We start from the raw sequence: 64,154 nt of genomic DNA on the forward strand, positions 1-64,154 counted from the left end.
TCAAACAAATAAAAAATAAATATAACTTTTTTTTTTTTTTAATCACAAAATGCAGCCAGGGTTTATGCAGCCTCAGTTCAGCCAGGTTTTTGCTGAAAGGGCCACACTCCAAAGCCTGCCCAAATGGCTGGAGGAAAAAGAAATGAAATTATGGCTATAGCCATCCAGTAGAGGGTCCCACAGGCAAAGGAAGAGAAGCCAAACTTAAAAAATAAAGGGATTGTGCCGAGTTCCTGAGCTTGGAAGGGCAGCCAGGCCTTCTGGGTCCAGTTTATCTCCCCTCACCACCTTCCACTCCCAGCCCCAGCAGAATTTGGGTTTGAGGACATTTGAGTTCATTCTATGCCTGTTTCTGTCTGAAATCCAGTGTTGGATCCAGGGATGCACAGGAGAGGGGTGGAAGTGGAGATTTGAGCCCTCCAGGGCTGCTTCCTGCACCAGGAATGAGCTCTGGGAAAATCAGAATCTGTTTCTGCCTGGGGGACAGCCCAGACTGGAACAGGAGCCCAAATTAAAGCTGTTAATTTCCACCCCAGTCTCCTCTACTTTGGGAAATCCAGCCTTCAGAAGCAGAAAATCCCAAAGAACCTTGAGAAAGAGATGGAAGAGATTCCACAGAATGAGCTCATTCAACTCGAAGTGACCCTGGGAAGGGGATTGGAGACTTCCTTGTTGTCCCATCCTGCCAGGAAAATTGTCTGCCCTGTTTCCAAGAGGAGAGGCAGCCTGAACACCACCTACACACCTGGAAACGCGGCATTTTTTGGGAAGGAATCAGCTGTCTGCCTCCTGCAACACAGGGCAATCCCAGGGAACCTCTGGAAGTTCCCACAGTCTGGACAGATGGCACATCACTTGGAAGAGGTATTTCGTTTTTGCTAGGACAGAGGGGAATGGCTTCCCACTCCCAAAGGGCAGGGGTGTATAGGATATTGGAAAAGAATTCTTCCCCGTGAAGGTGGTGAGGCCCTGGAATGGAATTCCCAGAGAAGCTGTGGCTGCCACATCCCTGGAAGTGTTCAAGGCCAGGTTGGATGGGGCTTGGAACAAGTCCCTCCACAGCAGGGGGACAGAATTCCATGATCTTGAAGGTCCTTTCCAACACAAACCAATCCAGGATTCCATGATCCCTCTTCCTTCCAGGCTCAAGGCAGCAGAAGGAATTTAGGAGCCTCGCTGCAGCTGGGAGAGCCTTTATCCCAAGGCTTTATTCCTGAGCCAAGCCAATCAAATCATAATTGCAACTTAATCCCAACTTGGATTAAGAACATTAATGAAATAAATTATTGGGATTTCTCCTGCCCCAGCCTGCAATGGCTCAGGAAAAAACGTCTGGAGAAGCCAATCTCAGAGCTTGGGACAACTCAGCTGAGCTTTTCCTGATTCTTTATTTTGTTCTGAGTAACAGAGGTGTCCCACTGGCAAAAAATAGGGATAGGACGAGCCAGGCTGGAAGTTACCCACTCATTCCTTGTGGGAGACCCAGGATGTGCAGCCATCCTCACCCCAGAGCCAGCATCAGCTCTCCTTCAACGGGTACAAACCTGAGATCCTGGAGTTTTATCCTTCCCTGGAATCCTTCCCACTGCCCCACATTAACCAGTTCTTCAGTTTTATCCCAAGGATCCAATTTCTCCCAGGTTGCTTTCCTTGGCATCAGCACTTCCTACCACGGGCTCTGGAGCTCAGGCTGATTTTCCATCCATCTGAGCCTGGCTGAGTGTGAAGGGACAGGAATCCAGGGAGCTCTTCTAGCACATGTTTTATTTATGCCAAACCACAGCCACGCTCTTGTCTCCCACTAAAAAAGGTTGGGAGAGGAAATTCACCGAGTTCAGAGACAGCAGCCACAGCCTCAAATATCCTTCCCCTTTCCTCTCAAGCTAACAAAACATTCCCTTGAAAGTTTCTGTTCTGTATTTCCCAGGTTTTTTCTCCTCATTTTTGCAACGTCAGACCTCACGGGAAGAAGGGCAGGGAGGAAAATCCCTCTGGAAATCCTTCACCTTTTTCTTCCCCAAAACGCCACAGGGGTTTCCCACGCTGCCAGGCCACAGGTGGGTGGTTTTCCCTTCATCCCATCACTCCAGGGACTGGATGCAAGGGAGAAGCAGCAGCAAACGCTCCATCACCTCCCCTTCCCTCTCAGCACCAATTAAGATAAGGAGAGATGGAATTTTGGCTGTTTTAAGTTTGAAATCATTAAGCAGATGAGAGATCAGCCAAGCAGAGCTGATGAGTTCCCTTCCCCAGAGTGGCTGAGTCACCATTCCTGGAGGGATGCAAAAGACATGGAAATGTGGCACTTGGGGACATTGTCTTGTGGTGAATGCAGCAATTAACAGTTGCACTTGATGAACTTAAAGGGCTTTTCCAACATAAAGGATTCCATGATTTAGATCATCTGATGGGCCAGGAGGGGAGGAGAGGAGCCCTGCCAACCTGAAACTACGGAATGTGGCTCTGGAAAACAGGAGGCTGATGAGGTTTTTTTTTCATCCATGAGGACCAAAAATCTGTTGGACACAGAGATATGTGAGAAGGTTCATGACGTGCACAGCTCTGGCCAATGGATTTTATGTTCCCAAATTTTCAGGATGCTGATACCAAAGCAAGGGTGGATCCCACTGGAGCTTCCAGCTGCTCCAACAGCTTCAGCAGGAAGAGGAAGAGCTTGTAGAGCCCCCAGCCATCCTCAGACAGGGGCACCAGAGGCACTGAATCCAGCTCTGGGATCATCAGCACAGGGATCTGGAGCCGCTGGAGCAAGTCCAAAGGAGGCCATGGAGATGATCCAAGGGCTCTGCTGTGGGGCCAGGATGGGAGAGCTGGGAATGTCCAGCCTGGAGAAGAAAAGGCTCCAGGGACACCTCAGAGCTCCTTCCAGCACATGAAGGGGCTCCAGGAGAGCTGGAGAGGGACTTGGGAGAAGGGATGGAGTGACAGGACAGAGGGAATGGTTTCCCACTGCCAGAGGGCAGGGATAGATGGGATACTGGGAAGGAATTCTTCCCTGGGAGGGTGGTGAAGCCCTGGCAGAGGTTACCCAGAAGAGCTGTGGCTGCCCCTGGATCCCTGGAATCGTCCAAGGCCAGGTTGGCCAGGGCTTGGAACAACCTGGGATAGTGGAATGTGCCCCTGCCCACGGCACGGGATGGAATTCCCTGATTTTTAAGATCTTTTCCAACCCAAACCATTCCATGATTCCTTGATTTTAAGTTCCAAGTCCCAGAACCTGGGGCTAAATGATGCCACAGAACAGGACAGGCTGAGGAGGGATGGAGTTGCTGCCTTTAACAGGGACAATTACGGAGCTGTGTCCAAGGATAATCCGGCTCTGCACCAAGGACAAGCAGCCGCTTCCAAGACACACCAAGGGAAACTCCAAAAACTCCAACCAGACATAGGGAAGGAAAAGCTTTGACAGTGATTCATTTCCAAAACAATGACCCTGAGAGACTGCAGAGGAATCTCCCTCCACAGAAACATTGAAATTAAAACCCTGAATGACCCAGCCAGAGCCGAGTCTCTTCTGAGAGAGTTGAACTCCAGCCCTCCAGAGACCCCTCCCAACCCTGCATTTCTGGGAAGAGTCTGGGAAAGAGCAGCAGATACCAAAGCAAGATAAGAGGAACTTCTCACCTCTTTCTCCCACCCCTAAATTTATCTTCTCCAACAGCTCCTCCATCAATGCCCAGGGCCATCAGCGTAGGACATCCCCAGGCTGCAGTATGGGAACAAACTTCCCAGCCCTCACATGGGGTTTTTTTGGATTTTTCCATTTGTTTGGGAGGTTTTTTTTTGGTTTATTAAAGATTATTATGTACCTAGAACACCCCTAAACTGATCCAGTACCAGCCTGAACAGTCATCTTTGTCCCTGGTAGATTTTTGGGGAGCTCTCCTCCCACCCACAGCGATTAAAAAAAAAGGCATTTATGAAAAGCAACTTAGGCAACCAAGAAGTCACAGGGGAAGGTGTCATTTCTGGTTTTGTCACAAACCACAAGTTCCCCTTTTTAAATAAAAAGGGGAAGTCATCACAATGGAAAAAATGCTAAACTTTTGACTTCGAATTTCACCAAATGCTGTCATGGTCTTGGGTTACCAAAGGCATCAAACGCAGGTTTTGCTCTGCCTACATCATCATAGAAAGCTGGAAAAGACCTTTAGGATGATCAAGTCCAACCATCATGTTCATCACAAAACCATATCTTCAAATGCCATTTCCAGAAGTTTTTTTGAGCACTTCCAGGGATAAAGATTTCAGAAAAAACATTGGAAAAATGGAGCTGAACCCATGCCTGGAAAGGGCCAAAGTGAGGAGGGGTCAACTGAGAACATCAGCATTGCTTGGAGCCACCAAATTGCCCCAAATTATTGGGGTGGGAGAGGGATGCTCCTCTCTGGGACAGGAGTGTGATCCTGCTCCACGGGGTTCTGAGCAGTAGGAAAAGCTCCTGGACATTGGGCCATGGGAAATGTCTATGGAATATTGCCAGAAACACTTGGAGTCCTGCAGGAAAAACAGGGTGAGGATGGACATGACCATTTGGGACAGCAACGACCCAGCCTTTCTGGAATTACTCCTTTATTTTATAGGATCCCAGAGTGGTTTGGATTGAATGGAACCTTAAAGCTCATCCATGTGCAGGGACATCTCCTGCTATCCCAGGCTGCTCCAAGCGCCCCACCCAACCTGGCCTTGGAAACTTCCAGGGATGCAACACCCAGAACCACACACGGAATGAGTTTCAAAAAGCCTCCAGTCATGGATACTCAGAAAAAAAATAAACCACTCCCAGTTTTAATGAAATGCATTCCAAGACCTCCATTTCCAACCAAAACAGCAACAATTTCAACAGGAGAATGAGTGGAAATAAACACATGGGAAGCACCAGGAGCTTTGGAATACGGAGCCCTGGACAGCAGCCCTGAGGTGCCAGAGGGTTTTCCTGCCAATGCAACAGCTTGCTCACACCTGGGATTCTCTGGGATGTGGGAATTCTGCCAGGAACGTGCTGATAACTGCCTTTTTTGGGATGTGGAAAGCAGCCAGCTAAGCAGCAAACACAACCAATTTATGCTGTTAATCCCTGCCTGCTCCATTCCCAGAGTGGGAAGGATGATGCCAAAGGTGCCATCCCAACACAGGAGCAACTCCAGGAATACTGGTCACACATCCCACAGAGCCTGGCCCAGCATTATCCCATTTCCTAGGAGATTCCCCATTTCCTAAACCTCTGGACAGTTCAGTTCCTGCGCTGGATGCAGGAGATGAGCCAGAGCCAAGTGAAGAAAATAAGGAAATACACATGGCCTCAAGTGAGAGGTCCTCTCCCAGACAAAAACTGAACCACATGGGGCTTAAAATACACTTTGCTCATGACCAAAACTCAGGTGAATTTTAACCCCCTGCAACGTGAAACTGCTTTTAAATCCAACATCTTCCCTTCTGCCTTCTCCTGACATGACACAAATTCACTCCCACGTTTTTTCCATTTAATATCCCTGCAATTGCACAACTTTCTCCTCTCCTGGAGGTGAAAGGGCACAAAGTCCCCCAAAATGTAAAACCATGAGATTTTTGACTTTCCCCCCAGTGTATCCCTAACCCAATCCTGGGTTTTATATTGCAGTTCCTCATTTTTCTGCTGTCTTGTTTATCAGCACAATTAAGGCTCTTATTTAATCTCCTTCCAAGACTCCAGAGGAAGAAAGAAAAAAATCCCATGTATTTGGCAACTCTGAAGATGAATTAAGAGCTCCCAAAGTCCAAAATCCCAATCAGAATTACCTGTTTCAACTGCAAATCCAGGTGTTTGGTTTTCCATACAAAATACAAAAGGCACCACATTCAGACAACCCTCAGCCCCCAGCAGCAGCAAATTAAAAAAGAAAAAGCTTCCCAGCAGCACCAAATGAGCAGGATTTGGAATTTAACGTGGAAGGCACCACCTCAGAATTCAAAGTCCTCGCCAGCCATGGCGATGGCCCAGGCAAACTTCTCCCTCTGGGTCTTGTTGTAGATCTTCTCGATAGGAATCCCAAATTTCTTGCACCTGTACAAACCACAAGACACCAGTGGGGACCAGTTATCCCACAGCCTCCTTCCTACTACAGGCCTGGAAGTGTCAAAGGCCAGGCTGGATGGGGATTGGAGCAACCTGGAACAGTGGGAGGTGTCCCTGCCCATTGCACTCCACAGATTTTAAGGTCCTTTCCAGCCCCATCCCATGATTTCACACCCACGATTTACCAAGCCACGCTAATCCTGGGATCCAGGTAGTTCAGCTTGGATGTGCCCAGAGCTATTTGCTTGTTCTCCTCCTTGTCCGTGGCCTGGATGTTCAGCTTGGCCAATTGCTCCTCCAGCCTCTTCAACAGCTTCTTCTTCTTCTCCACATTGCTGAGGGCAGAGAAGGAACAACACAATGTCCCAAAGCCCAGAAATTCCCTGGAATTGCAGAGTCCAAGGGGCCTTTCAGCACTAACTCATTTCTCAAGGGCTTGGATCTGGTGAGGTGCTTTTTTAATATTAAAAATTAACAATAAAATGGAATTTCCACCACCAGAGGTGGGCAAACAAAATTCAGCACCCTGGAATGGGTTGCCCAGAGGAGCTGTGGCTACCCCTGGATCCCTGGAATTGTCCAAGGCCAGGCTGGACAAAGTTTGGAGCAACCTGGGGGAGTAGGAGGGGTCCCTGAAGGGAACCATCCACAAGATCCTGATCATCTTCCAAACTTTCATGGGACAAGAAGGACCCAATCCCAAACATGGGCATTTCTGTTCTGACAGGATCCATGAGTCCTCTGGATCCCTCTTCAAGAGAGGATTCCAAGGAAAAGCCACTCACTCTTCTGCTTTGGCATCGTTTTTGTCTTTAAACTCCTCTTCAGCTTTTTTCAGCTCTTCCTGGGCTTCCTCCACTTGTTTCTTCTTGGCGTCAATCTGTGAAGGTGAAAAAGTCAGACAACACTTCCAACCGCCCTGAAAGTTTCAGTTTCCTCCCTCTTTTCCTTCACACACCATTCCTCAATTTCTTGAGGAACCCTACTTCCCCATATTTCCCTGCAGCATTTTATGGGCTCAAACTTTTTTTAGCATCTTCTAAAATATCATCCAGGCCCAGGTGCCACAAATTCTTGGAGCTCCTAAATCTGTTCATCTTCTGCACCTGCCTGAGACTGAGGGACTTGTGACAGCACCAGAGCCCTCAGAAAAGCCCCAGTCCATCAATAGGGTGTAAGCAAAATCTGAGGACAATTAAAAGTGGTAATTTATGGTATTTTCAAGCTGCTCCTCCTACAAGAAAGACAGGAAAACCTATTTCCCTGATCTTGATCCAGCTGGGACAGAGATGCCATCACAAAAGGCCTCCAGCTTGGTTTGAGGACAGAGAGCTTTGAAAAGTGCTCCAAATTCATAAAAACTCACCCAAATTCTGTGCCAAGCCGCTTCCTCCAGCATTTGAGGTCACCACATCCCTCCCCACCCCTGGGTTGCAATCCACTATTCCCAGGACATTCCCTGATGTTCTTGACCAAGGTGATTCCTTCAGACATCACCCCAGCCCAAAAACAAAACTCAGAGACCAGATTAGGTCTGGGACCTCTCAGCTGGGTCTGTCTCACCTTTTCCTGGAGGACTTGCATGGCCCTGGCAAAGGTCTTTGGTATGGACCTCTGATGGTTGCACAGGATGGCCACGGCGCGGTTGGCCCGGTTGTAGGACAGGAGTTTTCCTGCAACGTTGTCTTCAGCTGGAAAGAAACGAAAACATCACTCTGACTCCATTCCAGGAGCCGGGAAAAGCAGGGAATACAGCAGAAGGAAAGGCAAACAAGTTGCCATCACATTCTCTCTCCAGGGAGAGCAATAATGGCTGTGGGAATTGGGGAAGGACAGCTGAACATCACAATCTGATGCTGTGACTCATCCTTCCCATCCTTCCTTGTGCCTCCCAAGGAGGCAGAAATAGCGCAACCAACCAGCAACACAAGGAAAAGAGGGGAAAATATTCCCATCCTGGCCATCAGTCAGTCAGAGCATCCCTGAGTTCACCGCTTCTCACTTACCAACATCCCTGACTTGCTGCTCACACCCCCATTTGTTACTCCCACCCCGCTGTGTGAAGCATCACCTGCCCAGGTGGGACATGGGCAGTTTTAGGGATCCCAAGAATGGACATTCCTGAGCCCACCATGCTCTTTGGTCCCCCCCATGCTCTGCTGATACCACAACCACTGGAACTCACGGTTGGTGAGGGCTTTGAGCTGCTCCTGCAGGGTGATGGAAGCGTTGTAGGTCCTGAAGACTTTGGCGGTCAAACCATCCATGAGGTGCTGGAGGTGTTTGTTCAGGAAGTTTGTCTGGAGGAGGGAAAACAGGGAAAAGTGTAGGGGAAGTCACAGCAGGAGCTCTAGTGACCGGAAAAGGAGGAATGGCTTCAAACTGACAAAGGGTTTGATAAGATATTGGGAAGGAGTTCTTCCCTGCAAGGCTGGTGAGGCCCTGGAATGGAATTCCCACAGAAGCTGTGGCTGCCTCATCCCTGGAATTGCTCAAGGTCAGGTTGGGTGGAGCTTGGAGCAACCTGGGATAGTGGAAGGTGTCCCTGCCCTTGGCAAGGATTCAGAATTTGACAGTCTTTGGGATCCCTTCCTACCCAAACCACTCTATGATTCCACAAAGGAAGAGAACAAGCAGAAGCCAGGACTCTCTTTTTAAAGATCTCTTTTTAGACCATTTTCTGCCTAAGCCACCAAAATTGGGCATTAACAAAAAATTAAATCCTGCAGCTTGTAGAGATACTTGTGGGGTCAGGTCATCATCTACCCAACACTGTTCTAAAATTCCACCTAAATCCACCAAAAAAAATCTCTCTGGAAGTCAACAATTTCTGCCCATCCATGTCCAATAGGACATACATAGGCACTTGGGGACATGGTTTAGTAGTGGACCTGGCAGTGCTGGGTTAATGCTTGGATTTGGTGGTCTTAGAGGTCTTTTCCAAACAATCATTCTTGATCTCACACCCAATATCACATCCCTGTCCAGCAGAGAACGTGAGTCTGCTTGTCAAACCCACATCCCATCCCAATGAAGGCGAAGGAGGCAGTTTGTCCAGGAGAGAAGGCAGCACATCCCTCCAGCAGCCTCTCCCACTTCTGTGGAGCCCTAATGAGGCATAAAAGCATCATAAAGCTGAGGTCTGGTACCTCCAGTAATTCCCCAAAATGTGGGCAGAACTTCCCAGGGTCCAAAAAGCCCACGTGGGTGAGTTGGAGGAGGGGAGGAGCAGGATTCAGCTCCTCAGCAGGGACACAGGGAAGCAGAGACACTCCAGAGTGCAGAAAGAGGTTGGAAAACCTACAGGGTGTTCAGACAGTGACAACAGTGTCCCCCTGGAGAGCCAAGGGGTCAAATAAGGCAAAGGGATGACCACCAAAGGTGGCCAAGGGTGTCATGGTTTGGCTTCAGGGCCACCAGTACTGTTGGGAAAGCTTCAAGGTGACAACTCACAGAGAGCTGGTCAAAGAGGTCGTCGGTGGGGTCCTTGTTCTTCATGAACAGCTGCAGGTTCTTGAACACCTGAAGAGGAGGAAAGGACAGCCCCGGTCAGGGCTAAGGAATGAATTGCTCCCAGACATCTCCCTCATCTCTCTCTCCTCCTCCAGATGGACTCTGATTCACCCTTGTGTTGGCACATCCCACCAACCTTCTCAATTTCAAGGTGCCACTGGGTGTTCCCACCCCACATTTCCCATCTCCAACATTCCAGTCTCTCCACAAAGACCATTAAGATCTTCTTTCCCATGGGCAAAGGAAAATCATTCAATATAAATGGAGACATCTCAAGTCCTGATGCTCATGAGATAATTGAGGATGCTCCAGCAAGAGGTGGGACTTCTCCCTTGTGGTTCATAGGGTAGAACAACCTTGGAAGTTCTATCCCAAAATTTCTTCTGTTCTCCAGGGTTAAAGCACACCTTGGTAGCAGGTTTTGTACAGAAATTTGTGACTGATAAACACCGAGGGAATCCAGATAACCAAGCACTTCCTTTATTCCTCACTCACCTGCTTTTCCACGGACACTTTGTTGTAGTAACGGATGGAGTCTTTCCCAAGGAAGTCGAACTCCACCACGTGCTCCTGCCCATCCAGTTGGGGGTGCAGCTGGATGTGCTCCACACGCAGGGAGCAGCAGCCAACTGTGTCCGCCGTCTCCCCTTCCTCCTTCTCGTTCCCAGCTCGCAGGGCCAGCTGGAAGGAAATAAGGAGTCATCCATCCCATGCCATTCCACCCCAATCCCCCTTTCCCAGGTTGTTAAAGTGGATCAGGACTAGAGGAGATCGGACCATCTCCACCTATGGATTCATAGAAGGATTTGGAAGGGACCTTGAAAATCACTTGGTTCCAACCCCCTGCAGTGGGCAGGGACACCTCAATAGAGACTATTTTCATCTTCCACACCTCTGGAAATATTTGAATCCAGGCTGGATGGGGCTTGGAGCCACCTGGTCAAGTGGAAGGTGTCCCCACCCATGGGAGAGGGTTGGAATGAGATGATCTTGAAGGTCCCATCCAACCAAACCATTCCAGGATTCCATAATGATCCCTAGATTCTGCATATGGAGCCACCCTGGGTCACAGAACCAGCAAACGCCAGAAGCTGCACAGTGGGGTGGATGAGGGAAGTGAATTCCCAACTTCCACGTGGATGGGGAACTGGGATGAGGCTGTGGATACCTTATCAATGAAGTAGAGGGCCACTGCTCTTTGCCTCTTCTTCATCTCCTTGGATTTCCAGTCTCTCCTGTACTGAGCCCGGATTGTGTGGACAACATCCTTCAGGCGCCGAGCCACCTCGTATTTCTGCCAGTCCTTCTCCCCCTGGAATGGGAAACCAGGATAATTCCTGTTCCATGCCCCATCTTTATTCCACCCTTACCTGCTCTGGTCAATCAAATCCTGCTCTAGAAACACCTCCAGCATCTAAATCCTGCTCAAACCCCATTGTTTTCTTGGGGAAAATCTGTGAAGAGAATAAACTGGAAAAAAACCAGCCCGTCCAGGGTTTCTGTGCCCTCTGCTGGCCACGTTGGATCTGGATCCCAGCCAAGTCAAGGTGTTCTCCACCAGCCAGAGCATGGAAAAAGACCAAGTGGTCAAACCATGGCCAAAGGTGGCTCCTTGGACACCAGTGTGGACTGACAGAGCACTTGCTCAGTTGTGTCCACCTGGGCAGCATTCCCACTTTCCTTGAGCCCTTGGAAATAGCCTCAAATCCCTTTTCTCTTCCCACAGAGTTCAATCCCTTCTCTTCCTACCCTCCACTTCCTGGTATAAATTAAGCCAGCTCTGGTCCCTGTGGATCTTCTCAGCCCCTGTGGCTCCTTTCAGCCCCTGACTGGCTTCCAGCAGCCTTTCCTGGACACACACGAGCAACGTGGCCCCAGGATGACTCTGCCAGGAGCAACCCTTTCCTTGGGATAAGTTTGATGCCTTACAATCATCTGTCCCTTCCCTCTCAAATTTATCCACTTTTAAAAGTAAAAAAAAACAAAAAAAACAAAAATATTTGTTGCTATTCCACATCCTGTCTTTCCCAGATTTTTTCACCTCACCAAGGGCACCATTCCAACCTTCAGCTTGGAGCTGGGATTCAGCATGATGTACTTCAAAGTGTTCTGGATGTTCTCTGTCCACGAAGCCAGCCAGGTGACCGTGTTGTCAAAGCGCACCTCCTTCCACTTGTGACCTTCTGGGGGCTCGGGAATCTTGGAATCCCTGCGGAGAGAGCAGGATTAGAGCTCTTGGACCATGAAGAACAAAGTTTTCAGTGAGCCAAGGATGATCACCACATTGAGAAAACATGGAATCCACCTAGAATTACTCCACAAAATGGAATTATTAAAGTTGGAAAAGTCCTCCAAGATCGAGTCCAGTCATGAATTGGCACTGCCATCAGCACCAAACCATGTCCCCAAGTGCCACATCAACACAGCTTTCACATCCCTGCAGGGCTGGTGACTCCACCACGGCCCTGAGCAGCCTCTTCTAGTGCTTGACAATAATTTCTGTGGAAAAGTTTTCCCTAATATCCAACCTAAAGCTCCTCTGGCACAACTTGAGACCATTTCCTCTTCTCCTACAATTTTTTTTTCTGGAAGAAGAGACCAAGCCCTATGTGGCTCCACCTTCCCGTCAAGGAGTTGTAGAAGGTCCCCCACTCTGAGCCTCCTTTTCTCCAGGCTGAGCCCCTCCAGCTCCCTCAGCTGCTCCTGGTGCTCCAGACCCTTCCCACAATCAGGAATTTATCACTTGGATGCTGGGAACAGGAGGAAAACTTGCTGGACTGATGGGGGATGTTTTAAATCAAGGTCTTCAAATGGGTGGCTTAAGACCAGACCAGCTCACAGAACTCAGAGGGGAAAAGACTCTCAGGATATGGAAAACAGGGATTTTAGAAGATGGAAAAACCCCAACTCTGGGCAGAGGAAGCCCCAAGAGCTCAGTGCTTTCAAGGACAGCCCACCTGCTGCAGTTGATGATGACATCTTCGGGCATGATCCTCTTCTTCAGCATCCCCATTTTGGGGTGCTCCCCACGGCCACGGAAGAGCCCTGGAGGTTCTGTTTTGAAGTTGCCAATCTTCTCCCGGTGCCCATCCATGATGCAGTATCCATATTCCTCCTGGATCTTATCCGCCTCCTCCTTCAGCTTCTGAAACCAGGACACCACAAAAAAACACAGAATGGTTTGGACTGGAAAGGATCTTTAACACTCCAGCCAAGAAGTTTAAGAGGCCATCATTCCCTTGGCAAAGTCCACAATCCTCTGGACAGGGAAGGACTCCATGATCCAAGGATGACTGGCACCCTGCAAAGCCATGGAATGTGCAGGATCTGCTGACAAAATTCAGGAAGAGGCAGGCAATGGCCATGGAGACAGATCTGGATTAAAGAAGTCCAAGCTCAGAGCACGACACCAGGAAAGACAACAATGAAGAGCCAAAATTCCCAAAACATGTCACAGGAACCAGTTCCTCACCTGCTTCTCCTCCTTGGGGAGCGCCTTCCGGGCCTCATTTTTGTCCACAAAATATTTGTGGATCTCCCTGAAGTCACATTTGTCCAGGTCCTTGATTATCTCTTGCTCCTCTGAGGTCATTTCCTGGGAAAGAGAGGAGAGGGGCTGGGAAAAGCCAGGAGGCAAAACTAATTCCACATGGAGCTGCTGCTTGTGCCTGTCCTTGGAGAAGGGAATAGAGACCCACATTCCAGTTCTTTGAAAAAAGACAATTCAGGGGTGGAAGAACCCAATATGGAAAAAAAAATCCCCAAACAGAACTGCAGGGACAGCACCAAATGTTTCTGGGAGGTGGAAACATTCCCTAGAAAGAGTTTTGTGTTCTTCTGGGATCAGAGGTCATTCCTTTGTTGTCCCAAACTGGTTTTGGAGCTGTTTGCAAGATCCACCACCTGTACCCATCACTAAAACTAAGAGGGAGCACAGAAAGCAAATCCCAGCCCAAACCCACAAAAAACAAGGAAATAAATCAGGATTTAGAGCCTCATAATTATAAATAAGGAACAAATCCCCCCATTCCCTCCATCCCACACCACAGCCAGGGGCTGATGGGTTTGATGGACATCAAGGAGCGCTCCCAGGGAACGTACCTTCCTCCAGTCATGGAAGAAGTTGTTCTGGAAGACCTCCTTGGTGGTGTACTCATGATCCAACATTTTGGCATAAAATGTGGCAATTTCCTCCGTGGCCAGGCTCAGCTTCAAGGGTTTTCCTGGGAAAAGAGAGGCAGGGACACCTTCCACTATCCCAGCTTGCTCCAAGCCCTGTCCAACCTGGAACATTTCCAGGGGTGGGGCAGCCACAGCTTCTCTGGGCAGAATCTTGGATTATTGCTTAGATTTTTCTAAGGATCTTGGATCACTTCTTGGAGGCAAAGCCACCATCCCCTCCTGAGCTCTGGCTGGAGAAATATAACAAAACCAAGGAATATCTTGACTCATCCTAGGAATTACTTGGAAATAACTTTTTTTTTCAGGAAAAAGTCCTCTGCAGATGTCCAGGGAATGGTTGATTCCTACTTGAACCACCATTTTTTGGTATTTCTGGACTGAAGGGAATGAAGCCTTGGAGCAGCCCCATGACAACCCCCACACACCAACTCATCCGTGAGCCCTTCCTGCTTGGGGTTGTTACCAAACACTTTTCCATCCAAGAACGGTGACATTTTTCGGGGAAAAAGTCAACATCAAAGATCCCAAAGTCACCAGCCCAGATCCACAACACCTCAAAGATCACAGAGAAGGTCTAAAGCCTGTCAAGGCTTCTCCTCACGGAGCCAAAATCCCTGAGAGCCCCATGGATGTCCCAGCAGTGCCCTCCGGTGCTGCCAGGCACCCTCTTGTCCCAAAAGTGGCCTTTTTCCTACAAAAAAATTATGGAAAATCCCAGGGAACTGAGGAACACCGAGGGAATGTGATCCCTTTCCATCTCCAGCTTCCCTTGGTTGACCCCCCAATGTCCTTCTTTCCCCCCTCCCTTTGATCCTTCAGAAATGAGCTCAGGGATGAACTGAGAGCAGGGAATGGCAGGAAACCCAGTGGGAATGCAGGAAAACACAGAGGCAAAATTTGGCTATTGGATCTGTCCTGCCAGTGACACCCTGAGCTGCTCTAAGGTGATGTGAGGTGACCCTGGGGACATCAGGATCTTGGAGCAACCCTGTCAGATCCCTGGATGTGTCAGTCACTGAGGCCATGGATCAGTAAAATCCCGTTTTTTCCAGCTTGTGGGAAAACACGCATGAGCTGACAAAGCTCAAACCCAAAATGCAGCTTAGTGAGCAAAAACAGCCATTAGGATCAGCTCCCCCAAATCCCCGTAATTCCAGCCACGTGTAAGATCCTCCAGCTTTAAACCATGGTTTTTCCAATGGGATATTCATCTTCCCCAAGGAGAGGGCACCACCCCAAGCCCCAGATCCCATCGCAGCCGCACCATCATAATAAAACTGCACATCCTCGGGCAGGGGCTCGTAGAGGGGCACAAAGTAGGGCCCCCGGTGCTCCAGCTGCATCCATTTGACTCCATCTTCCTTCTTCTCCTCTTCCCACCTGGAATAGACACACAGGAATCCATAAGAATATCCCAAATCTGGCATCTCCCCCCAAGGTCACGCTGGGGAAATGCTCAGAGCAATGACAGCTGGCCCCAAATCCATGTGAAATCCCATTTTTTCTGCTGCTGCCTCAGTTTCCCTGTTCTTTAAAGCAAGGAAAACTGGAATGGAATCCATGAAATCGAGGTGTGGTGACATGGAAGAACTCAGGGGGAGAGTGAAGAGATCCTAAAAGCCACCTCCTTCCAACCTCTTTCCATGGGCAGGGATGCCTTCCACTAACCCAGGTTGCTCCCATCCAATCCAAGGAATATTCCCAGGGATGGGGCAGCCAGGGCTTCTCTGGGAAACCTGGGACTCATAAATATTTATAACTTTGATTTTAATGCAAATAAGATCCTAAGGAATCTTCCCCCTGCCGGAGCAAATGGGATTTTAAAGCCACTACAAGTTTTGTGAGGATTTTAAAAAAAAAACCCACCAAAACAAAAAACAAACAAAAAAAACCATCAGCAATAAAAATTCCAATAGAATTCAATTTTAAAATTAGAAAAATAATGTCCAAGAAGTCCAACCGGAAAAGCAGGACTCTAAAAAGAGGGATAAAACCACAGGTTAGGGTCAGAGGAAAAGCGCTGGTGACAGGACCAGCCAGGCTGGCACTGGCCCCTTAATCCCAGCATCTCCAGGAAAAAATTAAAAAAAAATAAAATTAAAAAAAAATAAAATTAAAGCCATAGATTTCTGGGAAAACACAGCAAGATTCCATACGGAGAAAGCAAAATTCCTCTTTCTCGCTCAGCGGTGCCCCGGAAGTTATTTGTGATTTTTTTTCCCCTCCCCATGGGAAGCAGAGCGTTATAAATCCACGGTATCCAAAAGTGCGTTTTGCTATAAAAAATAGAGGAAATTAAACAGTCGAGGAAAACCAACACAGTCCAGGAATTTGGGCTGAAAGCATCGGAGAACGGCATCGCCAGGATCATTTTGTGATCGTCTCTCTTCCCGAAATTCTGGCATCCCAAATCCCTGCAGAGGATCCCCCGCACTCACCTTCAGAGCCCCCCGAGCCCAGCCAGAGGCAAAGGACGGCGACACACGGGAATTTCCTGATGGGAAATGTAGTCGTGGATGTTTTTTTGGGATAGAATTCCTACGTACCAGCCTCTCTCCTCCGTGCCGGGATCCAGCCATTCCAGACAAAGCATTGATTAGGGGAAAAAATATATAAAATCCTACTTTTCACGTCACCCTGGATCCTTCAAGGGTCACCTCAGAGCTCCGGGTATCCATAGATATCCCTGTCTGGGATAATGGCTCCTCCCAGATCAGGCTTTGCTACAGGGTCCCAAAAAGCATCCCAAAAATCCTCCCGCCCTGTCCCGGACCTTGGGGACATCTGGGAGAGAGTGACACCAAGTGGTTAAAATCGCACTGCCAGAAAATAATCCAGCAGCCACATTATTCCACATCTTTTCCTATAAAATACCTGCCTGGATCATCCCAAATCTGCTGGAGAAGGAAGTGGGGAAGGAATTCAGCCCCTGTACAATTCCCTGGTGCAGGTGCTGCTGTCTTGGAATTATTATTATTACTATTATTATTGTTATTATTATTACTATTATTATTTCCTTCCAATAATTATGAGCTTCTCCTTTCCCAGGACAGGCACCAGGAAAATCATTGGAGAAGAAATAAATATTAGAAATAAATATAAAAATAATAATTATACAAATTCTGCTGTGCATTCAGGACCTTCCCTTATCTCTCACCCATTTCCAAGAGTGCTGAGTTCAAGGCTCAAGGAAATACAGGAAAATAGCCAAAAAGCGGGAATTTTCACCATTTTGCCCCACAAAATATAATTAAAATCCCAGTTCCAGGGTTAGACCTGCCAAAGACATGCTGGAATTTACCATTTCCATTTGTTTTCCGCCTCTTTTTCTTCTTCTTTCTGTTTTTTAGTCTTTTTTAGGTTCTTTTGTTCTTTTTTTTCTTCTTTTTCTTCTCCTTCCTTAGATTTCTCTTTCCCAGTTTTCCCGGGGGTTTCCTCCTCTTCACTCTTTGTCTCTTTTGTCTCCCCCTTTGGCTTTTTCTTCTTGTTTTTCCTTTTTTTCTCTTTCCCTGAAACATCTCCCTTCCCTTCATCCTCCTCCTTCACCTCCTGCCCCATCCCTGCACTCCCAGTCTCTCCCAATCCTTCCTCCCCTTTTCCATCCACCTCTTCCTCCTTTATTCCTTTTCCATCTCCACTTCCCTTTCCCACCCTCTTCTCCTCTTCACCTCCCACTCCTTCCTCTCCCTCCTCATTTTTCTCCATCTCTTGCTCCTCTTCCAGCAATTTTTCCTTCTTTATTTTCCTCTTTCCCACCTTTTCCATCCCCTTCACTTTCCTTTTCCTGGGCTTATTTGCTTTCCCTGTCTCCTGCTTTTTTTCCCCATCATCCCATCCCTGGCTGCTGCTGCGTCTCTGTCTTTTGGCTCTTCCCTGTCCCCCTTCCCAATTCCTGCCCTCATCCCCCTCAGTGCCATCCATCAAATCCTCAAATTCATCCTTCCTCCCCCTTTTCCTCTTCAATCCCTTTTCCTGCTTGTTTTCCTCCTGTTTCTTCCTTCTTTTCTTCTTCAATCCCTTTTCCTGCTTGTTTTCCTCCTGTTTCTTCCCTATTTTCCTCTTTGATCCCTTTTCCTGCTTGTTTTCCTCCTGTTTCTTCCCTATTTTCCTCTTTGATCCCTTTTCCTGCTTGTTTTCCTCCTGTTTCTTCCCTATTTTCCTCTTCAATCCCTTTTCCTGCTTGTTTTCCTCCTGTTTCTTCCCTCTTTTCCTCTTCAATCCCTTTTCCTGCTTGTTTTCCTCCTGTTTCTTCCCTCCTTTTTGTTCAGGGGCTTGGGAATCCTCTTCCTGCTGTGGGGTAGGGGGATCCAGCTCCTTCTCCCCCGTCTCCCTCACAGCTGTGAGCTCCACATCCCTCTCCAAAGGATCTCCAGAGGGGGATGCAACCCCACCAGCAACACTTCCACTTGGGAGCTGTGGGAAAGCAGGAATAAGGGAAGAGATGTTGGGAAAGGACAGGGGTTGTCCCAAATCCCAAGTGAAGGAGGAGGAGATGCAGGATTAGGTCTGGGATTTCCCCCCAGTTTCCCTACCCCGATTCCATTCTGGGTCTCCAAGAGCTGCTCTCCCACTGCAGGTCCTGCTCTCTGGGATTTGTCCTGGGATCTACAACGACATCACAGCCAGTTCTCACCACCAGAATTCCCTTCTTCCATCCCAAATTAGGGAATTGCTCCCTCGTTTCCCTCCAACCACGGCAGCACCGCAGATGGAGACGCCCCGAGGCAGCAGGGAATGAACCCAATGAATCCAAGCTGGATTTTATGGGATGAGGGAGCTCAAAGGCGCAGAACCACAAGGTCTCCACACAAAACAGGGGAGGTCCTAAGGAAATATTCCCAGAGAAACCCAGGAGAAAAGGTTCGGCAGCACCAACAGCACAAAGGAAGGGATCAGGTCAGTCATGGACACACAGGAAAAGGAGGCAGATGGGACACAACTCCTGGGAATGTGGGGATGATTCCAATGGGGAATGGGGAGGGAAAGAACCTCATTAATACAACAGGAAAAGGAGTGTCCAGATCCATGATCTCCACCATCCACATGGGTGAGGAATCCAGGAGTGTGTTCCCCTGCTCAGCACAGAGCTCAGGTGAATCTTTGGGAATTCTGTGGGATTTTCAGCCATTATAAAGCACCAGCCTGCCCCTATAATTTCCCCCGAGGCTTCTCCAAGGCAGGCAGGGAGAGGTGAGTCTTCAAGTTGTTCATATTCCAGAAATGTCAAGCAAAATAAGAATGAGGAAAGAGCAGCACAGCCTAAACCAAGCTTATGTCTCCTTAGGCTGAGCCTAAAGGGTGGATTTTGGTGGGGTATGAGGAAAAAAGGCCCCACAGAAAGGGTGGTCCAGCACTGGAAGAAGCTGCCCAGGAATCCCTGGGAGTGTTCCACAAACCTGTGGCGCTCTGGGACCTGGTTTAGAGGTGACATTGGATATTTTTCCAATCTTAAGAATTCTGTGAGTTTAATGTTGAGGTGATGGTGTCCCTTTCCCACAGGGAAACCTGGGGCTTTTCCTTCTGGATCTTTGTCACCTCCCAACCAAATCCTCTGGTCTGTCCTAGAGGAAACTAGGATTTTAAACTGAAGCCACGGATCAGATCCATTCCCTGCTTTTCCCAGCTCCTCCAGCAGGAACCCTTTGGAAGCACAGCCAGCTGCCCTGATCCTTCCCAAAAAAAAAAAAAAAATAGTTCAAAATCCAGTTTCCTTCTCCCAAGCAGGATAATGATCATTCTTCCTGGACTTCCAAAGAGAGAATTCCTGTTTTTAGCCAAAATATGCCGAAATTTCTACAACAGGAAGTGTGAATTTTGTCCCCTCTCTATAAATTAATCTAGGCAGACAATTAATAACCAGGCTGTGGGACATCAAAGCAAGGAAAGCCTTGGAGCTGTGTGGGGATGGAAACAAGTTCCCAAAAAAAAAAAAACAAACCTCAGGAGCCAGATGCTTTTTCCACACCGGAACACAGGTTACTCAATCCTCATTAAATTCCTTAGCGAAAATCATCCTGCAAAACACGCTCAGCCCCCCAGTCCCATTGGCAGGGAGCAGATCCATGAGTCAGAAGGCAAAATTTTGGGATCAGCTCCTTCCTCCAAAGGTTTTATTAGAGGCCTCTCACTGGGAATTTTTAAGAGGCAGAGAGGATTAACCAGCTTTAGGAATTCTGCTTCCTATCTTGGCCAGGATCTAGAGGGAAATAACAGCCTTTTCCCAGGATTTGGGAGGGTGGTTGTTCCCACCAGGACTTTCCCAAATTTATGTAGGAATGTGCACCTGAGCAATCACAACCTGCTGACTGGGGAGGGTGGATGGGGCTGGAACTTCCCTTTCCACCCTCAAATCCCAGGATGGAGAGTGAAATTCTACTTGGGATGTTTTTTGGAAAGCTTTGAAGTCATTGAAAACACCAAGATTTGGAGAAGCTGCTCTGGGAAGGCACCAACAACCCAGGAGGGAAAAAACAGGATTGTGCAGCTCCAAAGGGAGAAGAAAAAGGACAAAATTCTAGTTCCCTGAAAGAAAAATAATCCAAAAAATGACCCAACTCACCTGGAAGAGTCTTCCAGCCCCACTGGTGGCCCTTGAGGGGGGTTTGCTTTGGTGTCCTCCTGGAAAGTATCAAGGATTTGGGAAAAGTTCCCTGGCACAGGTATCCCAAAGCAGCACCTTTCCCTCCCTCAGCCCCCGTGGCTGGAATCCAGGAACCCAAAACACCAGGTTTTCCCAAGTTCTGGAGTTTTATGGGATTAGGAAATCCCTGGTTTCCTTCCAACAGCACAACAAAGGAATTCTATGGATAAATATAGGAAAACTCCCAGCCCTCCTCAACCACCTGCTCATTGGAAGCGCTGCTGGGAGAGCAATCCAGGGAACAGACGGGATGGGAGGGCTCCAAAATAAAGATGGATCAAATTCCAGGTGCTTGGAAGATGAAATCACCCTTGCAGCAGATGGCAAGAGGGAAAGAGAGGTGGGGAGCAAAGCCATAAGGTGGGAAATACAAGGATGAGAAGGAAGCAGAAAAAAATATGGATCATGGGGATAGGATCTAAAAGAAAATGAGCTTGGAGGGGAAACAAACAGATCCTTAAAATCTGACTCTTAGAGGCCACTTAAAATCCTGGAGAATGAAAAAAATATCAAAATATTTGGAAAATGGGGATACAAGCTAAAAGAAAATGAGCTCAGAGGAGATACAAGGAGATCCCTAAAATCTGACCTATGGAGGCCACCAGAAATCCCAGAGAATGGAGAAAAATCCCTCAAAATATAAGGAAAATGGGAACCTAAAAGAAACCAAGCTCAGAGAGGACATGGAGCTCCAAATTCCATCCCTTGGAGGCCATCAGAAATCCCATTCCACTGTTTTTCCACTTGTTTTCCAAGCTGGAACCATCTTCTCCTGCTCCCGACCGCACAAGGCATCCCAAAACTCATCCTAGCCTCATCCAGAGCTTGCCAAGCATGGAGATTCTCACTCTAAATCCTGACTTCCCCAAGTTTCTCTTCCCAAGGCTTTCAAGGGAAGCCAAAACCACACAGGGATTTTTTCCTGAAAGCTGCTGGGTGAACTCATTAAGGGGAAAATAAAACTCTGAGTTAATTACAGGTTGGTTATGTCCACATAAACTTTCATTCCCTGGGAACACGCCTGCTCTTGGATTCACAATCCTTCAGAAACCCTGAAATTCTGAAGTTGGGAAATTCAGGAAGAGCCATGGCCTTCCAAAGTCATTCCTGCTGCCTGCAAATGCCTGATGGTTAAACTGGGAATGCCAGGACCACACCCTTGGGGGGTTTCGAGGCTGCTCCTTGAATTTGATCCAGCCAGGGAAGTTTGGGGACACTTGGGATCCTGTTTGTGAGAGAGATGAAAAGAGGGGGAAAAGGAAAAGCATCTCTGCTGGATTTACACACCAAGAGGACAAATTAACACAGGAAATGCAAAATATAGTGGGAATTTGCTGGGATTTGTGCGCTCCAGGACCAGCCAAGGATCATGGAATGGTTTGGGTTGGAAAGGATCTTAAGGATTATCTCACTTCACCCCCACCTTCCACTATCCCAGGTTGTTCCAAGCCCCATCCAACCTGGCCTTGGACACTTCCAGGGGAGCATGAACAGGGAAAGCAGTGAAAACCAAATTCCTGAGGAAGGAATTCCCAAATTCCCAACCCCCTGCTTAGGAAATGAGAGTCACCCATATCCTGGTGCTCCCCACTGGCGCCAGTTTGGGCCAGCACCAAAATGTGACGTATCCAACCCCCAAACCAGGAAATTCATTCCTTAATTTAATTCCAGATGCTCAGAAGCTCCTTCCAGGGGCTGGCAGCAAACCACAGGGCAGCACCCTCCCAGCTCCCTTGGGAACAAACCACAGGAATGCTCCCCGGTCCTTCAGAAGAGCGACCACCACGTACCAACCCGGATGCAGCTCCCTCCTCGGCTTGGATCCCGTTCCAGAGGCTCGAGCCAAGGCATTTCCCATCTGCAGCCTCCTGCTTCAGGGAGCTTCTCAGCCAGAAAGGGGACACACATATTTTAGGGTCATGGAATGGCTTGGGTTGGAAAACCGTGTTTTTCCAAGCTGTTTCCACGGGCAGGGACAGCTTCCACTATTCCAAGTTTTTCCACACTCCATTCAGCCTGGCCTTGGACATTTCCAGGGATGGGGCAGCCACAGCTTCTTTGGGAAGCCCCTGCCAGGGGCTCACCACCCTCCCAGGGAAGAACTCCTTCCCAATATCCAAACCTTCCATCCTTCAGCTTAAGGTGATTCCCCTTTTCCCATCACTCCATATCCTTTATTTTTCCCCTATTAAAAACTCCTTTTGATAACCAAAGCAACACAAGGGAAGCAGAGCTGTACGTGGCATTCCCATGGGATAACCCAGATGGAAAAGCCCAGCCCTGCAGATCCCATCTCCATCCCAACCCAAGGATTGACCTGCTGATGATGTTCTCCTGCAGTGGCTTTTCCGTGACTTTTGGTGGTTTCTTCTTCTTCCCTTTTCCCGTGGAAGGCTTCGCACCGGGACAGAGCAGGATAAAGGAGAGGGAAGTTCATACCATGGGTTTGAGTCCCACAGAATTTTTGGGATAATTACAAGGGTCACCCCAAGGCACAGAGGTGGGGTTGGTACCTTCACTCTACATTCCAGCTCCTTCTTCTTCTTCACCGGGAGCGCCTTTGGCTCGTCCTGCCCCTTTTCCAACTCATACTTTCGCTTCCTGGGATAAGGAAGAATTGATCCCACTGAAACCAACCCCTTAGTGGTGTCAATAAACCATGGCACAATGCCATACTTCCTCATCCTTGTATCCAGCAGCACCAAAAATTGCTTCCCAAAAGGAATTCTGGAGGAATTTCTCTGCTTGAGCGCTGAAATTCCCAGGAAAACCAATGGGATAACAAAGCTGGAGCCCCCCAAAATTCCCTGCCATGCTCCATGGTACCCACCTGCTACTTTTCTTCACCCCATTGTCTTTTGACACCCCCATAGCTCTGTCATCCACAATTTCCTGGGCGTGCTGAGGCAGAGAATCCAAGGTCAGTCACTGGAATGAGATGGAAACAGCACAGGGTTGGTGCCACCCCAGTTCTGCTCTCCAAGGAAACCCCAACAGCTCAATCCCAAAGTCTGGATCCCACAGAGTCAAGCTCATCTTTGATGAGGACCCATGTTGAAAAAAAGAAGGAAAATCCTTTAGCTCAGTCCCTGAAATTCTGTTGGAGGTGGAAAGTAAAAGACAATAAAAGGAAAAAAGAGGAAATTCCCTAAAACTGTTCAGGAATTCACCAGAGAGCTTCCACCATGACAATTAATAATAATAATTAAGCACAGCAGAAAAGCAGGGTAAATTGAGATACCTCCCCCCTCTCCTCATGGAACAGCCAGACTCTCACAAATCCCTGTTTTCCCTAGAAACTCAAAAGGATGCAAGGAATAAAGGTCATATTCCTGGTCCACATCCATGAAAAATCTCCACAATGAGGAAAAAAACTCCTAGGATTTCCTCAAGGAGGTAAATAAAAACCAATATGAAACATCCTGAAAACTTTTCTAGGAGTAGAAAACACTTGGAAAAACTCCCTATTTTACCAGGCTTTGCTGTGCCAAGCGCATTTGCAGTTGGGATGAAGCTCAGTTGGTACAGGAGAACATTCCCATTCCCAGCCAGCCTGGAGAAGACCTCACTCCTCACCCAGCTGCTTCCCTAAGGGAAATCCCCCCTCTCCCAGGAAAATCCTTTAAAGTCTCCCTCAGCCTGATTGGAAGCTTCCAGCCCAGGATGCATCCTGGGAAATGAAGCTTTAGCCCAAAAACTAAATTTTGGGAATGTCCTTCAACCAGCAACTCCTCAGCAAGGAGACCTGCGAAGCAGGGAAATACTTTGGACCAATCAAGTAGAGAATAGGGCCAAAAATAGGGATTTAAAAATAATCTGGAAAAACCTACTTGGCAGGAAATGTTTCCTCATTAATTGCATCATTAAATTAATCCCCAAATCCATCTTTTCTCAGCTGTCTCTCATCCATCAGAGCTCCGTGGTTGGATGTGGAGGGGTCTGGGCACAAAGCCCAGATCCCACAGGATCCTACTGCCCATAACCCTCATCCTGAAACCCATCCTGCTCCTTTCCAGCCCTTTTCATGGGATGAGTCCATTGCTTCCACCTGCCCCTGATGTCATCAAGAACCTCATCCCAGCTGAGCCTCCCAATGTCCTCATCCATCCCAAACCAGGTGTAAGCAGCACACCAGGGAAGGGAGTGGGGAATAGGGATAATGGGAAAAAGCTTTCCCCAATTTAGGGGAGAAAAGAAGGATCCAGGGAGGTCTCAGAGCCCCTTCCAGTGCCTAAAGGGGCTCCAGGAGAGCTGGAGAGGGACTTTTGGACAAGGAATGGAATGCCAGGACAAGGGGAATAGCTTTAAACCGGAATAGGACAGATTAGATGGGATATTAGGAAGGAATTCTTGGCTGTGAGGGGCTGGAATGGAATTCCCAGAGAAGCTGTGGCTGCCCCATCCCTGGAAATGTCCAAGGCCTTGGATCAACCTCTTCTAGTGGAAGGTCTCCCTGCTCTCTGTACTGGATGACCTTTCAAGCCCATTCCAACCCAAACCATGCTGTAATTCCAGGAAAACTCAAGGATTTGGGTGAATAAAGGGCACTGCTCCTTAAGGAATCCCCAGCCAGGATGAGTAGCGGGGCCTCGCATTCCCCTGGGAAGGTCCCGCCCGGTTGGCGGCCGGGGGTGGGAGCGGAAACCCCCGGAGGAAGGGTTGGATCTGGGAAAGCCTCTTTGATCCCTGTTGCACCATCCTGGGAAAAACACATCCAAGCCACCTTTCTGGCTGGATGAGTAGAGGTTGTCCAGGGATGGGAGCCAGCCCCGGGGAAGGGAGCAGGGAAGGACAATTTCAAGCCGGGGCTTGTTTGCTCTTGGCTGCATCCTTCCAAGGACAGCTTGGATTTGGATTTCTCCCATTTTCCCTGAATTCAATAAGATTTACTCAGCTTGGTGGAGGTTTCTCCTAAGTTTTCTATGTCCATGATGGGAGAAGATGGGTTTTGCAGGGATGTGAGATGGGAAAAAACCTGTCCTAGCCTGGAGCTGCTCCAGTTTGCTCCTCAATCCCACGCAAGCACAACCTGGGATAAATCCAGGTCTTTAAATAAAAAAAAGAGTTGGGATAAATCCACAGCTCTTTGCCATGAGGGGAATTAGAATGGGATGGCTCCATCCGGAGCTCTTCTTGGGAAAAGTGGAGCACAAAGGGGGTTTGGCTCATCCTTAGGGAAAACCAGACTGGAATGAGATCCCTGCATGGTTTGGAGACACCATAGCAGCTGTTGGGGGATGTATCCATGAAATATTCCAGATTAATCAGTAATTCCACTTTTCTAGTCCAGCCTTTCCTTTTGGATTGGAAAATCCTGGAGGAAGAGAAGCCCTTCCCTGTGATCACACAGTCATTGAAGCCCTGAGATGAGAAAAAATAACTGGGAAAGGGTGGAACAGGTTTAATAAATGCAGTTATAAAATAACTCCACACCATATAAAACATTTAATGTATCTTGGGCAAATATTTTCCACCCAATAAACAGCTGGATTTGCATGGAATTCCCTGTGTCCCGCTGGTATGAATGGGATTTATCTCTCATTAATTTCATTGTGGCCCACATAAAGATTCAGGGTGCTTCTTGTGCTTAGTGACAAAGGTTCAGAGTGGGAATAGGGGGCAGGATTTGCCTGCAAAAAGGAATAAAGAGGATTTCATTTTATTTCTTCATTAATTTTTTATTATGTTTCATACTAAACTATGGTTTATACAGGACCAGCTACCATGGGTACAAGAGGGCAAGGGCACAGCAGCCCAGATGTTGAGGAGAGGAGGGGGGGAGCCCTGGGGAGGGGCAGAATGAGGGAGGGACCGCCCAGATGTGGCCGGGGGCGTGAAGGAGTACACCTGCTTAGAAGTTGAGTAGCCCAGATGTGGCTGGGATGGGGACGGGGGCTCCTTGTGGTAGGTGGGGTCATCCAGATGTGGCCGGGCTGGGAACAGACAAGCACCCAGATGTGAGGCAGGGAGTGGGGACAGGCCCAGATGTGGCTGGAATTGGGAAAGTGGCCTGGCTGGAATCGGGGGTGGTCCAGATGTGACCGGGGTGGGGAAGGTGCCCTTTGTTTTAGCTGGGACCATCCAGATGTGTCCGGACTGGGATCAGAGCCCACCCAGATGTGGACCCGGGAGGGGGGACCCCAGTCCAGCCGCGGCTGTGGGCGGGGCTTGTAGCCCCGCCCCTTAGTGACGTCACCCGCGTTCTAATTCCCACCGTTGCCACAGGCAACGGACCCTCCGCTCCTCCCCCCGCCGCCTCTCCCAATCCCGCGCTTCTATTGGGCAGAATCGCTGTCCGTCATCGGTGCAACGCTCTCTCATTGGTTTTGTTGCGGCTAAGCTCCGCCCCCCCGCCCTGCTTATGCCCCGCGCTCGGCGGAGCCGCCGCGATCGCTCTGGGGCTGGCGGGGCCTGAGGGGGCGCCGGGGGTGAGCGGGGGCACGGCCGGAGGGTCCCGGGGCACCCCGGGGTGGGGTTGTCGGTCGGCGGGGTTCGCCTCTGGAAGGAAGCTCGGGGGGGTCCCCTTAGCTGGAGTGTCTCTAGGAGGGGGATTTTGGGGGCGTTTACGCTGTGAAGGGAAGGGGGGGTTTAACCTCCCGCCCCATCTGGGGCCGCCGTACAAGGTGGGTTTAAACTCCCTGTATTTAGGGTAGCTCTGAAAAGGGGTTTTGGAAGGGTTTAAACTTCCCCCCCCCCCGTTTTGGGATAGCTCTGCAAAGAGAGTTTGGGGGGTTTCCCCCCCAGTTTGGGGTAGCCCTGTAAAGGGGTTTTCAGAGGGTTTGACTCCCTCCCTATCCCAAATCCCTCTGTTTAAACACCCCCATCCCATTTGGAGTAACTCTTGTAAAAAGAGTTTGTAGGGGTTTAAACACCCCCTTAATTGGGGTATCTCTACCAGGGGAGTTTGGTGGGGTTAAACTCCCTTTTCCCTGATCTAGAATAGCTCTTCCAAGCGGGTTTTGGGGGGTTTAAACATCCCCCGTTTATGGTCTGGTGGGATTTAACATCCCCCTACCCGGGGTAGCTTTACAAAGGGGGTCTGTGGGGTTTGTGTCCCCTTTTGACCTAAATTATTTCTGCTAGGGGGGAAGCTGTGGGCTCACATCTGGCCAGATGTTGAGTGCAGGGGGCTTTGCGACAGAGCAGAGAAGGGTTTGAGGAGGGGGGGTTTAAACCCCCACTTAGGACAGGCCTGGGATCTGGACCCCTGTGGGACTAAAGGAGGGGTCGCCGAGCCCCCGAACCCCACTGCGAGCTCAAGCAGGAGCCCCCCAGCTCCAGCCCCCCATTCCCAGCCTGTGGATGTGGCATCCCTGGAGATGATGATGCCCCCCGAGGAGGAGAGCCCGGATGGGGACGGGGACGGTGGCCTTGTCCTCCTACACGGCCCGAAGAGCGGCAGCACACGGAAGGTGAGGATGGGATGGGCTGGGCTGGCCCCGTATCCCTGTCCCATCCATAGGGATGGCTGGCTGTCCCCATGGATGGGGGCACGGGGACATCCAGCCCCGCTAGGGGTGGAAATGTTGTCGCTGCCCCATAAACAGCCCTAAACAACTCCCAGCTCCCTAAAACTCCACTGCCGAATCCCATCTTTTATGTTGGCTCCATCCCCAAGCCTTCCCTGAGCCTGCTTTTCACCTAATTCACTGATATTTTGGCTTTTTTCCTCCTTCTTGCCCGCGGGAAGCTGATCCAGCCTGGTGTTCCCTGTCTGGCCCCTCGCTCCCACAGGTGCTGGGCAAGGTGGTGCTTCCTGAGGAGTTTTTTTTCCTTTGGATCTGCTCCCAAGGAAAGTCGGGATGTGCGGGAGAGATGGGGCTGACTGCTCTGCCGGTATCGTCGTTTAATTAGGAACAAGTAGGATGGAATCAGTGGGATTTGTCCTCAGGCTCCTGATTGCTTGGAGTCAGAGAGGTTTTAGGGAGCAAGAAAATGTGGAAAACATTCATTTTGGGGTCTATTTAAGCATTTTTCCTATTAGTTTTGCCTTTTGAGGTCTAATGGGCTAAACCAGCAGCGAGTTCACTGCATAATCTGAGCGCTTCTTGCAAAAAGTCCCAAAACCAAAAACACCCCTAAAATAAATCCCAAATAACCAAGAAAGCCAAACTCAGCCAAGCTCTGGAAGGGATTTTTTTTTTCCCCCCTGGAACAATCTGATCTGGAGTCACTTGAGCCTGGGCTGCAGCTCAAGAGGTTGCAACCTTAAACCAGGTCGGGGTTTAACTCAGAGCCTTGTCTAAAGAGCAGGTGCTGCTCGTGAGGGAAGATTAACAGGAGGGATTTGGGAATTTTTTTTCCCCATTTTTTTCTCTTTGGGTCTGGAGCACAAAGAAAAACGTGGAAAATATTGTCATGCTTTGGAGGGACAACTGGGCAGGGCATCAGCAGCCTCTGTCATAATATGATTATTTTTTAATTAAAGCAGCAGAACACCTGATCAGCTCTGTTACTTTATTGTTATTGTTATTTAAAAGAAATTATCAATGCAGCCTTTTTCCTGCTGTTTTTATCACCCTGACATCAGGAGCGTGGATCCATATTTTTTCCCTTGCAGGGGATCATGAATGCTGCTGAAAAAGTTACTTTTAATCCTTTTATTTTGCCAAGTTTTCTGTCCTAGGAGTGAAGACTTAAATCACCTGTTCCCCGCTAGCACCTTGTCCTGACTGTGCCTTCCCCACCTCCTCAGGGCACTTCCACCCTCCTAAAATTCAATTTTTAGCTGCAGTTTGTGCTGTCTAAAATCCCCAATCCCCCAGATTTTTTATTCCCACCCCTGGGTTTATTTTTTCCTTCCTCTTGCTGACTGTATGAACCACCAGTGAGGCCACTTGGGAAATTTAAAACCTTAATCCTCCCCTCATTTGTTCAAAGGCTCTGTGATGTAACCATATTCTCAATAAAAGGTTTTAGAGGTTTTAGCTGCTCCTGTCTCCCACAGAAACCCAGCTTGGAGCCAGGGTGCTCCATGAGATTAATTCCATGATAGGGAATTTCCTATATAAATAGATTTTTTCAGAGAGTAAAAACCCACTTCTTGTCATTTCCCTCTTGTCTTATAACGGCTCATTAATTTCTTAAATGCTTCTGGCTGGGAAAAAGGAAGGAAATTCTGGATAACCCTGGAAAAAAAAAAAAAAAAGGAGAATTTCCAAGCTTGTTTTTGTGTGTGCAGTGATTCCCTGGCTTTTGTTTTCCTCTCTGTCCCACAGGATAATGTGGATAAAGCAGGGTCACTTGGCCAGTTCTACTGTGCTGGCCTGACTCAAAAACTTGTGGATTCCAAAGAGGAATAAAAATTCCAGCTGACAGCTCTGGCTCTGTGAAAATGCTTTAAAGACCGGTGTGGTTCTGGAATGAAAACAGGTGCTCAGAGTTATCCTGTTGCAGGCTTTCCAGCTGCTGGATCATCTGTGCTCTTGGAAACTTCCTGTTTGGAGGGAAAACTCTAGTGTTAGGAAGTGCTGGTGCTGCTAAGAGGGCATGGAAATAAATCCCTGATGTTTTGGGTTTTTGTTGGAGCAGGAGACGTTGTTGGTGTTTGGTGGGAGAAATTTATGGGGTTGAGGTTGGAGCCGCAGACCACGGGGCCCAATGGATGGGGTTGGGATCATGGATTGTGGTCCAGTCCTGAGGTCCAACAGCAGAAGGATCTGGAGCTGCTGGAGAAGGTCCAGAGGAGGCCATGGAAATGTTCCAAAGGCTGGAGCCCCTCTGCTCTGGAGCCAGGCTGGGAGAGCTGGGAATGTCCAGCCTGGAGAAGNAGCTGTGGCTGCCCCATCCCTGGAAATGTCCAAGGCCTTGGATCAACCTCTTCTAGTGGAAGGTCTCCCTGCTCTCTGTACTGGATGACCTTTCAAGCCCATTCCAACCCAAACCATGCTGTAATTCCAGGAAAACTCAAGGATTTGGGTGAATAAAGGGCACTGCTCCTTAAGGAATCCCCAGCCAGGATGAGTAGCGGGGCCTCGCATTCCCCTGGGAAGGTCCCGCCCGGTTGGCGGCCGGGGGTGGGAGCGGAAACCCCCGGAGGAAGGGTTGGATCTGGGAAAGCCTCTTTGATCCCTGTTGCACCATCCTGGGAAAAACACATCCAAGCCACCTTTCTGGCTGGATGAGTAGAGGTTGTCCAGGGATGGGAGCCAGCCCCGGGGAAGGGAGCAGGGAAGGACAATTTCAAGCCGGGGCTTGTTTGCTCTTGGCTGCATCCTTCCAAGGACAGCTTGGATTTGGATTTCTCCCATTTTCCCTGAATTCAATAAGATTTACTCAGCTTGGTGGAGGTTTCTCCTAAGTTTTCTATGTCCATGATGGGAGAAGATGGGTTTTGCAGGGATGTGAGATGGGAAAAAACCTGTCCTAGCCTGGAGCTGCTCCAGTTTGCTCCTCAATCCCACGCAAGCACAACCTGGGATAAATCCAGGTCTTTAAATAAAAAAAAGAGTTGGGATAAATCCACAGCTCTTTGCCATGAGGGGAATTAGAATGGGATGGCTCCATCCGGAGCTCTTCTTGGGAAAAGTGGAGCACAAAGGGGGTTTGGCTCATCCTTAGGGAAAACCAGACTGGAATGAGATCCCTGCATGGTTTGGAGACACCATAGCAGCTGTTGGGGGATGTATCCATGAAATATTCCAGATTAATCAGTAATTCCACTTTTCTAGTCCAGCCTTTCCTTTTGGATTGGAAAATCCTGGAGGAAGAGAAGCCCTTCCCTGTGATCACACAGTCATTGAAGCCCTGAGATGAGAAAAAATAACTGGGAAAGGGTGGAACAGGTTTAATAAATGCAGTTATAAAATAACTCCACACCATATAAAACATTTAATGTATCTTGGGCAAATATTTTCCACCCAATAAACAGCTGGATTTGCATGGAATTCCCTGTGTCCCGCTGGTATGAATGGGATTTATCTCTCATTAATTTCATTGTGGCCCACATAAAGATTCAGGGTGCTTCTTGTGCTTAGTGACAAAGGTTCAGAGTGGGAATATGGGACAGGATTTGCCTGCAAAAAGGAATAAAGAGGATTTCATTTTATTTCTTCATTAATTTTTTATTATGTTTCATACTAAACTATGGTTTATACAGGACCAGCTACCATGGGTACAAGAGGGCAAGGGCACAGCAGCCCAGATGTTGAGGAGAGGAGGGGGGGAGCCCTGGGGAGGGGCAGAATGAGGGAGGGACCGCCCAGATGTGGCCGGGGGCGTGAAGGAGTACACCTGCTTAGAAGTTGAGTAGCCCAGATGTGGCTGGGATGGGGACGGGGGCTCCTTGTGGTAGGTGGGGTCATCCAGATGTGGCCGGGCTGGGAACAGACAAGCACCCAGATGTGAGGCAGGGAGTGGGGACAGGCCCAGATGTGGCTGGAATTGGGAAAGTGGCCTGGCTGGAATCGGGGGTGGTCCAGATGTGACCGGGGTGGGGAAGGTGCCCTTTGTTTTAGCTGGGACCATCCAGATGTGTCCGGACTGGGATCAGAGCCCACCCAGATGTGGACCCGGGAGGGGGGACCCCAGTCCAGCCGCGGCTGTGGGCGGGGCTTGTAGCCCCGCCCCTTAGTGACGTCACCCGCGTTCTAATTCCCACCGTTGCCACAGGCAACGGACCCTCCGCTCCTCCCCCCGCCGCCTCTCCCAATCCCGCGCTTCTATTGGGCAGAATCGCTGTCCGTCATCGGTGCAACGCTCTCTCATTGGTTTTGTTGCGGCTAAGCTCCGCCCCCCCGCCCTGCTTATGCCCCGCGCTCGGCGGAGCCGCCGCGATCGCTCTGGGGCTGGCGGGGCCTGAGGGGGCGCCGGGGGTGAGCGGGGGCACGGCCGGAGGGTCCCGGGGCACCCCGGGGTGGGGTTGTCGGTCGGCGGGGTTCGCCTCTGGAAGGAAGCTCGGGGGGGTCCCCTTAGCTGGAGTGTCTCTAGGAGGGGGATTTTGGGGGCGTTTACGCTGTGAAGGGAAGGGGGGGTTTAACCTCCCGCCCCATCTGGGGCCGCCGTACAAGGTGGGTTTAAACTCCCTGTATTTAGGGTAGCTCTGAAAAGGGGTTTTGGAAGGGTTTAAACTTCCCCCCCCCCCGTTTTGGGATAGCTCTGCAAAGAGAGTTTGGGGGGTTTCCCCCCCAGTTTGGGGTAGCCCTGTAAAGGGGTTTTCAGAGGGTTTGACTCCCTCCCTATCCCAAATCCCTCTGTTTAAACACCCCCATCCCATTTGGAGTAACTCTTGTAAAAAGAGTTTGTAGGGGTTTAAACACCCCCTTAATTGGGGTATCTCTACCAGGGGAGTTTGGTGGGGTTAAACTCCCTTTTCCCTGATCTAGAATAGCTCTTCCAAGCGGGTTTTGGGGGGTTTAAACATCCCCCGTTTATGGTCTGGTGGGATTTAACATCCCCCTACCCGGGGTAGCTTTACAAAGGGGGTCTGTGGGGTTTGTGTCCCCTTTTGACCTAAATTATTTCTGCTAGGGGGGAAGCTGTGGGCTCACATCTGGCCAGATGTTGAGTGCAGGGGGCTTTGCGACAGAGCAGAGAAGGGTTTGAGGAGGGGGGGTTTAAACCCCCACTTAGGACAGGCCTGGGATCTGGACCCCTGTGGGACTAAAGGAGGGGTCGCCGAGCCCCCGAACCCCACTGCGAGCTCAAGCAGGAGCCCCCCAGCTCCAGCCCCCCATTCCCAGCCTGTGGATGTGGCATCCCTGGAGATGATGATGCCCCCCGAGGAGGAGAGCCCGGATGGGGACGGGGACGGTGGCCTTGTCCTCCTACACGGCCCGAAGAGCGGCAGCACACGGAAGGTGAGGATGGGATGGGCTGGGCTGGCCCCGTATCCCTGTCCCATCCATAGGGATGGCTGGCTGTCCCCATGGATGGGGGCACGGGGACATCCAGCCCCGCTAGGGGTGGAAATGTTGTCGCTGCCCCATAAACAGCCCTAAACAACTCCCAGCTCCCTAAAACTCCACTGCCGAATCCCATCTTTTATGTTGGCTCCATCCCCAAGCCTTCCCTGAGCCTGCTTTTCACCTAATTCACTGATATTTTGGCTTTTTTCCTCCTTCTTGCCCGCGGGAAGCTGATCCAGCCTGGTGTTCCCTGTCTGGCCCCTCGCTCCCACAGGTGCTGGGCAAGGTGGTGCTTCCTGAGGAGTTTTTTTTCCTTTGGATCTGCTCCCAAGGAAAGTCGGGATGTGCGGGAGAGATGGGGCTGACTGCTCTGCCGGTATCGTCGTTTAATTAGGAACAAGTAGGATGGAATCAGTGGGATTTGTCCTCAGGCTCCTGATTGCTTGGAGTCAGAGAGGTTTTAGGGAGCAAGAAAATGTGGAAAACATTCATTTTGGGGTCTATTTAAGCATTTTTCCTATTAGTTTTGCCTTTTGAGGTCTAATGGGCTAAACCAGCAGCGAGTTCACTGCATAATCTGAGCGCTTCTTGCAAAAAGTCCCAAAACCAAAAACACCCCTAAAATAAATCCCAAATAACCAAGAAAGCCAAACTCAGCCAAGCTCTGGAAGGGATTTTTTTTTTCCCCCCTGGAACAATCTGATCTGGAGTCACTTGAGCCTGGGCTGCAGCTCAAGAGGTTGCAACCTTAAACCAGGTCGGGGTTTAACTCAGAGCCTTGTCTAAAGAGCAGGTGCTGCTCGTGAGGGAAGATTAACAGGAGGGATTTGGGAATTTTTTTTCCCCATTTTTTTCTCTTTGGGTCTGGAGCACAAAGAAAAACGTGGAAAATATTGTCATGCTTTGGAGGGACAACTGGGCAGGGCATCAGCAGCCTCTGTCATAATATGATTATTTTTTAATTAAAGCAGCAGAACACCTGATCAGCTCTGTTACTTTATTGTTATTGTTATTTAAAAGAAATTATCAATGCAGCCTTTTTCCTGCTGTTTTTATCACCCTGACATCAGGAGCGTGGATCCATATTTTTTCCCTTGCAGGGGATCATGAATGCTGCTGAAAAAGTTACTTTTAATCCTTTTATTTTGCCAAGTTTTCTGTCCTAGGAGTGAAGACTTAAATCACCTGTTCCCCGCTAGCACCTTGTCCTGACTGTGCCTTCCCCACCTCCTCAGGGCACTTCCACCCTCCTAAAATTCAATTTTTAGCTGCAGTTTGTGCTGTCTAAAATCCCCAATCCCCCAGATTTTTTATTCCCACCCCTGGGTTTATTTTTTCCTTCCTCTTGCTGACTGTATGAACCACCAGTGAGGCCACTTGGGAAATTTAAAACCTTAATCCTCCCCTCATTTGTTCAAAGGCTCTGTGATGTAACCATATTCTCAATAAAAGGTTTTAGAGGTTTTAGCTGCTCCTGTCTCCCACAGAAACCCAGCTTGGAGCCAGGGTGCTCCATGAGATTAATTCCATGATAGGGAATTTCCTATATAAATAGATTTTTTCAGAGAGTAAAAACCCACTTCTTGTCATTTCCCTCTTGTCTTATAACGGCTCATTAATTTCTTAAATGCTTCTGGCTGGGAAAAAGGAAGGAAATTCTGGATAACCCTGGAAAAAAAAAAAAAAAAGGAGAATTTCCAAGCTTGTTTTTGTGTGTGCAGTGATTCCCTGGCTTTTGTTTTCCTCTCTGTCCCACAGGATAATGTGGATAAAGCAGGGTCACTTGGCCAGTTCTACTGTGCTGGCCTGACTCAAAAACTTGTGGATTCCAAAGAGGAATAAAAATTCCAGCTGACAGCTCTGGCTCTGTGAAAATGCTTTAAAGACCGGTGTGGTTCTGGAATGAAAACAGGTGCTCAGAGTTATCCTGTTGCAGGCTTTCCAGCTGCTGGATCATCTGTGCTCTTGGAAACTTCCTGTTTGGAGGGAAAACTCTAGTGTTAGGAAGTGCTGGTGCTGCTAAGAGGGCATGGAAATAAATCCCTGATGTTTTGGGTTTTTGTTGGAGCAGGAGACGTTGTTGGTGTTTGGTGGGAGAAATTTATGGGGTTGAGGTTGGAGCCGCAGACCACGGGGCCCAATGGATGGGGTTGGGATCATGGATTGTGGTCCAGTCCTGAGGTCCAACAGCAGAAGGATCTGGAGCTGCTGGAGAAGGTCCAGAGGAGGCCATGGAAATGTTCCAAAGGCTGGAGCCCCTCTGCTCTGGAGCCAGGCTGGGAGAGCTGGGAATGTCCAGCCTGGAGAAGAGAAGAATCCAGGGAGACCTCAGAGCCCCTTCCAGTGCCTGAAGGGGTTCCAGGAGAGCTGGAGAGGGACTTGGGACAAGAAATGGCTTTAAATAAGGAAGAGGGTATGGTTAGATGAGATATTGGGAAGGAATTCTTGGCTGGGAGGGTGGTGAGGCTCTGGAATGGAATTCCCAGAGAAGCTGTGGCTCCCCCTGGATTCCCTGGAATTGTCCAAGGCCAGACTGGAGCAACCTGGGACAGAGGAAGCTGTCCCTGCCCATGGCAAGGGATGGAATTCCATGATCTTTAAACTCTGCTCCAACCTAAAGCACTCTGTGACTCTGGGCTCTGGAAGTGCACAATTTATGGAATTGGCGGATTCCTTGAATCCCAAAACGTGGATTTAGGATGAGGCCCTGCCCTTATCTCTCAGCAGGGCTTGTGACCCCTTTGCCCAGTGCCTAAAGGGGCTCCAGGAGAGCTGGAGAGGGACTTGGGACAAGGGATGGAGGGACAGGACACAGGGAGCAGCTTTAAACTGGAGTAGGGTGAGATTAGATGGGATACTGCAAAGGAATTCTTTTCTGTGAGGGCGCTCAAGCCTTGGACTGGAATTCCCAGAGAAGTTTTGGCTGCCCCCATCCCTGGAGGTGTCCAAGGCCGGGTTGGATGCGGCTTGGAGTAACCTGGGATAGTAGAAGGTGTCCCAGCCCATGGCAGGGGGTGGAATTCTGTGGTTTTAAAGGTCTCTTGCAGCACAAACCATTCCACAATTCCATCATCCCTTCAATATCCCTTTGCCTGACATGAAAGGGTCTCTGTGTGTTTGCTCACACCCATGGCAGCAATCCAGACTTGCTGGAGTCCTGCTTTCCTTCATTCCCTGTCCTTGGGACTGGGAAGGTGTCTCCCTGGAGGTGGGGTTGGCTGTGGAGCTGAGCTCAGCACCAGCTGATGACTCCTCTTCCCACATGTCTCGAGTCTCCATGCAAATTAAACTTCCTCAGTTTCTCTCTGAGCATTCCCTGGCTTCCCTCCTTGGGAGAAATCCTGGTGGTGACTCCTTTGTGGCCAAAACTGGTCTTGGGCACGGCCCAGCTTGGTCCAGTCTTGGGCAGCTGAGCTGTGGAGCAGCTTCTGGGATCCAGCCAGGTTCTCCCAGTATCTCCAGGAGCTTTTCCTGCAAATCCTGCTGGGATAACTCCCAGTTACCAACCCATTCCTCATTTCTCTGGAGAGATCCATGCCTGGATTTTACCAGCACATTCCTGATCTGTGCCAGTTCTTCAGGAACTGGATCTGCATCTCCATTTCTCTCTTCCTTGAAACTTCAACAGCACTTCCGAGGATCCCATTTCCCCTTCCCACGTTTCACTTAATACCGTTCAGTTTTGCTTTTCCTCTGTTGCTTCCAGCCACAAAGAAGCAGAAAGAATCCCATTGTCATGGAATTACCCTTTGGATTTACAGCCTTCCACCTCTTCCTCCAGGTGATTCAGTTTCTCCCTGGTGCTGGAAAACAGGGAGGCTGCCGCCTTGTTTTTGTCACTGAGGTCACAAATCACTCTCAGGGTGTGGCTGTCACCCAGGAGTCACCCAAGGCTTCATCTCCTGGGGCTGGGAAGTTCAAAGTCCACCCTGAGCAAACATTCCCTAAGGACTCATAGCCCTGGATGGGCCCTCTGGAAGTGGGAGAGGTGGCTGGAAGTGAAAAAACCACCCTTGAGTCATTCCAAACATTCCCTGCAAAGATAAGGTTGGAGAATCCTTGATGTCCCTCAGAGGGGAGCTGTTGGTCTTGATTCCCTCTGGAAAGGATCTCAAGGAATCTTTTTTCCCTCATGAGGAGAGCCTGGATGAGGATTTTTGCTTCCATTGTCACTTGAATGTGAGGGTGGAACACAGAGGGATTTCCTCTGACTTTTTTGGGCCTAAAGAGCCTTTTTCCAATGAAATCATAGGATATGGGTAGGAATGGACTCATTGGGATCACGGAGTCCAATTCCTGACTCTAATCCTGCTTTGTCACAGGTGATAAACGTCAGGACTGGCCACACCTCACTCATTTTCATGCATTTCTGATCCATCATTCCCTGTGTACAAACAAAAGCTGCTGTTCCATGGCTCCTCCACGACTTATGGAAGAGTTCTGTGCTTGTTATTCCTTTAAAACCTTTAAACCAGGAAGGAATGGTCTGATTATCTCCAGAGCCACTTCTTAAACCCCCAAATTCCCTTTTCCAGGTGTCCCCAGGTGCACCCCAAAGCCCAGATGAAAGAGCCCCTCTTTCTTCTGACCTTACAGGGGTGACCTCAGGAGCTTGAGCAAAGAAGAATTCAGTGAGGAAAATCCCTTTTGGAACCTAACAGTGGGATTTTGGTGGGATTTTTTTTTTCCCCTTTATGTAAGTTACGTTTAAATCCCTGGAAACTCATTCCAGGGTTTTTAGTTTTCACTTGGAGCTCTGACAGGAAAAGCTTTGGGATCCTTTGAACTGTTGGAAGGTGGAATGCTCTTCACTTGACTCCTTATTTTCCTCATTTATATTTGGATTTAATGATTTCTATTTAAACATATAATATATATATATATTATCATCAATTATTATTTAATTATGTATTAATGTATTAATCATTATTATTAATATATAATATATATTATATATTTATATATATAAATAAATATATATAATATATTTTCTATTATATTTGGATTTATGCTTTCCTGGAGCCAAATAGCCTTCTTGCTCCAATATTTATGGAATTACAACATATCTGTGATGCTCCAGGAACTCCTGCAGATGAGGCTTGGTTGTTCCTCATGGAATGATGTTTCTATTGATCCATGCAAGCCAGGGGTGATTTTTTGGGATCGAGGCAGAGCCTCTTGAGGGAAGATGTGCAGCAATCCCATATTCCTGCACTTTGCCAGCCTCATAAATATTGAGGAAAACAAAACGTGTGGAGACCACAGGAAATCCTTGATCCTGAATTCCTGACTTAACCTCACAAGGCTTTGGGTTTATATCAGGCGTTCCTGTTTTCCAGCACCTTTTTGCTGCTGGCTGAGGAGCCTGGATAGGGATTGAGAACTTATCCCATTAAATCTGATGGAGAAGCCAGGGAAAAAAGCTCCACAAACGGCTTTAGCCCTTCCCAGCATGAGAAGTCAAATCAATTTGCTAAATCCTTTCATGGCTCCCGCAGGGAAGAGTTTTTAACCCTCTTGGAATATCTTGTGGACCCATCCCAGTGTCTTTTGCATTCCACTCCTTTCCTTCCTTCGTTACGGGTGCTTTCCCTCCAGACAATTTTATTTTGGGTTTGGATAATCCTTCTACTTTTCCATCATCCCACCTGCACTTCCCAGGCCTTTTCCCTGCATCTCCAGGTGGTTTTCACTCCCTTTCCCCAAAAAAATTCCCTTAAAATCCTCTGGCTGCTTCCAAACAAACCTTTGCCAGGGGTGGAAAGGACTCCAGGCTGTTGGAATTTGCAGGAAGAGCTGGAGTCAGAGAAGAGAAACTTCCCACCTGTTGAGCTTTGCATGGATTTCTGTGGCTCTGGAGACACGGAGGGGGAGCCTGGAATGGTCTCATTTGCATATATTTGCATACATTTGTCTCTGCATCTGTCAAGCTCTCAGACATCTCATCTCTGAGATGACAATTTGAAATTGAACCTTGAAATTTTAATGAGCACCTTCTCTTTACTTCTTGGCTCCATTTCCTTATCCTTTCCCCTTTTTTTCTCTGATTCCGAGGTTTTAATTTTTTTTTTCTAGGAAGACAACAGGATGGGTGGATTTTCCCCAGGACAAATCCAGAAGTGACAATTCTGGATCCAGCTTTCCTCTATTTGCTCCTGGGTGTTTCAGACCAAAGATTTGTGCAGCTTTTGGGGTGTTTTCCTCAAATCCCACTGCTTTTCCAAAATAATTGGGGTCTTATGCTTCCAGCTTGTTCCTATCATCAAATTTACGGATGACTGTAAAGCATTAATCCCACAGATTTATGGACCAGCTGGAGTCACTCTGATTCCTCAGTCTCCAAGAGACCAATTAGGAGCTCCAATCTTTCCCTTACATGAAAATCCCAATGTTAATCCCAGACCCTTTTCCAAAGGAAGCAGCGCTCGGTGGGCTTCAGATGCGAGGAAATAATTTTAAGGAAGCTGAAGTCCATGGAAATGCAAAATTTTCCGCTTTTGAGAGGTGATCAAGCATTCCATGGAATTATGGAATGCTTTGTGTTGGAAGGGGCATTAAAAATCCTCTCATTCCACGAGCAGGGACACCTCTTGCTATCCCAGGTTGCTCCAAACCCCATCCAGCCTGGCCTGGAATACTTCCAGGGGCATCCACAACTTCTCTGGGAAACCTGTGCCAGGGCATGTGTTGGAATGAGATGATTCTTAGGTTCCTTCCAACCCAAACCATTCCATGATTTTGAAATCTTCCCATGCTTTGCAGGCTCAGAACATTCCATGCTGTTAAACTTCCCAGCTTTGTGCCTTCCCAACCAGGGATTTTTTTTTTATCCAGGGTTCTTCCAGTGGCTCATTCCGTGCCTCTAATTCTTCCGTTGCACAGTGGGAATCTTCCCCACCTGGGCAGAGCTTTTATGGCCCTGGATTGGGGGACACTCCTCGTGGCAGCCCCATTCCCTGAGGCATCCCATAATAACCCTGTGAGCCAGAGGGAAATTTGGTGGCTGCTATTTCCTGAAGGCGGGAATTTGACGTGTTTTCCTTGTCGGCAGGAATTCCGAGCCAGAGCCGCGGAAAGGACGGAATCAATTTAGTGCCGTGTGCCCGTCATTCCTGCGGCTCCGTGAACTCCTGACTCCCTGTGCTCCATATCCCGGAGATGGCCTTGGGATCACATCTCTTCCCAAGCTTTGGGGTCATACTGACCTCATGTCCAGCCCCCCTGGATCTTGGCTCATGTCCAGAGCCTGGGAAGGGGTTGTGGAATTCCTGTTCGGGGCTGAGTTTGGGAAGAGCTCAGGGAATGAAATCCCTGTTGGCAGCACTTGGGATTGGGGAATAAAATGGTTATTCCAAGGGCAGAGGAAGATCTGAGGGATGAGAAACTCAGCGTGACCTGTTGCTCACATCCCAGAAATTCACAGTGTCCCGGGCTCATCCCAAAGTGTGGGCAGCAGGAAAATGGGAATTCTGCCCCTCTGCCCCACTCAGGTGAGATCCCACCTGGAATTCTGCGTCCAGCTCTGGACTCCAAGTACAGAAGGATGTGGAGCTGCTCGAGTGGATCCAGAGGAGGCCATGGAAATGCTCCAAGGGCTGGAGCTCCTCTGCTCTGGAACCAGGCTGGGAGAGCTGGGAATGTCCAGCCTGGAGAAGGGAAGGATCCAGGGAGACCTCAGAGCTCCTTCCAGTGCCTGAAGGGGCTCCAGGAGAGCTGGAGAGGGACTTGGGAGAAGGGATGGAGGGACAGGATACAGGGAACGGCTTTAAATAGGGAATAGGGTACAGTTAGATGGGATATTGGGAAGGAATTCTTGTCTGGGACGGTGGGGAGGCTCTGGAATGGAATTCCCAGAGAAGCTGTGGCTCCCCCTGGATCCCTGGAATTGTCCAAGGCCAGACTGGAGCAACCTGGGACAGAGGAAGCTGTCCCTGCCCATTGCAAGGGATGGAATTCCATGATCTTTAAACTGTCTTCCAACCTAAAGCACTCTGTGACTCTGGGCTCTGGAAGTGCACAATTTATGGAATTGGCGGATTCCTTGAATCCCAGAATTTGGGATGAGACCCTGCCTTTATCTCTCAGCAGGGCTGTGACCCCTTTGCCCAGACCCAGCGGAGCAAACTCCAGCACCGCCGGGCCCGGATCAACCAACAGATCAACAAGGAAATGAGGATGAGAGCGGGAGCAGAAAACCTCTTCCGGTGAGTCCTGATGCCCTGAGCATCCCCCTGGCTCTGGAATTTGGTTGGAGACAGGAACAGAGTCTTGATATCCAAGATTCAGCTGGTGGTAGGTTGTTGGAAAGTAGGATGGGAGCAGATGGGGTAATGGGAATGAATTCCTGGTTGAGGTTGGGCTTGGAATGCAGAGCTCCAGCCTGAAAACCCAGGAAGTGGATCCAGTGGATGTGGAGCTGTTGGAGTGAGTCCAGATGTTCCAAGGGTTGGAGCCCCTCTGCTCTGGAACCAGGATGGGAGCTGGAAATATTCATCCTGGAGAAGGGAAGGGTCTGGGGAGACTTGGAGCCCCTTCCTGTCCCTAAAGGGGCTCCAGGAGAGCTGGAGAGGGACTTGGGACAGGGGATGGAGGGACAGGACACAGGGAATGGCTTCCCACTGCCAGAGGGCAGGGACAGATGGGATATTGGGAAGGAATTCTTCCCTGGGAGGGTGGTGAGGCCCTGGCACAGGTTGCCCAGAGGAGCTGTGGCTGCCCCTGGATCCCTGGAAATGTCCAAGTCCAGTCTGGATGAGGCTTGGAGCAACCTGGGCTAAGGAAAAGTCCCTGCCCAAGGCAGGGAATGGAACTGGAGGTTTCTGAGGATCCACCTCAAACTGTTCCATGAAATCCAGCTTGAGAATCATGAACAGCTTCAAAAATCCCTTCAGGATTGAATCCAACCATTCCCCCATCACTGCCAGGGCCACCACTTGTCATCAAGTGCCAGATCCACAGGGGTTTTATCCCAAGGACAACTTTTTTTAGCGTCTTTTGTGTTTATTTAATTTTTCCTTAATATTTTGGAGCACATTCCAGGCTAGGCAGGTCATTAATATAAAAAAATTCCATAAATCTGCCTTAAAGTCAATTTTTTGGGGAATATTTTACCTACTTTTTTTATTGTTTCTCTCCCAGATAAAATAAAATTATTCTTTGGAATAATCCAAATGCTTTGGAACTAGAATGATTTAACAGTAGAGTGTTCCTGTTGCGCCCGGAAAAATGGGATAATGGTTGATCCATAAAAAAAATGGTGTTTTCCAGGGGGATGAGATCCCTCTGCTCCATCCACGCTGCTGTGTCTGATTTAATTAAGGGAAAAAAAAAAAAGCCAAGAAATCCCAACTTCTGCCTCTCCTATGTTATATTTAAAAAAAAAAAAAAAGAAAAAAAAAGAGGGAAATGTGCTGGCTCAGCAGAAACCAGCCTGGTCCTGGTTGGAATTGGAGCTGTGGGAAGGGGGAGTGAGGAAAAACAGGATGCAAAACACATCTTAATTATCAGGGAAACGCACTGAGGGGGCTCTTTTTTTAGCTGGCTCAGCACTCTGGGTGTCCTTTGGAGCAGCCACTCTTCCCTCCCTCCCTCCTTCCCTCCCTCCCACAAATCCAGCTGAGTAATAAAGTTGATTTCTTGGCATTCCAGTGCTCCAGGCTTATGAAACTTGGGAAATCTGGGGGGGTAGAAAAAGGAATAATCAAGCTTGAAATTAAAGGATGAGGAGGAGGGGGGGGGATTATGTTGCAAGTCTAAAGGTTATTGCTTCAAAATTAAAGATTTGTGGTGCATGGATAAAATTCCTTTGGATCTTTAGCCTGGTGCTGATGGGAAAAGGCTGTGGATTGTCCAGCCTGGGGCAGTTTGGAGCTGAATTTACTGGGATTTTTGCCTTTAAATTTAAAAACAAACTAACCCAATGCTTGGGAAAAAAATAATCCTGTTCAGCCTTTCCATGTCTTTTCCTGGAAAAGTTGGGAGGAATGGGGTGTTGGAAAAAGACAAATCCATGTGGTGTTTGCTCTGTGAATTTGTTTGCTGCGTAAATAAATGGGAAGATCAATTTTTTCTTTTCCTTCCTTGTCCAAACACTGGGATTGAGTAGAGGAATAGGGGAGACAAAAATGTCCAGGTTTTTGGAAAGAAAGAAAAATAAAGCACAAAATAAATCACAAAATCCCAGAAATTCCCTGTGTCCTGGGGATAGTGTGGCAGCAGGAATTCTGCCCCTTTTCCCTGCTCAGGTGAAATCCCACCTGGAATTCTGCATCCAGCTCTGGGCTCCAACTGCAGAAGGATGTGGAGCTGATCCAGAGGAGGCCACAAAGATGCTCCAAGGGCTCTGGAGCCAGGCTGGGAGAGCTGGGAATGTCCAGCCTGGAGAAGAGAAGAATCCAGGGAAACCTCAGAGCCCCTTCCAGTGCCTGAAGAGGCTCCAGGAGAGCTGGAGAGGGACCTGGGAAAAGGGAATGGAGGGACAGGACACAAGGAATGGCTTTAAACTGGAATAGGGTAAGGTTAGATGGGATATTGGGAAGGAATTCTTGTCTGGGAGGGTGATGAGGCTCTGGAATGGAATTCCCAGAGAAGCTGTGGCTGCCCCATCCCTGGAATTGTCCAAGGCCAGGTTGGACAGGGCTTGGAGTGCCCTGGGATAATGGAAGGTGTCCCTGGCCATGGCAGAGTGGTGGAATTCCAAGATTTTGAAGGTCCTTTCCAACCCAACCCATTCCAGGATTATTTGCTGCATGTGGCACTTGCAAGTATCCCAGGAAAACCTTTCCTAGGTAACAGATTCCTGACAAAATCACGGAGCAGATCCTCCTGGAAACTGTGCTAAGACATCTGGAAAATAAGCAGGGGCCTGCTGAGAGCCAAAGAAATTGTTGGAGGCTGGGAACAAGGAAGGAAAACTCTCCTTAATCCATATGGGATGAAAATCAGACTGATAGTGTCCTGGAGGTGTTGGGATGTGTGGGGGATAAATAGGAATTAAATCCTGGTTTATAGGGATTAAATACTGGTTTATATGGAAACACAGGGTGATGCTGCCTGGGGAATTGCAGGAATGCTGAAGGATTTTTCAGTGGAAGCAGCCATGAGGATCTTTGGATGTGCTGTGGTTTGGTTTGGTTTGTTTAGAATCAAAAAAATTCCTTGCTCTTGGAAAATGCTGGCGTAGGGGAGGCAGGAGGAGACTCTGAACCACCAGAATTTCAAAGGAAAACCCTGGAGCTCCTTCTGCTGCCCTGAACCAGGGCATGGCAGGACTCAGAAGGATTCAACCCATAAAAAAAATCCATGTCAAAGTCAATACTCTGGAAAAGCTGGAGGGGAGCAGTTTCCTGGTGGAGCAGAGCTTTTCCATGTGCTGTTTTCCCTGGATCCCAGCGTGGTTCAGCAGCCAGAGCCCCTTTCAGCTCCGGGTTATCTCTCCCTGCTTTCCTTTGCAGGAGATAAGCAGGGAATAATCAGCCTGGGAGCTTGTCCTGCTGGGAACAGCTGGAATCAATCCCTGGTGTTTACAGCTCCTGCTGGGAGCAGGGAAGGGAGGGCAGGAGCTCACAAATCCTTTCTTTTTCCACGAGGATTTTTGCACCCCAAAATGAGGCTTTTCCTCCTCAAATCCCACTGTTTATTTGGGATGGGGGAGTGCCTGGATTGGTCACAGCCAAGCTGAAGCTGCACTGGAGGTGAAGTGGGAATGGGCAAGGGAAAGGTGGCTCTGGATGAGGAATTCCTGGATGCAGCACTGCAGTTTTGCCTGGGCTCAGCCTCTCTCTGGATGTTCAGACTTCTCTAATCCTGAAAGGCTGGGAGAGCTGGGAATGTCCAGCCTGGAAAAGGGAAGGATCCAGGGAGACCTCAGAGCTCCTTCCAGTGCCTAAAGGGGCTCCAGGAGAGCTGGAGAGGGACTTGGGACAAGGGATGGAGGGACAGGACACAGGGAATGGTTTCCTGCTGCCAGAGGGCAGGGATAGATGGGATATTGGGAAGAAATTCGTCCCTGTGAGGGTGGTGATGATCTGGAACAGGATTCCCAGAAAAGCTGTGGCTGTCCCATTCCTGGAAGTGTCCAGGTCCAGTTTGGATGAGGCTTGGAGCAATCCTGTGGGAAGGGTGGGCTCGATGCACATGGATTGAGTCTGGAGTGGAAAAAATAAATTCATGGATAAAAAGCGGGAAATTTGATCCATTGGTTTCTTCCAGGGCCACCAGCAACCACAAGGTGAAGGAAACGGTGGCTCTGGAGCTGAGCTACGTAAACTCCAACCTTCAGCTCCTGAAGGAAGAGCTGGAGGAGCTCAACAGCAGCATGGACGTGTATCAGAACGACAGGTGGGTGTGGGGAGAGCAGCCTGTTCCCTTGGGATTTCATTTTTCCCACTCTTGTGGAATTTTTCTGGGAGCAAGGCTGGCCTCGCCTTGTCTGCCCTGCTCTGTCCCGTGGCTGGGGTGACCCTCAGAGGTTCCCTTCCAACCCAAACCTTTCCGTGGTCAGGGACCAGGAGGTGGTGGCTGGAGGATAGGGGAGAATTTTGGGCATGGGCCAGAATTCCTGGAAAATTTTCATCCTGCGAATGTCAGTAGTTCCCTTCTTGAGCTGCAGGGAGAGAAAAACCAGTTTTTCCTAGGGGATACTGGGATATTCTTGGATAGATGGAGCATCCTTTGTACACTGATGTCCCAAAGCAGCAGAAATAGGGAAGAAAGAACCATCTTCCCTTGTACTTTCCCCCTTTCCCGACAATCCCACCAGAGCTCTTCCCAACAGCGTGTTTTGGTGAGGGGAATCACCATGCCTGGAAGTGTCCCTGGAATGACTGGATGTGGCACTCGGTGCTCTGGGCTGGGTGGGATCAGTCACAGCTTGAACTCAATGATCTTGGAGGGCTTTTCCAGCCTAAACAATTCTGGGATACTGGGAATTCTTTTCCCCTCCTTTTCCTTTCTGGAGGTGGATGGTGTTGGATGGCAACATGAGGTGTTGTGTGGGTAACATGGCTGAGGGATGGGATGGGATCCAGAGGGATCTGGATAAGCTCCAGATGAAGTCACTTGGTTCAGCAAAGCCAAGTGCAACATCCTGCACCTGGGCCGGGGCAATTCCAAACACAAATCCAGGCTGGGGGGTGAGGGGATGGAGAGCAGCCCTGAGGAGAAAGGATTTGGGAGCGTTGGTGGATGAAAAGCTGGAAATGCCTCATCCATGTGCAGTCACATCCCAGAAATCCCCCCTGTCCCAGGCTCATTGCACAGCGTAGGCAGCAGGAAAATGGGAATTCTGCCCCTCTGCCCTGCTCAGGTGAGATCCCAGCTGGAATTCTGCATCCAGCTCTGGGCTCCAACAGCAGAAGAACGTGGAACTGCTGGAGCAGATCCAGGGGAGGCCATGGAGATGCTCCAAGGGCTGCAGCTCCTCTGATCTGGATCCAGGCTGGGAGAGCTGGGAATGTTCATCTGGAGAAGGGAAGGCTCCAGGGAAACCTCAGAGCCCCTTCCAGTGCCTGAAGGGCTCCAGGAGAGCTGGAGAGGGACTTGGGACAAGGGATGGAGGGACAGGACACAGGGAATGGCTTCCCACTGCCAGAGGGCAGGGATAGATGGGATATTGGGAAGGAATTCTTCCCTGTGAGGGTGGTGAGGCCCTGGAATTCCCAGAGGAGCTGTGGCTGCCCCTGGATCCCTGGAAGTGTCCAAGGCCAGGTTGGATGGGGTTTGGAGCAGCCTGGTCCTGGATAAGGTGTCCCAGCCCATGTCAGTGGGTGAAAATGGATGATCTTTAAAGCCCCTTCCAACCCAAACCATTCCACGATTCCACATTTCTGTGTCCATCCATGTGCTTTTCCAGGCACAATTCCCTCTCAGGGATGCTCAGTTTTCCCAATTTGCCATTTGCTTGCCCTGGTTTGAAAAGAAATCAGGAGCAGCAACAACAACCCGAAACCATGCCCAGGCCAAACAAAAGTCTCTTTGTTTATTCCAGGCATTGGATTCCAGTGGAATTCTCGTTAGGGAATGAGCAGTAATGGCTTTCTGCACTAATTATAGCTCCTGGAGCTGTTTGTTCCAAGGAAAATGTGGGTGTAAATTCCCTGCCTTGCTCTCCTTGTTTTCATAACTTCCTTTGCCTGTTTTCCTTCCCAATTAATGATTAATTAACAAGTTATCAGCAGTCTGGGGGGGATAATGAGAGGGGGCTATTGTGTTGGTGAGGGCTTGATCCTGCCTTGCCCACCCAACATCCAGGATTCCTCTGAAAAGCAGGAGCTGGAAAAATAAGATGATTTTGTTTTTTTTTTTTTTTTTTTTTTTTTTCTCTTACGTTGCCATTCCCAAATCTTTCTGGGAAGAGCATTTTTCCATGTGGAGTCTCTTGATGGCACAAGCCCAGGGCAAGGAGCTGCTTCCTTTTAATCTCCAACCCACAGGATCCATCCAAGATTTTTAATCCAACCACCAAACAGGTTCTTGTCTTCTTCCAGTGAATCCATCAGCGTTCCCATGATCCCTCTGGGACTGAAGGAGACCAAGGAGCTGGATTTGCTGGCACCACTCAAGGTGAGCTTTGGGGTTTCACTGATGGGTGCTGAAGCAGCTGAAATTCATTTTCCGGTTTGGAAAAGTTGCCAAAAAATAAATTCATGGAGAGAAACTGAACTTAAAACATGGGAAGGTGGGAGATGAAGGTCTGGAGATGCTGGAGAGCAGGAAAGGGAGGAGATTACCGCTTAGTGGAGTCTTGCTTGTGGGCAGAAGTGGAAAATTCTTGCACAGAATTGCCAGAAACATCCCTTTAAATCATACAAATGGGGATTTTCTCCTGTTTCCCAATCCAGGATTTCATCAGTGAACACTATGGAGAGGAGGGTGTCCTGTTTGAAAAGGAAATCAAGGAGTTCATGGAGCTGCGACAGGTTTGGTGTCCCTTGGCTTCCAAAGTTTGGCTTCAAGGATCACTCCTTGGAGATGCCACATTTCCTTTGTGGGGGTTCCCTCATCCTTTCTCCAAATTCCGTATTTATCCTTGTATTTCAGGGTGCAGCATTCCCATGCCGGAGCACCTTGGACTTGGTTTATAGGTTCCAAAATATTACAGATTATTCAGGAATTGTTCGTTTTCCCTGTCCTCAATGTCCTGCTGACCTACAAAAGAGCAGCAATAAAGCTTATAGTGCAATCATTGTTTATGAATATTAATTCACCCCTGGCAAGGCTGAACAACTTCTCTCTCTCCAGGCAGGCCTTGGAGAAGAGGAAATTTAAAGTAGTCTGGGAAAAGAGGGGGGAAAAAAATCCTGTTTATTCCCTAGGATTTATAAAATCAGAATTTCCATGAGTTTTTCCAGCACAATTCCCAGGCTACTGCTTCTACATTTGGGTGTCCCAGCACCCAAACTTTCCCCATGGATGAACCTCAGAATCATGGAATGGTTTGGGTTGGAAAGGCTCTTAAAGATCATCCAATTCCATCCCCTTCCATGGGTAGGGACACCTTCCACTATCCCAGGTTGCTCCAGGTGTCATCCAACCTGGCATTGGACACTTCCAGGGATGGAGCAGCCACAGCTTCTCTGGGAATTCCATTCCAGAGCTTCACCACCCTCCCAGACAAGAATTCCTTCCCAATATCCCATCTAACCTTACCCTATTCCAGTTTAAAGCCATTCTCTGTGTCCTGTCCCTCCATCCCCTGTCCCAAGTCCCTCTCCAGCTCTCCTGGAGCCCCTTTAGGGACAGGAAGGGGTTCTGAGGTTTCCCTGGATCTTTCTCTTCTCCAGGTGAACATTCCCAGCTCTCAGTCATTCTTTGAGGGCTCTCAGCCTGTCCCAGGGAGCTTCCTCCTCTTTTCCCATCCCTGTCTCCTCTCCCATTCCGGCAGGCCATGCGCACCCCGAGCCGCAACGAGGCCGGATTGGAGCTCCTGATGGAATATTACAACCAGCTCTACTTCCTCGACAGCCGGTTCTTCCCTCCCACCAAAACCTTGGGAATCTTCTTCCACTGGTGGGTGCAGCTTTCCCTATCCCACCTGGGTGGGGAGGGAGTCAGGATCCAAATTTCCACGGTGGAATCTCTTTGGGGGCCGGTGGACACCAGGACCTGGATTTGCCGTTGCCTGTGGTGGGTTAGTTTGGGGAGGGAGAGGGAATCAAAACACAAATCCCATGGGATGTACCATGATGGGAATGCTGCCTGCGACCCCACCTGAGCACTGAAAACCCTTCAGGCTCCTCCTGCATCCATGGAGAGGTTTAGGTTGGAAAGGACCTTCAGGATCATCCCATTCCAACCCCCTTCCCATGAGTGAGGACAATTTTTGCGGCCCATGACAGGGACACTTTGGGGGTCTGTGACCAGGGGATGGGCAGCTGTCGGCTCTTCCCTTCTCCAGGTATGACTCCCTGACGGGGGTCCCATCCCACCAGAGGGCTCTGGCCTTCGAGAAGGGAAGTGTCCTCTTCAACCTGGGAGCGCTGCACACCCAGATCGGGGCGCGGCAGGACCGCGCCTCCCTGCCCGGCCTCAACCAGGCCATCGATGCCTTCCAGAAGGCAGCTGGTAAGTGGCTTCCCCTCTTCCTCCTCTTCCCAGGAAGCTTTTCCCAGAGGTGGGAATAGTCCACAGAAGTGCAGGAAGGGGTGGGAGCAGCCGTAGGATCACAAATGGAGCACGAGGTGTCTCCACGTTGGTTGTGTGGGTTGGGGAGTTGGGATGATCCAGCAGCCACCCAAAAGGATGTCCCAGCTGTGGAGAGATGCTGATCCATCTCCCCTTGGGAAAAACAGAAGCACTCAGAGCTTTGGAGAAGAAATTGGGCACAAGGATGGTTTAGATGGCAAGGGTTGGACCTCAGATCTTCTTACCCACCACTGATGGTGAGATGTTCGATGTTCTTGGAGGGAAACCTGCCTGATTCTCTTCCTCACAAGCCTGGTAACTTCCAGGAGCTTTTCCCTCCTCCAGGTGCCTTTAACTACTTAAAGGAAAACTTCTCCAATGCTCCCAGCCTGGACATGAGCGCAGCCTCCCTGACCATGCTGGTGAGGCTGATGGTGGCCCAGGTCCAGGAGTGTGTCTTTGAGAAGATGACCTTGCTGCGTGCCCAGAATGACTTCCTGGCCCGCCTGCAGCTGGCTCAGGAGGCAGCAAGGGTGAGGATTTTGGGAAGGGGAGGATTTGGTGGGATTTTCCAGTCGGCAAAACCTTCCAGGAGAGCACAGCCTGCTGTCAGCATCTCCTGAGGGACATCCCATCTCTTCCCAGGTGGAAGATGCTTATTCCCTGGTGCACCAGACCATGAGCCAGCCCCACGTCAAGGATTACGTTCCCTTCTCCTGGACCACCATGGTCCACGTCAAGTCGGAGCATTTCAAAGCCCTCTCCCATTATTTCGCTGCCATCGCCCTCTGCGACTGCCCCGGTGAGTGTCTGGTCTGGGCAGAGCTTCCTGCTCATCCAAATACTAATTCCACAGTATTCCTGGGTTTTGGGAACAGATTCCCAAAAAAAGAGGTTATGGATACAACACCCGAAGTTTCTGGAATGATCTGAGCTGTGGATCTTCTCTATGGACTCAGCAGTTCATCCCCAAGGCAGATTTTCCCATATTTCTGGTTTCCACAGGGAAAAACCCAAAGAAGGGGAGGAAAAAGCTGCTGGAGGGATGTCACCTGCTGTCCCCTTTGGGGCTGGGTGGGGAGATAAGGGTCACCTGCCTGCTGACCTCAGCCCAACATCCTTTGGGTCACTTTTTCTGTTGGGCCAGCCGAAGGCTTCAAAAATAAACCCAAAAATTGGATTTAACTTTCCAGCCTCGTGGATGGATGTCCCAGGAATCTCAGGGTGGTGGCAGCAAGGTACCCGTGGTTCCGTGGAGTCACTTGGAGCGTGACTTCAAGATGTGACCCTTGATCTCCATCTGTGCCACCACCGACACCCTGGGAGCAATTTTGGGACGGAGCAGAGGAGCCGGGGGTAGGCAGCAGATGCCCCTGGTGACCTTTGGTGTCACCTGGTGGGTGGCTGAGAAGCTTTTTGAGGGCTGGCTGCCAAAACCGGTGCTGAGACAGTGACACCAGTGGCTGCCAGACTGTCCTCACACCCTCCCCTGCTCCAGAGCCTGCCCAAAATCTTCCTTGTGCCGTGTGGGCGTTGCAGAAGCTGGATTGAGCAAGGAGATGGGAGAGAGGGGGATAATGTGGAGCTGGAAGGGCTTAAAGGTCCAAACAGGAGAGGATGATGATGGAGATAGGATTCCATGGGGTTCCAAAGGGCAGGGCAAACCTTCTCCCTAGAATTTTTGGTGTCGTCAGGCACTGTGGGAAGCAGAAAACTGCAGGAGACACCTACTTTGGGAATTTTTTCCCTGCTGTTGGGATCTCCTGTTCCTGTTCCCACCTCTCCCTTGTTGGAATAACAAATATTTTGCTTCCATAACCAGCTGGGAATAAATTCCTTACGCTGCAGTTCAATCCCTCAGGGATGCTGACATGGCAGGAGCTGGCACGGGGGGAGCCAGCCCTGGAGCTGCCAGTTCCCAACCCTCTGGATCCCTGTGCTCACCAGGCTTTGGGATCCTCTGTTTGGAGCAGCAAAACTCCCTGGAATATTCTGGGGCTTTTCTTATCCCACTCTGTGTCCAGGGAAAGAGGGTGCTGTGCAACCCTGAGTGAGCCAAAGAGAATTAGGAACAATTTGGGCTAAAACAAAGGGTTTAAAGAGCCTAGTGTGGGGTTTGGAGAGCCTGGGGGAGCTGGATCCATCTCTGTTTTTCCATGGAATGCTCTGTTTTTCCTTGGTTGCTCTGTGGGCTGGAGAAAAGGGCTCCAGGGAGACCTCAGAGCCTTTTGCAGTGCCTAAAGGAGCTCCTGGAGAACTGGAGAGGGATTTTGGAGAAGGGATGGAGGGAAAGGACACAGGGAATGGCTTCCCACTGCCAGAGGGCCAGGATAGATGGGATATTGGGAAGAAATTTTTCCCTGTGAAGGTGGTGAGGCCCTGGAATGGAATTCCCAGAAAAGCTGTGGCTGCCCCATCCCTGGAAGTGTTCAATGCCAGGATGGATGTCACAGCCACGTGGAAGTGTCCCTGTCCATGGAAAGGGGCTGGAATTGGATGGTGTTGAAGGTGCCATCCAACCCAAACCATTCCGTGACTGCCTGATTTTGTTGTCACATTTGTCTTCATGTCCTCCAGGTGGGGAAATCCCAGGGCTCTCTGTTCCTAATCCTGCTTCCTCAGTGGAGCAGAGGAAGGCAGGAAAGAGGAAAAAAAGGCTGTGTTCAGGACAAATCCTGCCCTTAACCCAGATCCTGGTGCATCCCTGACTGGGATCATCCCTGTGCCCATCCATGATTCCTTGCAGGCTGTGGTTGGATGACAGGAAGGTGCTGCCAGGGCCACCTGAATGTGGATGTGGCATCCTGGTCCCCGTGTCCCCACTGCCACGGGGGGCTGGGTGGCCCTGCCCTCTCCCTAATCCCATCCCCATCCATTTCCTTCCCGCAGCTCCCTCAGATGCCGAGCTGCTGGAGCAGGAGAAGGCTTTCCTGCAATTCCACGTCACCATGCCAGAGGGGCCATCACTTCGTGTCCTGCTGCAGGATCCCGAGGAGCGGAGGAAGCTGGGTGAGCACAAATTTCTGGATCCCTTCGCGATTCCCACAAAAGATGAGATTTTAGGGGGGGTCTCTCCACACAAAGAGGAATTTCTCAGGAAATTTCTCCTGAGAAGCAGGAAGGCATCACAGTCCCCTTGAGGGTGTGAGGACCAACTCGTGGTGCTTGTCCCAAGCTGTCCAGCTCTGACAGGAAAAATTCCAGGTGTTCTGAGCCAGGTAGCATCACCCATTGCTACAGAGAAATCCATAGGGACACGGAGCTCTTGGAAGCTCCTTGTTTTGGGCTGACTTGGCTGGAAAACAAGACGCAGCAGATGCTCAGGGGGTGGCTTTTTCAGCTGCAGCGATTTCTTGGGAGACAAGAACTTCTTCCCATGCGGAATTTCAGCTCCAGGGAAAGAACAGGCAGTGCTTATTCAGCTCAAGTCCTGTTTTGGCAGCCCATCCTCAAAGGGGCTGCATCAGGAGCAAACTCAGCACTCGGAATTTGGGGTGTTGCCTCCCCCAGGAGCTCTCTTCACTCCTTGCACACGTGTGGAAGGAGGCAAATCCCACCAGGAATGAGTTTGGCCTCAGCAAGGTCCTTCAGGATGCTCAACCAGATTTCACTTGAAACCTCCAAATAAACCCCAAAATCCAAGTGTTTTATGGTGACACCACCCCAACACCCTCAGGTGTGGTTCACGTCAGCTTTTCCAACTCTGCCTGATTTTCCTGGGGGAAACAGGCTCTGTTCAATATTCATAGTGAAAAATAGATGTGCAGAAACCAAGCTCAGCTTGGGTTTGGTTTACAGGAACGGAAAAACTCGGAGATGTTGTGGATCTCCATTCCTGGAGGTGTCGAAAATGAGGTTGGACAGGGCTTGGAGCAACCTGAGATAGTGGAAGGTGTTCCCCTTTGGAATGGGGTTGAAATGAGATTAGTTTTAAGGTCCTTTCCAACCCAAACCATTCCATGGTTCTATTATTATTAACTATTATTATTATTAATATTCCCCACCATTCCACATTTTATAGATTTGATAAAAATCCTCAGAGTGGGGAGTCTCCTCTCTGCTTTCCATCCAGCCCCAAAACATTCCTCTGGCTGTGGATTCCGGGAGTGTGGAGCAGACCTCATCTCCCTGGATTCTGTTGCCACCGTGTGTCCCGAGCGTGAAATGCCACAGGCACACGTGTTTCCATGAGACACGCGGAGAGAGCTTTTCTGGGAGTTTAGCCTTGGATACGGCTGCCTTGGTTGCGGTTTCCCACGGAGGAGATGCTTTGCGTTGATATCCGTGGGTCACTGGAATTTCAGCTCCTCTTTCCCGACCACTTCCATTTCCCGGGGGTGGGAACACGCCGGAGAGGGAGCAGAGAGCGGAGGATGGAGAGCAGGACCTGCAGGACAAGGAAAAGCTTAGCCTAGAAAACAGGGTTGTGTTGCACCTTCCCAAGGAGGACAGGGCTGGGTTGTTCTCCGTGTTCCCATTCCCGAGGGATCCGAGGCGATGGAGAGAAGTTAATTTGCTCAGGAGATTGAGGTTAAGCGTGAGGAGGGACGTCGGGGGTGGTTTTTCAGGAACATCTGCCAGCTCCGGCGTCAGGGGAACGAAGTAGGTCACCCTTCAAGGTCCCTTCCCAGCCCTCCATCGGCTGGGACCGACCCCATTTAGGGCTGGGAACGTGACTGGGCTGTCCCTGAGTCACAGCGGGGTGGTGGCACCGCTCCTGAAATCCGTGGGCAGCCGAGCGGGAACGTCGCCGGAGCTGCTGCTCCGTCGGGCTCAGCTCCCTCTGCTCCCTCACAGGCAAAGCTCACCTCAAAAAAGCCATCATGAAGCACGAGGAGGCCATGAGGATCCATGGATTGTGCAAGATCCTAAGGAAGATGGATATCCTGCAGGAGGTCCTGTCTTTTGCCCACAAACGCTCCCTGAGCAAATATTCCGAGATCGACCACGAGGAGGATTTCTTTGAGACGGGAGAGGCTCCAGACATCCATCGTGAGTGGGGTTTTTTTTTTGGGATTGTGGGGTGGGGAGGGGGTTTGTGGGTGGGAAGACTCCACAGGGAGTTCTGCTGTGGAGGGGGGTTGGACTGGATGGTCTCTGAGTTCCAATCCAAACTATTCCAGGATTTTAGGTCCTGGCTCTTAAGGGGTCACACTGTTCATCTTTGGGATGGCAGCAGCTGCCCCAGCTGCCTGAGGTCACCCCCCTGTCTGTGCTTTTCTCTCCCTCCCATCAGCCAAAACGCACCAGAAACCCGAAATCAAATCCCCCAACTTCTCCCAGGTGAAGGTGACCGACCTCTTCCACAGGCTGGTACGTACAGCTCCAGGAATGGGAATATCCCGAGGGAGCAGCCGTCTCCTGCTCCTCCCCTGCATGCTCTGCTTGCCTGGATTCCTTCCTCCCGCAGCCTCCTCTCCCTCTCTCCAGCAGTTTTCCAAGGAGGAGCAGCAGGAGGAGGGCTGGGATCTGTCTCTGACACCTAAATGGGTCACAAAGCTCCTCCGGTGACAGGGGAGAAGGCACAGGGATTTTGGGTGGGCTTTTCCCACAGGACCCTTGTGAAGAAAGGTTTTGGTGTCAGGAGGCACCAGAAAAATCCCACTGGAGCTTAATCCCTGCCCTCTTTAAGTTTTTGGGTTCCTGGGGAGCTCAGACTGGGATTCAGGACAGTGGTGGGATCTGAGGTGGGGTCAGCCCCTGAGTACCCCAGGGAGAGCTTGTGCATCTCAGCCCCAGGGCAGGCAGGAACATCCTGCTCCTGTGGGGATGGAAAAGTGGGAAAAAGAGGAAAGAATTGGGGAAAAGGGACCCTGAAGTGGTGACCTGTCCCACCACCCTGCTCTTGGACCAACCCCTGGTGGCACCCCCCAGATCCGGACAGCCTCAACCCCCATCATTTCTTCTTGGATGCTGGGACTGTTTTCCCTGCAAAAGACTGGATTTCTTCCTCTGCCCCCTCCCCATCCCTGGAACTGGGCTTTTTACAAGGCTGCACAATTCCAGGGAGTTGAAAAGGTGCTTTCCATGTTTCTGCCTCATCCCAGGGCCCCCTCTCCGTGTTCTCAGCCAAGAACAAGTGGTATCCAGCTCGGAGGGTCCACCTGATGAGAGGAGAGAACGGCTTTGGATTCACCCTGCGAGGAGACTCCCCCGTCCTCATTGCCGGGGTGATCCCGGGGGGCTGCGCTGCTGTGAGTATCCCAATTTCTTGCTGTTCCCATGGGAATGCCAGAAGGGAGCTGCCTGGAGGGATTCCAGGTGTTTTTAGGTCTTAAAACAGTTCAGGAGGAGACTCATCCCTGCTGGAGCTCAGGCTGGGGTTTGCAGGTGGGCGTCACGAAATGATTAATTTTTAGGAGATAGCTAAGGAGAAAAACATGGAATTTTGCTCAGTTTTTAACTGCTGGAAGCCCATCCAGCTCCCTTGTCCCTCATATTGGGATGTGACAGTGGCTGGAACAAGATGTCACATCCAAAAAGCAGAGGCAGCTTTGTTTTCCATCAGAAGATGCTGGAGATCCCTGGTGGGGTGCCCTGAGGGTCTCCCCACTCCCTCAGTACCAACCCACGTAGGAGACGGGTTTGGGAATCAAGGGACCACTCAATATGAGTTAGCTGCTTGTTCCATTTTATTACAGTTTCAGCTACATTTTTATAGTATTTTGGAAAGGTAACACGCAATCTGTATTTTATTATGATTGGATAATTGCTGTTTTTCACACGTTAACTTCTACGTTTCTATTGGTCCAGCTCATAACACCCGAGCTCTATAAAGATACTTTTTAGTGGAATTTATAAGATACATGAAGTTATATAAGATACATTCTGCAGAATTCACATCCTGACAAACTTCACAAGATACATTTTGCAGATTTCTCATCCTAAATTCTCATCTATTCTTCATTGTCTTATTAACACTTAGTTTTTTTCTTATCTTTGGTACAATATTGTGCCAAGGACTCACGCTAACTCAAAGTCAGGGTTGTGCAGGCCTCCCAAGGAGCTGTGGCCATTCTTCACCGAACCCATCCATCCAGATCCCAGCATCTCTGGAACAGCACTCTCCTTAGCAGCAGGATCACATCCCGCTTTGGGATCTCCCCCAAAGATTGGGATGTGGGCCAGATACCTGGAGCAGAGTTGTGTCTTCTCCTCAGCCCGGAGAAGAGAAGGCTCCAGGGAGAGCTCGGAGCCCCATCCAGTGCCTAAAGGGGTCCAGGAGAGCTGGAGAAGGACTTGGGACAAGGGATGGAGTGCCAGGATGAGGGGGAATGGCTTCCTAATGCCAGAGGGCAGGGTTAGATGGGTCTTGGGAAGAAGTTTTTCCCTGTGAGGGTGGTGAGGCCCTGGCAGAGGTTGCCCAGAGAAGCTGTGGCTGCCCCATCCCTGGAATTGTCCAAGGAGCAACATGGGGTAGTGGAAGGTGTCCCTGGTGGGATTGGATGATCTTGAAGGTCCCTTCCAAATCATCCAAGACTCTCTGATGACCCATGCACATTTTCCCTCATTCCCTGCAGGAAGCCGGGCTGAAGGAAGGGGACTACATCATCTCCGTGAATGGCAAGGACTGCAAGTGGTCCAAGCACGCTGAGGTTGTCCAGCTGCTGAAGAGCACCGGGAAGGAGGGGGTGGACATTGGGGTCATCACCCTGCAGGGCTCAGAATGTCCCAAAGCCGTAAGTCCCATCCCACGGGAAACCACAGAACTCCTTGGAGCTCTGGGTGCTGCCCTGGCTTCACTCCCCTCTCCGCCTTTCCCAAGCAGGTGGACAGGAAGGCAGCAGTGATGTCCTCGGGATCCGGGGTGCTGAAGAGCAACAAGGAGAACAGCAGGAAGAGCCTGATGAACAGCAAGAGCGCCAGCACGCTGCTGGTGTGGAGCAAGAAGAGCAAGAGGAGCAAGAAGAGCACCTACAGCGGCGTCCCCTTCACCAGCGTGGGGGACAACGAGGCCATGTACTGACCATGCTCCGTGGTGTTCCCTGAGCTCCAGGACTGGCTGCCCGGGAAGCTTCCCAAGCCTGGCTGGGCTGTGAGGACTCCCAGCCCCGGGAATGCGCCACTGGTCGGATCCGCGCCGAGAGGTGAGCGAGGCTCCTCCACCTCCCAGCTCCTGCGTCCAACGATCCCCTCAGTGTGGGGGAAACTCGGGTTTATTGTTAATTTCGGGATTATTTTTTTTTTTGCTCTCAAGGGGGTTGGGGGGAGCTGTGCTAAAGCAGGGCCTGGTTTGTGTCTTCTGCTTGGCCAAAGCCAGCCCCAGCCATTAAAGCAAAAGTGTCACCTTCTGTAGCATCTCCTGGGCTTTCTCTGCGAGGTACAAGATGGAACTGCTCTCCAAGAGCTGCTGGAGGAGCTGAATCCTTCAGCTGAATCCTTCCAGACTCCCCTTTTTTTGGGAGAGGGGACAGCACCGGGCATCGATGATTTGTGGTGATCCCATCACAGGGTCCAACCCAGGCAGCATCTCCCAGCTGGGACTATCCCAACAAAATAGGAAGGTTTGACCATTTTTAGTGCTTTTGGGGTGGTTATTTTTTTGGGAATGAACCCCCAGCTCGGCTCAGAAAATCCAGTGAGGCCGCCCAGACGGATTCTTTGGAAGAAAAGGGAAGGACTTAACGTGCAGTTGTTGTCTGGCTTTTATAATCAGGAGATGTGGATTGCCCTAAATATTCTGTGAGGAGATTAATAGCTAAGAGCCTTGGAGGGGGGTGGTTTATTTTTCCTGGGAGGAGATTAAAATTCCAGGAAGATATCTCCTCCAGATTATTAAACTCCTAAATTTGTGCTACCGTTGGATCTTGCACATGTTGCTAATTCCCTAACACTGCTGTCAGCATTCCTGGGCTGGCCTGATGGATCCAGGCATCTTGGTAATTGTCCTGGAAACGCTGGGAGACTCTGGATCCACAAAACAGATTGGCAGAATTTCCTCCCTCCTGTTTCTGCCTGGTGCATTATTTTTCCTGAAGGCTGAGGAGCTGTCTGGTCTTCAGGGCTTGGATGATCCTGGGAGGTAGAAAATTCCCTTGGGAGGGAATGGATTGTATTTTTGTACTTTGTAAGGAAATTTTTACGGGTGGTTTAAAGGAGAAATGGGATCTTGTGGCCAGAGTGTCCCCTGGGATTGTGACTTCTTCTAGTGGCTCCTTGTCCATTTTCCAAGCTCTTAACCTTGATTTTATTTACGGAAAACTTCCAGAAAAAAAGGCAGGTTGGAGAGGAGTGGAGCAACCTGGGATAGTGGAAGTTGTCCCATGGCAGGGGGTGGAAGAGGATGGGCTTTCAGAATCCCATCCAAACCAACCCATCCTGGGGTTTTGTGAGCTCAGGGAGGGGTTTTTAGCTCTGCTGTTGGCCAAGAGGCCTCTCCAAAGCCTGAGGCATCACCACAGCGGATTCCGGATCCGCCTTCCAGCACGGGGCCATCTGTAGCAGCCGGGCTTCCCACGTCATCTTCCCAGCTGCTTGGCGTGGGAGCGGGAAGGGAAGGAGGGGGTGGGGTCACCCAAAAGGCCACCTTGCCCTTAAAACATCCTGGCAGCGTCTTCCCACCATCCTAAAAACGTGGGATGCCACCGCGGACGTCTCCGAGCTGGAGAGGGATTGATTTGGGAGAAGCCGTCGCGTTCCGCCTGCATCACCCAGCCCCAGCCTTGGCCAAGGGGTTGTGTTTTGTGGGATTGGGATAATGTTCCTAATTCCAGGGGTTTATGTTGGGTTTGTTTTGTTTTTTTTGGTTTTTTTTTTAATTTGTACATGGATTCTCACCTTTTATGGATTAAAAAGCACTGATTCAAATCCAGTTTGTAGCACTTTTGTTGGGAATTAAGGGTGCACCACCCATGATGGGAAACAAGCCCAGGCTGATCCTCCTAAAGTGTCAGTTTTGGGTCATTTTTACACAAATCTGCAGCTGTTGAGGTTGGGAGAGACCCTTTGGATCCAGGATAGGCTGCTCCAAGGAAAACCAAGCATCCAAATTAAATTTGGTGAGCCGTGGTCTCCATCTCCAGGGGGATGTAATGGGAGACGGTGGCTTTGTCACTTCATGGAAGTCACACGGGAAGGGAAGGGAAGGGTGAGGCTCAGCTTGGATCCCCTGAGGGCTTTTCCCCTGGGAAAAAAAAAAGGAATTGGTCAAGAAAGTAATTTTTGCTTCACACACAGCAGGTTTTAAACTGCTTTTTTTGTTCCATAACGGGTTTCTGATCCCTTTTTTTTTGGAAAAGTTCCTCAATGGGAATTTTAGGCTGGAAAGCAGCAAATCCTTGGCCATGGGACTCCCTATTTTCCCTTGGGACGAGGAAACCACCTCCCCACCATCCTGGGAGGATGACCAAATCCATGGGTTTGGGGCTGGATTATGGGAACACACAATCCCACAGGAGAAAAGTGGGTTTAAACCCCTGTAAATGGGAAAAAAAAAAAAACAAGCCCAGGACTTTCAAAATAAGATTTATTTATGGAAGGTGGTGGGAGCGTTTTTTTATCCCGTCTACCAAGTCAGGGTTAAAACAGCATCCAGCTTTTTTTGGGGGGCATAATTTTGGAATTTAAGGAGTTTCCTCTTCCACCAGCCCTCCTGTGCCAGGTTTTGGAAACCACCCACAGTGAAATCATTCTGCTGCAGAAGATCTTTTTCCCACCCACGTTCAGTGGATGTGGGAAACTCGTGACTCCAGAGCTGGGATCGCCTCCCCCTCTGGTGATGTGTGCTCAGATGGGATCTGTGCTCCATCAGCAAGAGCCTGGTACTCCTTTCCTGAAATCCACGGAGCTGGATCTTTCCGTGCTCATCTTCTCCACCTTGACCAAGAGGCAGAGAGGTCCTGTAAGATAAAACATGGTCAAAACCACAAAAAAATGGGGCCAAAATAACATTTACCAAGAAATTGAAGTCTCTCCATGCAGAGAGGAGCTCCAGGAGAATCAGCAAACATGGAATTTTGGATATTCTGGACTAGGATCAGCTCATGCAGCTCTTATGACCAGAGAGGAGATGGAAAAAAGGAATTGGGGGATTTTTAAAATCACTGTTGATTTCCAAGCCCTTTGGGTCAGGAAACAGCCTGGAAACCCCATCCTGGAAATCCCATCCTGGAGAGCTCAGAAAAACCACACGGATTCACCCAAAATTCCAAATTTTCCTGCTCTTGGAGCTTCACCCTCCATAATAAAAATATTCTAGCCCGTGGGGTCGGTGTGGATTGGTGGTGGGACACTGGAGCCAGGCCAGGTGCTCTCACTGCTAATAAATTAATAAATTTGGAATTTTTTAGAGGGATCAGGGGCTGGAGCTGCCTCCAAACCGCTCCTGGTCCAGGAGCAGTGAGATGATGTCAGGAGCAGGATGGGGCAGAGCGGGATTTCTCCTGCTCCAGGGTTTCTCTGTGGGATCCCTTGTCCAGCGCCTGCTCCATCCCATGGGAAGAGACATCCTCAGCCCCACCTCCTCCTTCCCAAGAATCCGTGTGGAATTCCAGCCTCCTCTCCAGCCTGAGCCCACTGGAGGGCAGCAGCACCCTGTGCAATGCAAGAAAACCACATCAAAACCACAACAACCCCCCCAAATCTGCCCAGCCGGGCACCCCGACCCACTCTGGCACCCAAGGGTGGCCACGGGTGTCCCTGGGCCGCTTTGGAGTCCAGTGCATCACAAATAAAAAAAGGTCATAAATAGCGGTTTTAGTCCCTATATCCTGAAAAATCCTGCTTGGGAAAGTGTGCAAGGAGCGAAGCCAAACATTGCAGTGCAGCTACGCCCTGAGCTCACAGCAAACCCCATCCCAGAAAGGGTTGGAAAGGGAAAATAGGGGCTCCCATGCCAAGGATTTGCTGCTTTCCAGCCTAAAATTCCCATTGATGAACTTTTCCAAAGTAAAGGGATCAGAAATTATGGAATACAAAAAAAAAAGCAGTTTAAAACCTGCTGTGTGTGAAGCAAAAATTACTTTCTTGACCAATTCTTTTTTCCCAGGGGAAAAGCCCTCAGGGGATCCAAGCTGAGCCTCACCCTTCCCTTCCCTTCCCGTGTGACTTCCATGAAGTGACAGAGCCACCGTCTCTCATTGCATCCCCCTGGAGATGGAGACCACGGCTCACCAAATTTAATTTGGATGCTTGGTTTTCCTTGGAGAAGCCCATCCTGGATCCAGAGGAAGCCGTGGGAGCACCACCCTGCTCCTAAAAGCTGGAGCATTCATCCCTCATCCCCCTGTGGGGCTGCAGAGAGGGAATTGCTCCCCTGGGCTGATCCTAAAAGCTTTTCCAAGGTGCTCTCTGAGATTTCCAAGGTCAGCTCTTGGCCTGAGGTCCCCTCCTGGCCCTGTCCCCCCAGCACCCTGGAGGTACAAAATCCCTTCTGCGTCACCTCAGGTGGCAGCAAACACCAAGAAGTTCATCAGGCCACCAAGAGGGGGTTTCACCAGGGGGGTGTGAAGCCACCAGAGCCACCAGGGCTGGGGACCTCAGCTGGAGGACTGGCACCTGCAGGGGTGACACCGGCAGGCTCAGGAGTGGCGATGGCACCTGGTGGAGCTGCGCTAGAGGGCACAGCTGGGACACGCTGGATCCTGTTCTCCACATCCCTTCACGCCCTGAGCCACCCCAGCCCCAAATTGTCACGTGTGGGACGTGGGTGTAGCTCCACGTCCTCTGGCCACCCTTGGATGTCCTCTGGCCATCCACGTGGGTGGAGGTTCAGGTCTCAGCTCCAGAAATTGCCCAGCTGCGATGAGAGAGGGACAGCAGGGACCTGCCTGTCCCCGAGGCCCCTCATCCTCAGCTGCTTCCTATGGGACACAAAAGCTGGGATGGGGATAACCCCTTATTCCATCCCATGTGTGATCCACGAGGAGGGCTTGACCACCTTCTCATGCACAGGATCTTTGGGATAACCTGGGAATAACCTCTTATCCCATCCCAACCCATCCCATGGGAGCGCTTGATCATATTCCCATGGATGGGAAGAAGTGTCTCCCATATGGAAGCAGGTTAGACCTGGCAGCAATACCAGGATGGAGAAGGGAATCTCCTTGGATCCCTGTTTCCTGTAGGATGTTGGTGGTTTTGAAGGTCCAAAAGAGGAGGGAGGATGGTGATGGAATGGGGAAATGGGGGATTGTGGTGGGAACAAGGGAATTTTAAGGACCTGGAAATCAGTGGAGATCCCAGCTCAGAAAAAGCCCAGATGGTGTCACCTCGCTCTGCAAGGCCGGATCACAGAATCATGGAATGGTTTGGGTTGGGATCCCATCCCATTCAAACCCCTTCCATGGACAGCGGCACCTTGCCCTATTCCAAAGCTTCATCCAACCCAGCCTTGAGCACTTCCAGGGATGGAGATTCCACAATTTCTCTGGCTAACCTGTGTGGCTGGGCCAGGCAGGGATTTGCCTTTGGATCCTGCTCAGCTCCTGCAAACCAGGGAAAACCAAACCCTGCAGCAGCTGGAAAAGCTTCATCGCAACACCCAGCAGCGCTTTGGGATGGAACTCCTGCCTCTCCTCTTCCCTTTAGCTCCTGCCAGGCCCTCAGACTCTCCCAGCAACCCCATCCTATTTTTTCCCATCTCATGAGCAATCCCCTTTTTCCCTGCAGTCACCCTTTTGCCAGGGTCCGGCCTGTAATGGGAAGGACAGAGCGGAGGCGTTCGGAAATGGCTCCTGAATCTTTAATAAAGCAAACATTGCCTGGGCCATAAACATGGGATGACAGCTCCAGAGGCTCCCAGGATTCCTTACTTAACTCTGCCATAATGGCTTTAATGGCCCAGCAGGGAGCTGAGGTGAAAGTCCTATTAAAAAATGGATTCCTGAATTTAATTGAGGCTCCATCTGTGGGAGAAGATGGAGGAGAGGTCACTCCACAAGAGAGCTGGGAAAGAAAACCCCACTCCTGCAGCAATTCCCAGCCCAAGTGATGGCTCTGGGAATGTGGAACATTCAGTGGTGGATCCCTGGGATTGTGCTTTGCCTGAGAGGGGACATTCCAGTTTGGATGCTCCCCTTGCAGGGAATGAGGATCCACAAAGCCCAGCTGGAAGTGCTGGAAGCACTTCCATCCATACTGGGAAGCACTGGCCTCACAGGAGGGATGAGGGACTGTCATCCCACCTGTCTGACCTGAATGGCCTTCCAGTGACCCTTCAGCATCCAGATATTCCCACTGGATTTCTCATCCCATCCTCATCAGCATCATGAATCCAATTGCTCCAATTCCATCAATATCCATTCATCCATCAATCCATTAATTCACCTCTATCAGTTAG

At 49.9% G+C, this 64,154-nt stretch overlaps 2 protein-coding genes and 1 long non-coding RNA gene across 8 annotated transcripts in view; 1 reads left to right on the plus strand and 2 right to left on the minus strand.

Annotated features, from left to right (window-relative positions):
• Positions 1-16,506, minus strand: part of TOP1MT (DNA topoisomerase I mitochondrial) — a 28,488-nt gene extending 11,982 nt beyond the window's left edge. The window contains exons 1-14 of one of the 3 annotated variants that reach the window (XM_015620088.3): positions 16,393-16,503; positions 16,207-16,262; positions 15,033-15,148; positions 13,688-13,809; positions 13,059-13,181; positions 12,544-12,731; positions 11,651-11,795; positions 10,755-10,898; positions 10,082-10,267; positions 9,527-9,595; positions 8,259-8,373; positions 7,637-7,764; positions 6,859-6,953; positions 6,259-6,408 (exon numbers count right to left, since the gene is read on the minus strand). In XM_015620088.3, the coding sequence (XP_015475574.1) occupies positions 6,259-6,408; positions 6,859-6,953; positions 7,637-7,764; positions 8,259-8,373; positions 9,527-9,595; positions 10,082-10,267; positions 10,755-10,898; positions 11,651-11,795; positions 12,544-12,731; positions 13,059-13,181; positions 13,688-13,809; positions 15,033-15,111 (1,544 nt within the window). In that variant the 5' untranslated portion in view covers positions 15,112-15,148; positions 16,207-16,262; positions 16,393-16,503. Of the gene's footprint in view, positions 1-4,573; positions 6,062-6,258; positions 6,409-6,858; positions 6,954-7,636; positions 7,765-8,258; positions 8,374-9,526; positions 9,596-10,081; positions 10,268-10,754; positions 10,899-11,650; positions 11,796-12,543; positions 12,732-13,058; positions 13,182-13,687; positions 13,810-15,032; positions 15,149-16,206; positions 16,263-16,314 lie in introns of those variants that run through there. The other 2 variants (XM_033512483.1, XM_015620085.3) reach the window with 2 other exon arrangements.
• Positions 16,507-22,731: 6,225 nt separating this feature from the next.
• On the minus strand, positions 22,732-23,948 carry LOC117245508. Its single transcript, XR_004500238.1, has 4 exons — positions 23,882-23,948; positions 23,239-23,336; positions 22,922-23,009; positions 22,732-22,802 (listed from the first exon to the last, which is right to left on the minus strand). It is a non-coding gene; the product is annotated as an uncharacterized LOC117245508 (long non-coding RNA).
• An 8,383-nt stretch (positions 23,949-32,331) lies between these two features.
• On the plus strand, positions 32,332-59,609 carry RHPN1 (rhophilin Rho GTPase binding protein 1). 4 transcript variants are annotated; one of them, XM_033512484.1, is made up of 15 exons: positions 32,332-33,205; positions 41,339-41,457; positions 45,464-45,592; positions 47,722-47,815; positions 48,094-48,171; positions 49,137-49,261; positions 49,650-49,816; positions 50,222-50,409; positions 50,522-50,678; positions 52,766-52,885; positions 54,674-54,868; positions 55,113-55,189; positions 55,924-56,070; positions 57,397-57,555; positions 57,642-59,609. In XM_033512484.1, the coding sequence occupies exons 1-15, from the start codon at positions 33,113-33,115 to the stop codon at positions 57,840-57,842; spliced, it is 2,049 nt and encodes a 682-aa protein (XP_033368375.1). In that variant the 5' UTR covers positions 32,332-33,112; the 3' UTR covers positions 57,843-59,609. The 4 variants fall into 4 exon arrangements, with proteins under 4 accessions (XP_033368375.1, XP_033368376.1, XP_015475596.1 ...); XM_033512485.1 differs by having other exon boundaries at positions 32,334-33,205; positions 57,645-59,609; XM_015620110.3 differs by having other exon boundaries at positions 32,335-33,205; positions 47,740-47,815; positions 57,645-59,609.
• The last annotated feature ends 4,545 nt before the right edge of the window (positions 59,610-64,154 follow it).

Source organism: Parus major, chromosome 2 (assembly GCF_001522545.3).
Source record: "Parus major isolate Abel chromosome 2, Parus_major1.1, whole genome shotgun sequence".
Classification (NCBI taxonomy): domain Eukaryota; kingdom Metazoa; phylum Chordata; class Aves; order Passeriformes; family Paridae; genus Parus; species Parus major.

What these genes read in the sequence shown, in the direction of transcription:
- RHPN1 (XM_033512484.1), top strand. Translation starts at nt 33,113, where the DNA reads ATGATGATGCCCCCCGAGGAGGAGAGCCCGGATGGGGACGGGGACGGT. An exon ending in GACGTGTATCAGAACGACAG is followed by an intron (nt 45,593 to 47,721) that starts GTGGGTGTGGGG and finishes ACCACCAAACAG; the next exon opens with GTTCTTGTCTTCTTCCAGTG. An exon ending in CGCCCTCTGCGACTGCCCCG is followed by an intron (nt 50,679 to 52,765) that starts GTGAGTGTCTGG and finishes TCCTTCCCGCAG; the next exon opens with CTCCCTCAGATGCCGAGCTG.